Source organism: Arachis hypogaea, chromosome 2, assembly GCF_003086295.3.
Source record: "Arachis hypogaea cultivar Tifrunner chromosome 2, arahy.Tifrunner.gnm2.J5K5, whole genome shotgun sequence".
Classification (NCBI taxonomy): Eukaryota; Viridiplantae; Streptophyta; class Magnoliopsida; order Fabales; family Fabaceae; genus Arachis; species Arachis hypogaea.
In genome coordinates, this window is record NC_092037.1 from 14,071,742 (window position 1) to 14,143,830 (window position 72,089).

General features: G+C 31.3%; 2 long non-coding RNA genes across 2 annotated transcripts; both read right to left on the reverse strand.

Moving 5' to 3' along the window:
- Positions 1–43,081: 43,081 nt before the first annotated feature.
- LOC140177822 (uncharacterized) lies at positions 43,082–46,880 on the reverse strand. The gene is made up of 2 exons (XR_011869306.1): positions 46,673–46,880; positions 43,082–43,751 (listed from the first exon to the last, which is right to left on the reverse strand). It is a non-coding gene; the product is annotated as an uncharacterized lncRNA (long non-coding RNA).
- A 13,943-nt stretch (positions 46,881–60,823) lies between these two features.
- LOC140177823 (uncharacterized) lies at positions 60,824–68,232 on the reverse strand. The gene is made up of 5 exons (XR_011869307.1): positions 68,106–68,232; positions 67,945–68,001; positions 65,162–65,235; positions 63,266–63,355; positions 60,824–61,525 (listed from the first exon to the last, which is right to left on the reverse strand). It is a non-coding gene; the product is annotated as an uncharacterized lncRNA (long non-coding RNA).
- Between the last annotated feature and the right edge of the window lie 3,857 nt (positions 68,233–72,089).

Sequence of the window (72,089 nt, forward strand, 5' to 3'; positions counted from 1 at the left end):
TAAGAAGATATGACTGAAAATTATTTTGAAAAAGATTTGATTTGTGAAATAAGGAGAGAGAAAAACAACAAGATGACACCAAACTTAAAATTTTTAGAAAATCAAACACAAATTTTCAAAAATTTTAAAGGAAAACACAAAGAAGACACCAAACTTAGAACTTTTAAAAATCAAGAAAGGACTAAGAACATGAAAATCCGAAAAATTAAAAGAAAACAAAAACATGCAATTGACACCAAACTTAAAATATGAAACTAAACTCAAATAAAGGACTCTAAACCAACAAAAATAAAACAGTCCTAATCTAAGCAACAAGATAGACCGTTAGTTGTCCAAACTCGAACAATCCCCGGCAACGGCGCAAAAAACATGGTGCACGAAATTGCAATCACACTTTTGCAATTCCGCATAACTAACCAGCAAGTGCACTGGGTCGTCCAAGTAATACCTTACGTGAGTAAGGGTCGATCCCACAGAGATTGTTGGCTTGAAGCAAGCTATGGTTATCTTGTAACTCTTAGTCAGGATATCAATAATTCTCAGGTTTAATTGTGAAAAGTAAAAGAACATGAAATAAATACTTGTTTTGCAGTAATGGAGAAGAGGTTGAGGTTTTAGAGATGCTCTATCTTCTGAATCTCTGCTTTCCTACTGTCTTCTTCTTCATGCACGCAAGGCTCCTTCCATGGCAAGCTGTATGTAGGGTTTCACCGTTGTCAATGGTTACCTCTCATCCTCTCAGTGAAAATGTTCAACGCGCTCTGTCACAGCACGGCTAATCATCTGTCGGTTCTCAATCAGGTTGGAATAGAATCCAGTGATTCTTTTGCATCTGTCACTAACGCCCAGCCCTCAGGAGTTTGAAGCTCGTCACAGTCATTCAATCCTTGAATCCTACTCAGAATACCACAGACAAGGTTTAGACCTTCCGGATTCTCTTGAATGCCGCCATCAATTCTAGCTTATGCCACAAAGATTCTGATTAAGGAATCCAAGAGATATTCACTCAATCTAAAATAGAACGGAGGTGATTGTCAGGCACACGTTCATAGGTGAGAATGATGATGAGTGTCACGGATCATCACATTCATCAAGTTGAGGAACAAGTGATATCTTAGAATTGAAACAAGCGTGTTTGAATGAAAAACAGTAGTAATTGCATTAATCCATCAAGACACAGCAGAGCTCCTCACCCCCAACCATGGGGTTTAGAGACTCATACCGTAGAAGATACAATAAGAAACGTGTAATGTGTCATGAGGTAAAGATACAATGTCAAAAAGATCCTATTTATAGTGAACTAGTAACCTAGGAAATACAGAAATGAGTAAATGACGTAAAAATCCACTTCCGGGGTCCACTGAGTGTGTGCTTGGGCTGAGCATTGAAGCTTTCATGTGTAGAAACTTTTTCTGGAGTTAAACACCAGCTTTTGTGCCAGTTTGGGCGTTTAACTCCAATTTTTGTGCCAGTTCCGGCGTTAAACGCCGGGAATTCTGAAGCTAATTTGCAACGCCGGTTTGGGCCATCAAGTCTCGGGCAAAGTATAGACTATTATACATTGCTGGAAAGCCCGGAATGTCTACTTTTCAACGCAATTGAGAGCGCACCAATTTGGCTTCTATAGCTCCAGAAAATTTACTTCGAGTGCAGGGAGGTCAGAATCCAACAGCATCTACAGTCCTTTTTCAGCCTCTGAATCAGATTTTTGCTCAGGTCCCTCAATTTCAGCCAGAAATTACCTGAAATCACAGAAAAACACACAAACTCATAGTAAAGCCCAAAAAAGTGAATTTTAAATAAAAACTAATAAAAACATACTAAAAACTAACTAAAATGTACTAAAAACATACTAAAAACAGTGCCAAAAAGCGTATATATTATCCGCTCATCATTGGTCACGAAACGCCAACCCTTACCAGTGCCTTCACTTCACTTGCTGTCGTCGCCCCTGTTCACCTCCGCCGCGCCTCTTCGCTAGTCACCAATCGCCTTTGCCCTGCCATTCTGAGATTTTAGAAAGTCATTTTTCACAACACCAAATCATCTCCCAGAACGCCAGAGTTTGTTCGGATTCATGGCTAAAATCATTCCATTACCCACCGGTTCCACCAACAAATCCTTCCGCTCCATACCTGTTCTTGATAAACTCGATAAGAACTCTTAGAAAACATGGCAGCAGTTGGCTCTTCATGCAATTGGCGCAAATTCTCTCGAAGATCATATGATTCCAGAAAAAATTCCTCCAAAATTTTCAGCAAAAGCTTAGAGACAAGTAAATACTAAATCTGCAGCATACAAAGACTGAAAAGCCAAAGATCATTACTTGATGACTTGGTTACTCTCGTCCATGGAAACGTCAATCAAGAACAAGATGCTTAATTGTGCTTTTTCTTATCAAGTATGGCAGCGCATTCAAGATTATTTCTCTCATACTTCCAAGATTCAGGTAAAACAATTAAAACTCAAACTTAAAACCATCAACAAAGCAGGATTATCCGCTACAAATACCTCAAACAGATTCAGACAATAGTAGATGCTTTAGCTGCTATTGGTCATGAACTTACTGTGGATGAGCACATTGATGTCATTTCTGATGAGCTAACCGAAGACTACTTTCTGTTTTTTTCTTCTGTTTTGTCAAAATCTGATGACACAAAGATTAACCATTAAAAAAGGTAAATCTTCGAAAAAAATTGAATGAACTATCAATCTGGTCTCTATCCATTTTTCAAAATGACAACGCGATTCCTCACAATAAAAACTATCCATTTCGGTCTTTGTTCTCTACTTCTGTGACACAACGCGATTCCTGTAGTCGTTTCTCTATCAACTCTGAACGAAAAATGTTGACGTATCAGGTTCAGAAATAGAGAAAGACCTAATTGTCTCTAAATTCAAATTGGTTAAGGGTTTGTCCCTATTCTTTAAATAATATCTTTTTAAATTTTTTATTCATTATATTAATATTCTTTTTTCAACAAATTATTGAATATATAGTATAATAAGTACAAACTAATTAATAAATTATTCAAATTTAAAAAGATTATTTATTATGAATAATTTTCAAATATAATTTTTAAATATATATAAATAATAAATATTAAAATTTGGTTAATATATTAATAATAATAATAACCCTACGCTATACTATTAGTATTATGATCTAGATAATTTTTATAATAAAATAAAAACTAATGAACACATAATTTGATATAAAGTAAAATTTTGTTAAGTAATAACAAATTTACTTTTTTTATCTCTTCAAACTAAATTAATAACTCTATTTAATATCTTTGCACTAAAATACACTATACTAATACTAAATGAAATAAAACATAATATATATATATATATATATATTATGTTTTATTTCATTTAGTATTAGTAGCATATTCATAGTGTAATTTAGTGTAAAGATATCAAATAGAATTATTAATTTAGTTTAAAGAGAAAAAAATTAAATTTGTTATTACTCAAAAATTTTTTATGTTTATTAGTTTTTATTTTATTGTAAAAATTATCTAGATCATAATATTAATATTATATCATAGGATTATTATTATTAATGTATTAACCGTATTTTAATATTTATTATTTATATATTTAAAAATTATTTATTTAATTTCATAATAAATAATATTTTTAAATTTAAATAATTTATTAATTAGTTTGTATTTATTATACTATATATTTAATAAAATATATATTGAAAAAAATATTAATATAATAATAATAAATAATTTAAAAAATATATTATTTAAAAAATAATAAGAATAAATAAATTTTTAACCAATTTAAATTTAAAAATAATTAAATTTTTATTCATTTCTAAAATTGATATGTTAACATTTTTTGTTTAGAATTAACAAAAAAATACCCACAAAAATTATATTATATCATAGAAGTAAAAAACAAAAAGTAAAGTAAATCATTTTTATTATAAAAAAATTATATTATCATTTTAAAAAATAGACAAAAAATAAATTGATAGTTCACTCGAAAAATTTCCAATTTGACAATGCGACGGCCAAAATGACTCCAGCTTAAAACTTCTTGGGAGACTCAAATTTGGTAGGCGAAAGTTTTATGGAATGTGTGATACTCTGATTGGGAAACTTACGGCCAATATTGACTTGGTTTTGCTTTCTAAATCAAAAGTTTTTTTTAGCATAATTCTACTTGGGACAGGATTATTTAAATCTTCAAGCATGTGCTTTTGGCTTACATACGAGATTTAGTGAGGACTTTGCATTTTTGGACACACTACTATATTTTAAACATTTAGTAATATTTATTCTTGTTAAAGTGTTATTAGTAATTATTATAAAATTATATATAAAGTAATATTTATAATGAAATATTAATAAATAAATATAATTTTAAAAAAACATTAAAAAGTATTATCTATTCTTATTAATATAAAAATAAATAAAGATTTTCTAACGACTAGAATAGAAGAATGATCAGAAAACCTACTAGCGCAGAGAATTAATGTATCAAAGTTATCGCTGTGATCTCATTACAAATCTTGTTCTCCTTCGCACTCTCGCTCTCAATCTCACTCATGCTTTTGATTTCGATCTTGATCGTGCTTTCAATCTCACTTGCACTCCGCTCCTTGAAAATCACTCTCGTTTCAATAAATTTTATTTTTCTCCCTCGATCATTTCTAGGGTTTGTTATTCTCTGTTTTGAGATGACTCTGATGGAAAAAGAGAAGAACCTCTTTTCATGTAGTTTGAGTTTAGGTATATTATTTGTGATGTTGGCTTATTTAGATATTGCGATAATTGAGGAATGTTGTTAAGAGATGAGGAACTGTTAATGTGATGGAGATTTTATTTAAGTAATGTGATTTAAAGAAATGATTTTACATGACTTTAGGTAAGACTTAAGAAGGATTTCAAGGGTTTAATAAAGAAAACTGATTCGGGTCATGAGTTAACTATTTGTACATTATTCTGTATATTTTTACGGCATTCACTATCCCTACTGAGAACCTGCGAGGACGATGTTCTCACCCCCTACAGATCTTCTGTTTCAGCGACAGGCCTGGGAATCCTTGGCTCGGAGCCGCGACTAAGTATCGAAGCTTTATGTGGATATATATATATATATATATATATATATATATATATATATATATATATTTTCGTAGTTGGTTTAGTCTTAGATTTTCCCCTCTCCATTTATTGTGTTTGATTTTTAGAGGGGTAGGACTTGTATTTGAGAATCTTGGAATAATTCTATGTATATATTGCTATGTGAGTATATATATTTGTGATTCAGAATTTTAAAGTAAAGACCTTTCATTTTCTTAATTAGAGTTTTGGTTCGTATTCGTGAAGATTCAATATAAAATAAACGTAGTATATAAATAAAGGAATAGAGGTAAATAGCACTCGGACTTTTAGTGCGATCATGAGGTGTTAAAAGTTAGGGTGTTACATTATGGTATCAGAGCAATTCGTTCCTGTTAGAGCCTTGAGAACAGACTGACTATGCTTCACTGCATGCTTTGAATGTCTGCCATGAAGTAGTACTTGTCCTAGTGACAAGAGTTTGAATTTTAAATGCATGACTGTCTATTGATTAATGCTATTAGTTGACTGTTGCATCTCTCATGGTATTAGGTTTGGACAACTTAATACTAATGATTTATATATATGGGAACACTAATGGATTATCATAGACGAAATAGAAGTAATAGATGATGCGAATCACGGGATTTGGGGATGTTAGAGTTTACGAAGATAGCTTGGTTTCAAAGCATAATCCTTATTCGTGCTAATGTGGATCTCTTCCTTGATTTCTCGCAATGAAATTCTTTGTTTCGAATTTCTTTTTTGGGATATGATTGATTTATATTCCAACCATATCTTACCATTAATGCATATCCTTGTTAGAGCCAAATCTTACGTATCTTTCCAAATCTTCGCAGCACACTACACCTTTTTTGTTATCCTCATAAGATATGATTTCTTTCACATTTGAAAAATAGAACGTGCTAAACCTTCTTTTTTTTCTTTAATGTTTTTAAAAGTGGAGTTGATATGAATCTTTTTCATCCTATATCAATTTTTGAAGACAAAAATTTTTGTACGGTAGATGGGATATAACACCTCAAATTTTTAAAAGTTAAATAATTAATTATTTGTAAGCTAAAATATTATATTGAGATATAATTTTTAAAAAAACTATTTTTAACAAAAATAATTAAATAAAATTTTATGATTATTAATGAAGTTTAATTTAATTATTATTTATTCTATTAAATTTAAATTATTTATCAAAAAAATAATTTGATAAGACAAAAATTAAATTAATTTTTATTATTATTATTATTATTATTATTATTATTATTATTTCCCAAGGCCAAAGCCTTTAAAGAAACAAAAGAAAAGAAAATGGAAGTTATGCATGTATACATATATATTTAAAACCAAGCCACGTTGCCTTTATATATAAAACACAAATGACTCACGTTTCTTTACTTCCATTATCAATATTGATGAGTTTCGAAAACTCTAAATTAATATTTGTGATGATTAAATATTATTAATGTGATTAATTACAAAAACTATTAATCCATATATGTTGATTAAATTAATTTTTGTAATGCAGGTTCTATTTGGACCGAAATGATAGAAAATTGGCAAATCCAAGTATGTTACTAGTAGCTCAGTTTTAAAACAAAATGTCCAAATTGATTTTGGCTGAAGTAAGTTGTTAACTTGGGCCAAATTTACCCATTATTGTTACAAGCCCAAATCAATCATGTTTTGCTATTTGCCCAAATGCATGATCCGAAAATAATTCATCAGGAAAGCAAATGTTACTACTTGCCTTAAGCCTTCCGACGGATCTAAGCTTATTACCATGTGATGGATTTCAAATTCATTCAATTATCATTTATTGCATGGGAACTATGAGAGAGAAGTTGTCAAATTTATTTGATGGTGATTATCAATACTACACACTACTCTACCTAAGGGAAGTAAGCAACTCATTTTAATTAATTGATTCAAACACACTTGATTGCTTTTCTTCATACTTTCTCTTCTCTCTCATCACTTTCCTTTTCTTCTTCGGTCCTTACACAGCAAACCATGGAGACTTTGAGCTATCAAAAAGAAGGAAAGGCAATCTACAAGACCATCTCAATGATGGCAAGAAAGAAAACATAAAGTATGCTGTGGCTGAGATTCTTATCACTTGTGGAAAGATTTTGTGATGGGATCTTAGCTCCTCCATACCAAAAATGGTTGAAGAATATTTCAGCCAACAAGGAGAAGATCCTTGGAGGGATGGCTTGTCTCTGATTCTACTCAACCACCACAGAAGGTAGCTAGGGTGGCTACGTGATGGAAGAGACAGAGATTGGAGCAGATGAAGCCATCATCATCATGAAGCATCAAGGGCCAGAATTTCATCTTGGAGAGCAATCCAAGGATGGAGCGCTCGGATTGATGAAGAGTGATGACCAAGGAAGAACTAGAGGTATTTGCATGTTGGGTTTTGCATGGGTTACCTCTTCTCTCTATTTGGCCGAACTAGTTATGTGTAAAGGAAAAGAAGTTAAGCTTGGTTTTTTGTTTCAATTATGAAGGCTTCCCCTCTCTATAAAAGGGGTGAACAGTCACGGTTTGATTCAAGGAGAAAGTGTGAGAGTGCAAGGCACAGAAGTCTCATAGCTACCTAAGCTTACATATTTTCTTCTCCTTCAATGTATTCTGTTTTGTAATTTTTCTGTTTAATTTTGTCATGTCTTAAGTCTCATGAAAAAAGGCAAACAGTGAGGTTTGTATGAAAAAGGCATAGAGCGGAAAAAGGCAGAGAGTACAAAATTAAAAGAAAAAGCCATAGATGTCCTTAGAGTTCCTTTGTACATTTGTGTTGTGTTTCATGATTCTGTGGGAATCCCCTTGTAAGTTGGGTTAGCACTTTACAGTCTGTAATCAGGAAGATTATAGTGAAATTCCATCATTGTTGTGATGGAGACGGGATGTAGGTTGCACTGCACTTAGCAGCTGAACCAGGATATATCTGGGTGTAATTTTCTCTCTCTTCTACTCCATTTCTGTTTTTACTGCATAGGAGCAAAAACCGAAAAATATCTCGTGCCAAGTGACGAGACAAAAATAAAAGTCTCGTGGCTATGGACGAGACAAAAATCAAAAAAGTCTCCTCAAAGACCAGCAAGTGTAACTAAGCAAAAAAGGGGGCTAAGATTCAACCCCCCTTCTCTTAGCCACTGAAAACCATCAAACACTTATACTTCATTCATTTCTTCTTTAACCACCAAAAGGAGTGACCAAAAGAGAAGAGAGAAACCGTGAAAACCCCTAAGTTTCCGGCTTCGATTTCTTGTGATCTATAACTCCAATAAAAAATTTAATCTGATAAAAATATTTGTATCCTTTTCCTCTACACATTAGCATCACCTCTGTTTGGTAGAAGTTGACGGTGACGTAACTCCTCTTTCCTTTGAGTTTGACCAATTGGAGTTCTAAGAAGCACAGACAATTTCTGACGTTTTCTTCTTCAGCAGCTCGATCGAAAAGCTTTTACGAAATTTTTGTTGTTTTGATTTCATATGGAGGTAGAGGATTTTATTTTAAATTAACAGTTTTTAATTTAAGAATGTCCAAAAATATAGTAAATAATTGCAAATATGTTAGTAATTATAATATTATTGAGATTAGGTTTCTTTGCTATAAATGATTGGCTGTGATTTTGGTAATTAATTTGATTGATTCTGAATTGAGTACTAGTTTGGATTGAGATAAGTTAAAAAATGATGAAAGTGAGGGAGTCGTGAAGGTGGTAAAGTCTATTTTTAATAGGAGGTTCTATCCAAATTCTTGTAAAAAATATACGAAAAAGTTATTTTATTTTGAAAACCTAATTTACAAGCTTATTTTGAGAAATAACTCTATACTAGAAAAAGATTTGGTTTACATTTTTACTCATATTGAGAAAAGGGTTTTGTATTCAAAGTTTAAGTTATAAATTTATGCTAGGAATGACTTAGATTTAAAACTGTTGGAAAGAGTTTGAGAAAATATTGGTTTGATTTAATAGTAAAAGAACTAAAAGGGATCTGAATTTTATTAAAATGAAAAGTGGCTTAGTTTCAAAGAAAATGTTTTAACTACTTAAAAATTATTTGACATTTGGAAAGGTTGGAAAATGGTTTAGTTGGAATCCTTGAAGGGTGGTAAAGCCCGAATTTCAAAGGAAATGCTATAGAAGTTTTTACAAAACTTCGAGACTTTGCTTAAAGCATTATTTAAAAGAAAACTGGATTTAGGGTTTAAAATAGTTGATTTCAAATTATCAAGAAAAGTACTATGTTTTAAATTTAATCTATTGAGAAAAAGATTTTTGTTTTAAGTTATAATTTGAGTTTGATTTATTAAGAAAAAGAATTTTTATTAAACGTTACGAAGTTTGATTATTTAGAAACTAATCGATTAAAGATTATAATAGATGAGTGAATAGGTGGTGATGCAGAGGTGTAATTGATTATTTGGTGATGCAGAGGTATGTGTAATTAAACGGTGATGCAGAGGTACGATTAATAATGTAGGTGATGCGGAGGTGTGGGTATGTAATTGGTGATGTGGAGCCATAATAAAAATAAAGAAAATGAGAACTAATGAAGGAAATAGATATTTAAGAGGAAAAGAATGAGAAAGAATGAATAAGATAGATACTTGAAAAGTGTATGTTAAATAGGTCTTGCCAAAGTGCTAATGTGGAAGTGCCCGTTTGACTGATAGCCTAAGATCGCTAATGCGGGAATGTCTGTCTAACTGATAGCAAATTGTATGTTGAATGAGCTTTTGTGCCAAACTGCTAATGCGAAAGTATCCGCCTAATGGATAGCCTGAGATTGCTAATGCGGGAATGTTCGCCTAACTGGTAGCACTATTTCTTACTGTGATGCACATTAAAATCTTATTATGATGAGGCCTAGCTGACACAGTAAAGGAACCATATTCAGGATTTACTCCGAGTAACATCGGGTTGTGGGTAGACAACCGACGCATGAGCTCATGGCCTGCATAGGAAAGGCATGCATCATATTGTTTGGGAATTTGCATTTGATTATGGTTGTTTATCTTGTTTATTTGTGATTGTGCTGTTGTCGGTGACTTGCTTGTATGATTGATTGGACATTTTACTTGTGCTGTGGAATTAATAATGTGGTGGGAGATGATGTTTGTGGTTTGAGTTTAGGTATATTATTTACAATGTTGGCATATTTAGATATTACGATAATTGAGGAATGTTATTTATAAAACCCGAGAAATTAGTAAATGATTAGCCAATAAATTAATTATTAATCTAAGAAATTAAAAAATAAAATTTTATAGTTTAATGAGGTAGAGCTAATTAAAAAAAATTGACATTAATTTTAAAAGATTTAATCCAAAATTAGGTCGAACGGACCCAACCGAACAAACTGGACCCGTATTGGGCCCAAGGCCAAACCCACGTACCCAACTCCTATATAAATGCAAGCTTTCAGCTTCTTCCCCATCCCATTTTCAATTTCACGCTGCTGGAAAGAGAAGCTTTGCTTCAAACCCTAAATCCCTTTTTACTTCAAAAATTCAATCCTTCGTAACTTTTAATTCGAAGTTCCGATTGACGAGCTGTCAGTGGCCACGTATTTATCTCAAAATTTTCTACAAACCCAGTGAGCAATTTGATAAGGACTTTGCATTTTCTCACCCAGATCTTCTCCATTCAGTTTCGGTTTTTGGAGTTTTGGGTATTAAAGAATTATATAATTTTGATGGTTTATATGAACTCTAGCAACGGGTAATCACTGAATTTTTCTCGTTTAACTCGTGGGTGAGGTAAGAATTTGTTGAACCCTAATGAATTATTAAACTAGTGAACCCTATGTTAATTATTGTGATATTACTTGGATTAGATTGTGTTTATTGTTAATTTGGAGCTCAATTGGTTGTTTGGGACGAAGTTCCAGCATTGGAGCTTGAAGCTTGTGGAATGAGAGAAATTTGAAGTGTCGTTGGCTTAAAGGAGGAACCGGCCAAGGTATGTTTTAGGTTTCTCGTATTTAATATATAATGCTCTGTGAAAACATAGGCTAGGTGACCATAGGATATGTTGGAATGTATGAGTGTATTTAATGTTTAGTAACCTTAACAAGAATTGTGATATGGATTTGGTGTTTGTTGAATAAGTGTTAAGTGATATATTGTGAGTTTAATGTTGGTTGGATAAGTGTTTAGTGATGAGTTGATACATGATATCGTTGAATTGAGAAATGGTAGGATGAGGAGATTGTAGTTTATTTTGGATATAGAAATAGCATGTTGAATGATGTGTTGATGATAGTTGGCAAGTTGATGGTAATGGAATTGTATAGGAGATGGAGTATAGATAATCATGTTGATATAAGTGAAGTTAAAGCATTAAAATTGTTGAAAATTGAGGTTTAATGGGTGATGGTTGGATGGGGAGTGATATTGCTATGATATTGTATGGGTTTGGCGCTAATTTTGAATGTTGTAAGTTGGTTTTTGAAAGGAACTTGCAAAGAATTGAGGTTTAAGGTTTTGTGTACAAAATTAGTTTTTGGCCAAATTTTGTCGAGCTATAATTTGGCTTTCGGACTCCCAAATTATTTCAAACTTGTTTCAAATGAAAATTGGGTCCGTAAAATTTACGCCGTTTGAAGAACGGAAGGAAATGATTTAAAATGAAAAAGTTATGGCGCCGAAAGTTTGGGATTTAAAATAGCAATTCTGCAGCTTCTCAGACTTAGTTAAATTTTTGGAGAAACGCATGTCCACGCGTATGCGTGACATGAAACTTTTGCGTACGCATATACCCCCTTCGTGGACAAACGCTACTGCCTGGTTTGCATGCGTACGCGTAATCAGGGGATGCGTGCGTCTTGGCCTAAACGCGTACCGACGCGTACGCGTGGCCCTGTTTTCAGCAAAAACAGATTTTGTATTTTAAAGCTCAAACTCGAACCTCTGGATTTCTATTTACATTTCTTTAGTCTAAATATTGTTAGTAGGCCTAGTCATAGGATGAAGTTAGGAAATTGTGGTAACTTGAAGGTGAAGAAAGATTTGTTTAAAAGGTAATAAGTGATTAGATGAGATGGTATTTGGTCGATAAAGATGATGAAAATGATATAAGAGGTAATTTAGAAAGTAAAGTGACATTAATAATGATGAGATGAGACATGAATCTTAATGATGTTAAATAATTGAGAATGATGAGATGAGACGTGAATCATTATGAGATTGGAAATGATAAATTGTAAGAAATGATTGAATAACTTGAGTTTGGGGCGTTGCCCTCTCCATGTCAGCCGAGATTTTTTCCGTAGTTATTATTGAGCTTGGGGCATTGTTTCCCTCATGTCATCCTGGAATTCGTCCCATGGATAACATTCAGCTTGGGGTATTGTCCTTCCCATGTCAACTTGGGGTATTATTTTTCCGATGTCACCTTGGGGTATTGTTTTTCCCATGTCAGCTTGGGGTGTTGTCTCTTCTCTCCATGTCAGCTTGGGATTCATCCCATGGATATTATTGAGCTTGGGGGCATTCTCTTCCTTATGTCAGCTTGGGGATTCTTCCCATGTGTATTTTTGAGCTTGAGAATATGTCGGAATGGCTACGTAACCGACAATTGATATCAACGGCCATAGGACAGGCATGCATCATATGTATTTGTATGTATGGCTTGTTTGTGCATTAATTGAGATTGCCTAATTGATTATAATATGCTAATTGTCATAATTGATATCTGTATTATCTGTATTCTACCTGTGCTTTCTTTGTCTGTTTGTTTGTCCTTGTATTTACCGGAGATGGAGGAGCGGAGGAAAGGCAGAGAGATTAAGGATTTTATTTATGTTCCAGTTAGATTTAAGGAATTGATTTAGTCTAGAAAGCTTTAGAGAACCACCCTGATTTATGATTTCTGTTTAGTTCTTTAAGTTTTATAATCTGAGTGTCGGCGTTCTAGAATTGCCTCTGGCATTTCCAGGACCTTATATATTATGTGTGTGGCACATTTACCATGCTGAGAACCTCCGGTTCTCACCCCATACTGTGTTGTTGTTTTCAGATGCAGGTCGAGAGGTACCTCGCTAGGCATCTGGATTCCTGAAGCGAAGCAGTTTTTAGGTTCTTTTGTTTTGTAGCTTATGTATATATGTACTTAGCTTTCTCTCCGAGAAACTTGTTTATTTTGTTCCTCTTAGATCTTAAAGGAGAGCTAGGGTTTTACCTACGTATTTGGGGTTTTTGGGATATGTATATATGTATGTAAATATTCTCTGGCCAGCTTTGGCTTTGCAGGTTGAGTTAGGAGTTAGTTATTTTGTATCCTTGACTTTCTATTCAAATTTTTTGTCTATTTATACTTATTATCTTTAGATTTCTTAGCACGCAAGTTATCTTGTTTCCTGAGCATTGCGCTTTTATTTTGCGATTTTGTTTTACCCGTTTTTCAAGGCTCCTAGTTAAATATATCTTTTACTATTTTATATATATATATATATATATATATATATATATATATATATATATATATATATATATATATTTAGAGGTTGTAATACCTTACTATCTCAGTCTTATGACTTAAGCATAAGATTAAGTGTGGTAGGGTATTACATTGTTAAGAGATGAGGAATTGTTAATGTGATAGAGATTTTGTTTAAGTAATGTATGTGATTTAAAGAAAGGATTTTACACGACTTTAGGTAAGAGTTAAGAAGGATTTCAAGGGTTTAATAAAGAAAACTGATTCGGGTCATGAGTTAACTATTTGTATATTATTCTGTATATTTTTACGGCATTTGCTATCCCTACTGAGAACTTGCAAGGACGCTGTTCTCACCCCTACATATCTTCTCTTTTAGCGACAGGCCTGGGAATCCTTGGTGCGGAGCCGCAACTGAGCATCGAAACTTTATGTATATATATCCGTATTTTCTGTATTTGGTTTAGTCTTAGATTTTTCCTTCGCCATTTATTATCTTTGGTAGGACTTGTATTTGAGATCTTGGAATAAGTCTATATGTATATATTACTATGTGAGTATATATATTTGTGATTAAGAGTTTTAAAGTAAAGACCATTCATTTTCTTAATTAGAGTTTCGGTTCGTATTCGCGAAGGTTCAATATTAAATAAACGTAGTATATAAATAAAAGAATAGAGATAAGTAGCGCTCGGACTTTTAGTGCGATCATGAGGTGCTAAAAGTTAAGGTGTTACATATACTGTCAGAACAAAGTGAACTGTAATTTTAAAAAATTTATATACTCGTAATGTTAATTATTACAAATATAAATACTAGTTTTTATTAAATGTTAATAAATCTTTAGAAGAATATTAGTAAAATTCTTTAGTAATATAAAATATATTTAATATTTTTTAAAATATTACTAATATATAAATAATATTTTAATATGATTCGATAACAATTTTTAAATATTTATAAACATCAAATATGTAATAGTGACAACTCATTTCAGTTGTCCTAGGTTTCTATTTTCAGCTTTTCTTGTTTCATTTTGTAAGGTTAGAAGGGTTTTGCTAATATTTATACTAGAAGTATATATGTTAAGGTTATTATTTAGTGATAATCTTTTTAATAAATGTATAATAAACTGATCAAATAGTTAGATTTTTTGTATTTTTAATAATGATTTATTTATAATCTTAATATATGTTTCAAATAAAAAGTTTAAAAACACATATTAGCTAAACTAAAGTTAAAATTATTTCAACACTAAATAAAATTAAATTTAAAGGAGTTTAGTTTTTTTTTTTTTTTTAAGGAAGACATTTGGTTCCAAAGTGTAACAATTTGCTGGGTTTTTCTTTCTTTTGATAATTATTGCTATTTGCTGGTGTTTTGAATTCGAACAATGTAAGAATGAAAATTTATTAAAAAAAAAAAACATTATCATTTTGCAAGGAAGATAAAGAAAAAATAACCATCATAATATGTGATTAATTGAGGTACAAAGACTCCAAATTTGTAGATATTATTACACAATTACATTTATTTTTAAATATTTTTTTTCTTTATTATTACTTCAATTAATTCTAATAATTAAATTATTAATCGAGGATGATAATATATATTTAGGTGAATTATAACATAGAATCTCTGTATCTTGGCTTATCTGTTAAATAATATTCTTAATACTATTACATTGAAAAATAATCGAGGATGATAATATATATTTAGGTGAATTATAACATAGAATCTCTGTATCTTGGCTTATCTGTTAAATAATATTCTTAATACTATTACATTGAAAAATAATCTAATATCAACTCATGTATATCTGCTGCTCCCCTTACTTTGGCATTCATTCATGCATCTAATCATAGTAAGAATCCATAAATTGAAAATGCCAATTGGCATTAATCTATATGTAGTCAAAATAGGAGTACCTAGCTAGTGCTAGTTAGCAAGTGGTACATTAAATAATTACAATTTGGTATTTTGGTAATGATCTATGTTTAAAATTATGCTCACGTGTGCACTCGCTTAAATAATAACTTTTTATATGCTAATATAATATTGGCTATGGTTCAGGGAAACATTTTACATCATCAATGGATAGTTTTGGCTAATTGACAGGGAAGCAAATGAATAAGATAATGATAACATTACTAAGGGATCCTAATAACAAGATTTGACTAATTAATCATCATTAGATCCTCTAGCGTATTAAGATGTGTGCCTAATAATAATAGCAATAACAATTCAGGTGATAATTGTATTCTTTGGACATGTTCAATTCATTGTATCTGTTCGTTTAATTTATGATAAGGATTTAGTGTTATTATTGCTACCACTTGCAAATGGAAAAAATCTTCTAAAGTGATAGAGAGGATTGATAAAATAAGAAATGAAAAAATTAATTATCATTTTTGTAATTTTTATCACAAATTCTGTTATCCTGATTAGGTGATTAGATTTTTATTTTCTTTTATTTTATCTTTTTTTTGAAAGAGTATAAAAATATATGAATTGGATCAGGATAAGTTTAATTAGATCTAGACAGAGTATAAATATTTTGTTAAATCTATTTTAAAGAAATAAATTTGACATAAAATAAATAAGATTAAACATGATCGAATCGATATAAAATTAGTATATATAATTTATAAATTTTGTATAATAAGTTAATAAAATTTTATTTTTAAAGATTAAATTTAACAAAGTATATTGAGAGAAAAAGGTAGACTGAGAATGAAACTAATGAAAGCTATCGTAGAGTAATATTGATACATGAGGAGCTATACATAGTATAAGCTCTTAACATAATACAGAATTGACAACTAAATTCTGTTAGTTGACTATTCCAGGAAACTACTTCAAGATAACAATGTAATAATAATATATATACACAAAATTTGAAATGGACAAAGAAAACATAAGAAATTAGCTGGTTATTACTTTTAGGCATAAACTCATTGATCATGAGATCGTACTTACCATTATTAATGGTTTTAAATTTTGTACATTTACAGTTGACACATGGCCCCTAACCTTTCTCACCCTTAAAGAAATCATGTCTTCTACTCTTGCAAGTATTTAAGAATTTGTTAAGGTCATCCAAAAATGACAATTTTAAACTCCTTATTTATATCCACTTTGTCATAAATCCAAGATTTATTTTAAGCTATTTGCGTCACAATTTTTCCTATTTTATATGATAAATATTATAATGTCTATCACATTGTGTGTAATTTTATTAAAAAAATAAATAAATAATATTTAATAAATTTTAAATATTTTATTATTTACTTTTAAAAGTAAATTAGATATCAGAATAAAAAATACTATAAAATTCATCATCCTATATTTGTCAAAATATTTTTGTTTAATTTTTATTGCCTTTCACATAATTTTAAAAAATTATTGACAGAATCTCAGCTAGAATTAAAAAATTCCAAATTCTCAAATTTCATATCAGTGGGCATCTCAAATTTTTTACACAACATCAAACAATATAAACAAGCATCATACAATTTATAATTATATTTGTTAACTCTAATTATTACTATAAAAAAATAAAGCATTTATAACAATAAAAATTTGTTATAAAATATTTCAATATTTTTTAATAATAAGATTTTTTTGTTATAAATTATGTTGATTTTGTAAAATCTGATCAAATCATAATTAATTAAATAATAAATTAAATAGGAGCGGATATGGTTAGAAAATCTAGTAATCAAAATTTGATAATTTAAATATGATAGTTGGACTCAGAGGATTTTTCTGAGTCGGAAAACATAGTTTTCTGCGTAAAAACGCGCACTGAAATTTTGACCGGCACTACCGGCTAAGATTTATCTAGTACTGCAGTTGAGAAAAAAATTGATTATAAGTAAACAAGGCTAAGGAATTAGGATTTATAATTAAGACAGGTAGAAATATTTAAAATACGATTCAAAACTCTAATCTTAAAGGTTTTGGCCCAAAATTGGGCCAACGGATTAAACTAAGTGAACCGGGTCCAAGTGGGCCCAAGACCCAACATATACAAACATTATTTATAAGCATTTCAGTTCATTTACCCTAAAAATGAGAGGGAAGGGCGGATAGAGAGAAGAGAGAAAGAAAACCTAGCTTCCTAAATTTCAAATCACCATAACTTTTGATCCGGAATTCCGATTGATGAGCCGTTTGTGGCTACGCGTCGCTCTTCTCATCCTCTTCAATTCTATCTAAGTTATCTAGTGAGTATTCAATTTTCCTCTGTTGAGTTTTTATTTTTTCCTTTAAATTCGAATTTGGTTTGTATTTTGAGGAAATCTTGTGATTTTTATTGTTTAGGAGTGCTCTAGTATGAGTCATTGGTGAGTTCCATCAACTAATTTTGTGGGTTAAGGTAAGGAACCCTCTAACCCTTGTGATTTATCAATTTCATGAATCCTAGGTTGATTATAAGTGTGAAAATTGATTATGTTAGAGTATTGGTAATTTTGGTGCGCAATTGGGAGGCTGGTGTTGCTTGAGGAGCTTTGGTGAGGCTTGGAGTTAAGGGTTGGTGGAGACTTTCCAAAAGAAGCTCAATTATTTTGGCTACAAGAGGTACGATTTAAGTTTTATTTAAGTACCGTGTAGTGTGATGAGAATTCCTAGGCTAGATACCCCTAGGATTAAGTTTGGATTGTGTAAATAGTAGGTACTAATATGTATAGTTGATATGTAATGTAAATTAATGATTGGGTTGAGAATTGTGTGGATTTGTATGTTTGGTGTGTTGAGAATTTGATGAATTGAAAAATGAATATTGGTTTGTAGAATATGCATTTAAATTGTGAATTTGGGCCAGAGGTCGTGAATCTTGGGCCGGAGGCTGGAAAGAGGTAAGGAAGGTAAGTTGATGTGTGTATTGTGTGATGATATAAGAGATGGGATGTATTTTAGATATTGAATGTGTGAATAATTGGTTTGATTATTGAATAATAGGGTTTGAGGAATTTAGGTGTGGGATTTGATAAGGGTAGGTTTGGTTTTAGCTGAGTGTAATTATGTGAATGTGGTTGGGTCGTGGTCATTTGGATGAGTGAAAATGAATTTGGCTTGTGAACATTGGAAAAATTGGTGATTTCTATTTTTGGGTAAAAACTTATTTTTGACCAACTTTGATAGTTCGTAACTCGGTCCACGGAGTTTGAAATTCTTCAAAATTGGATTTTTATGAAAGTTTATTCAACGATCTTTCCAACGGTTTAAAAATGGTTGAAAAAAGAATTTTGTAGAAGAAGTTTTGTGTGTCAGAAGTTTGGGGTTTGAAAATGTAATTCTGCAGCTTTTTAACTTAGTAAATTTTTGGTAAAACGTACTCCGACGCGCACGCATGGCCGACACGTATGCATCGCTGTATTGATGCAAGTGCCCAGTAGAAAAACCAAAGAGTTGCGCTGGTATTGTGCTGGTTTTGTGCGAGGGGGCACAAAACGCACCCACGCGTACGCGTCACTGACGCGCACGTGTGGCGCTATCTTTCTGCTTCCATTGCGCGCGCATGGACGATACTCATGCGTCACTTCCTTTTTTCGCTTTTCACACGTGAGTGTGGGCGATGCACACGCGTGACCCTGTTTTCAGCAAAAGTTGATTTTGAGCTTTTAAAGCCGAATTTCAAACTTTTAAGCATCCATTCTTACCCTTTACGTCTTAAAGCCTTATAGTAGGCCTAGAAATGAGAAGAGACTAGGAAGGGTGGTAGCTTGAAGGTGAAGTAAAGGGGGAGTAATGATTAATTATGATTATTGATGATTGTATGAGTTGCTGCGGGTGATGATGGAAGTGCGGTGTATGCCGTGAGCCAAAGGGCTATATTTAATAATGATTATTGGCTGGTTATGGGTTATGTTATGAGCCGAATGGCTATGCTAAATATTGATTTATGACTGGAAATAAAAATATGGCTTTGAATGATTGTTTTATCTTGAGCTCTCTTTCTCGAAAGTGCGACCCCTGAGAGATGAAGGAAAGTGAGGATCCCCTTCTTTGTTCCTCCTGGTAATGTAAAATCGCCCCCAACGAGATGGTGGGAGGTTAGGATCCCCTCTTTGGTTCCTCCTGGACATATGAGAACATATCTCCTGGATAGATGCAAGGGTTGTGATTGCGCCCCACTTGCTCCAGGTTGGTTAGTATATAGGCTCCTCGGGTAGACACAAGGATTGTGGTTTTGCCCCACTTGTCCTGGGTTATGATGAGTGATGTAAAAAATGTGCAATCATGTGATGTGTAAGTGACGATATAGTCATGATGAATGATTGTGAAATGTTATGAGTGAATGTGAAATGATTATCTGAGATACGAGTTTCCCTAGATGAAAGCAGTGACTAGCCACCACGTGTTCCAGGTTGAGACTCGATACTCTACTGACCCTATGTCGTAAGTGTGGCCGAATACTGTGAAAATTCCAGATAAGCTCGCCCCCGTGGCTAAACACTAGTGTGGGTGTTGTATGATTATGATTATGATTATGTTTATGATTGAGAATTACTCAAGTTGGGGATGCACGATAGAGGGATTGTCCAATGGTTAGCTACCAGGATTTATCGGGTTAGCCTTATAACCGACAGATGAGACTCATCAGCCATAGGGCAGGCATACATCATTTTTATATGTTTGAATTATTTGGGTTTGTCTATTTGTTTTGGATTGCTATATCATATATGCTATGTTACCTGACTATATGCTATCTATTCTACTTGTACCTTAATTGTGTATTACTTGTCTGTATTAATTGCGTTTGTATAACTGAGAGACCCCTCATGTTGGTGTCGGTTGACGCTGAGGGCTGTTCTTATTGAAATGGAATAATGATATGAATAATTTAAAATGATGATTATTGAATGAGATAATTTGAGCTCTCAGGTAGACGCAATGAAGTGATTTCACTTGCTCTAGGTGAGGATATGAGGTAATGACATAGAGTTGCTGAAACAGAATAGCTGGGGATGGTTTTGTTTATAATTCTGATTGTGAATTGTCGGAGAGTTAGAAAGTTGGGAAGCATGAGGAATATGAATTAGATTTAGGTTTCCCTTATGATAGTTGCCTGTTTATGGATTAGCGAGAACATAGGATGAATATTTTGTGAAAGGAAGTTTAGGATGGTTAGTGAGTTTTTATTACAATGCATTGTATTTATTTGGCACTTTTACCGTACTAGAAACCTATTGGTCGGGGGTTCTCATTCCGTATATATATATATATATATATATATATATATATATATATATATATATATATATCTTGTTTTTCAGATACAGGTCCAAGTGCTCAGAAGTGAGCCTTGGTTCATTTGAGAGATGGCGAAAATCTTTATATTCTCTACTTTATATTTTTGCTTAGAATCTCTCCACCTTTATATTTAAAAGCTTATATTATGTATTGAACTCCTTTGAACTTGCCTATAGAGGCTCTTATGTTGCTTTTGGGAGATATTAGGAGATAATGTTGTTAACTACTGTTATACTGTACCCTAGCTGGCCTAAACTTCGCGGGTCGCGACTAGTAGCTATTTACTTATGTTATATGTCTATATACTGTCCTTCTCTTATTATCCTTAATGCCTTTATCTGTATATCGCTTTCGACTTCACGCCTTAACTTTTTGTTGTCGATGCGTGAGTGATACGATTCGCGATTTTAGTTTTATTCTTTTCAGCCTTCTCGATTAATACTCTTTTTAATTACCCTTATAATTATGTATTAGGGATCCCCCTTGAGAGTCGTACCACCTTATTATCATAACTTATGACTCGAGCATAAGGATTTGAATATTATGGTGTTACATTATGGTATCAGAGCAATTCGTCCTCGTGAGCCTGAGGGATGGAACTGCTTATGCTTCAATGTATACTCTGAGTCTGTGCCTGTGCTAGTTAGGGTATCTAACCAATACATCTAGCATGAAGTCCATGAGTGTACCTTTGGTAATTTGAAGAACTTAACTTGAGATATTGAGTCTGATTACCTCAATATCGCTTGGCTAGTGTGGACAAGACTCGAAGGGTGTCTCATGGACATGAATAGAGTAACTGAAAAGAGGAATTTCCAAGAACGAACTGGTGAGGAAACGCCATGATAGGAATCTTGGCAGTGGTATATATAAGAATGGTGTGTTAATTTTGGATTGATGAGTGGAACACTTGGAGGTGTATAGTTGCTTGAATGATTTGTTTAATTATGCTTGAGTTGATTGGAATCTGATGATTTAGAGTAGAAGGGGCTTGTAATTGATGTTGGAATAGTTGGATTTGAATGGGAATGAAAGTTTGTGAAAATTGAGCACTTGTGTAGAAATTGGAGGATGACAAATTGTTAGGCAGCGAATATTATAGGTTTTGAATGATTAGGTAATGTGAGTATGGGGATCAAGGATTTTTAAGAGGACGTGATTTAGTCTCACGATGAGCGTAAGCATTATTTCTATCGGGTTGAGAAAACTTAGAAGTGGGCCTAGGTTTTGTGATTCGATAGGGGGAATATGACATGGATTCATGATTGGATTCTTGGTGGTTAATAATCAGAGTGACGCAGCGGAAGCTTGCTAGAAGCGTTAACATAGTATGGTAATAATAAGGAATAGTAGGGTATGATTAGAAATGTTTTTGCTTTGAGTACTTAAAAGGTTAGTGAACTAATGCAGATAATGATTCTAGATAATTGGGATAAATTGTGGCAATGAACTTTGATGGTTCTGAAATGGATGAGGAAATGATTGTTGATGCGTAATTGGATTTAGATGATGAGTGAGTGCAAGTTGTCGTGTTTGAGAGATGAGTACTATGATATTTGGTCATGGTGGCCTTGGATTTAGATTGAGATTTATAATGATTGGTTTTGAAAGACGAATTTGAAAACCATTAAATTGAAATGCTGATGTTGTACTCAGATTGGTTTGAGGGGACCTGTGACAGGTGGAAAACTCTAGTTTTTAGGGGAGGTGCTGTCGAAAATTTTCCAAGAATTTGAAAGAGTGTTGGTTATGGTTTTGAAAACAATTCTTGATTTGAGTAACTTTAACAAAAGAGATGTGTTTCGAATGCTTTTATATATTATTAAAGAAAATCGAATTCTTTTGAGTTTGTTAACTTGTTATTTCAAACTCATTTGATTTCTAAAAACGAAGAGAGTTTTGATTAATTAGTCAAAGACTTTCATAAAGCAATTTATATATAGATTCGAGGGTTTGGGAATAAGAAAGTAAGTCTGGAGGTTATGCTTGGAGTTGAGCTGTGATTATTGGTAATTAGCTTGACAGAGAGAGAGGATGGTGATGGAGTATGATTAAGGTATAGTGATGATTTTTGGTTGATTATAGTAATGTGGGATGATGACTATGATTAATGATGATGGTGATATTATTGATGACATGATTTGAGATTTAATAAGATGTCAGTTGATGAGACAATAAAAGTAAAGAACGAGGATGTTGGTCAGCGTTAAACGAATGATCGAGATCCTTGAAGATAAAGGAATTAGAGCGCGGCAGCGGAAGCGCGCTGAGTAAAAAGACCTTGGGACTACCATGCGTTGGATATAAAGGCAGACTACGCTTACATACACGTGGTGGTGGATGAAATTTTCGAGGGCGAAAATTTCTGTTATGGGGTAGAATGTAAAACCCGGTCAAACCGTAATTAATTAAATAATAAATTAAATAGAAGCGGATATGGTTAGAAAATGTAGCAATCGGAATTTGATAATTTAAATATGCTATTTGGACTCAGAGGATTTTTCTGAGTCGGAAAACATAGTTTTTTGCGTAAAAATGCGCACTGCAATTTTGACCGGCACTACCGGCTAAGATTTGTTTGGTACTGCAGCTGAGAAAAAATTGATTATAAGTAAATAAGGTTAAGGAATTAGGATTTATAATTAAGGCATGTAGAAATATTTAAAATACGATTCAAAACTCTAATCTTAAATATTTTGGCCCAAAATTGGGCCAACGGGTTAAACCACGTGAATCGAGCCGAATTGGGCCCAAGACCCAATATATATAAACATTCGTTATGAGCATTTCGGCTCATTTACCCTAAAAATGAGAGGGAGGGGCGGATAGAGAGAAGAGAGAAAGAAAACCTAGCTTCTCAAACTTCAAATCACCATAACTTTTGATTCAGAACTCCGATTGACGAGCCGTCTGCAGCCACACATCACTCTTTTCATCCTCTTCAATTATATTTAAGTTATGTAGCGAGTATTCCACTGTCCTCTGCCCAATTTTTATTTTTCTCTTTAAATTCGAATTTGGTTTGGGTTTTGAGAAAATCTTGTGAATTCGCTTGTTTAGGAGTGCTATAGTATGAGTCATTGGTGAGTTCTATAAACTAATTTTGTGGGTTAAGATAAGGAACCTTCTAACCCTTGTGATTTATCAATTTCGTGAACCCTAGGTTGATTATAAGTATGAAAATTGATTATGTTAGAGTATTGAGTGATTTTGGTGCGCAATTGGGAGGCTGGTGTTGCTTGAGGAGCTTTGATGAGACTTGGAGCTAAGGATTGGTGGAGACTTCCAAGAAGAAGCTCAATTATTTTGGCTACAAGAGGTACGGTTTAAGTTTCATTTAAGTACCGTGTGGTGTGATGAGAATTCCTAGGCTAGATGACCCTAGGATTAAGTTTGGATTGTGTAAATGGTTGGTACCAATATGTGTAGTTGATATGTAATGTAAATTAATGATTGGGTTGAGAATTGTGTGGATTTGTATGTTTGGTGTGTTGAGAATTTGATGAATTGGAAAATGAATATTGGTTTGTAGAATATGCATTTAAATTGTGAATTTGGGCCGGGGGTCGTGAATCTTGGTCCGGAGACCAGAAAGAGGTAAGGAAGGTAAGTTGATGTGTGTATTGTGTGATGATATAAGAGATGGAATGGATTTTAGATATTGTATGTGTGAATAACAAGTTTGATTATTGAATAATAGGGTTTACGGAATTGAGATGTGGGATTTGATTGTTTTGGGTGAAATTGTGTAGATGAGGTAGGTTTGGTTTTAGTTGAGTGTAATTATATGAATGTGGTTGGGTCGTGGTCATTTGAATGAGTGGAAATGAATTTGGCTTGTGAACATTGGAAAAATTGGTGTTTTCTATTTTTGGGTAAAAACTAATTTTTACCGAATTTGGCGGTCTATAACTCGGTCCACAGAATTTGGAATTCTTCAAAATTAGATTTTTATGAAAGTTTATTAAACGATCTTTCCAACGGTTCAGAAATGGTTAAAAAAGAAATTTTGTAGAAGAAGTTATGTGTGTCGGAAGTTTGGAGTTTGAAAACGTAATTCTGCAGCTTTTTAACTTATTAAAATTTTTGGTAAAGGGAGAGTAATGATGAATTATGATTAATGATGACTGTATGAGTTGCTGAGGGTGATGATGGAAATGCGGTGTATGCCGTGAGCCAAAGGGCTGTATTTAATAATGATTATTGGCTGGTTATGGGTTATGTTATGAGCCGGATAGCTATGCTAAATATTGATTTATGGCTGAAAATGAAAATATGGCTTTGAATGATTGTTTTATCTTGAAACCAACTTAGGCTTTTATCAAGTCCAACTACTCATTATCTTTGTTCTTTTAGTACTTTTTCTATTGTTAACAATTTTTCAAATCGAGATTCATTCTTGAACACTTGGATCATTGATTCTGGTGCCACAGATCACATTGCATTAAATTTGTCTTGATTTATTTTTTACACACAAAGTTCTCCTATTATTGTTCATTTACCAAATAGTTCTCAAATTACTGTTTTTAATAAAAGCATTTTTCAATTTTCACTATCATTGGTTCTTCATGATGTTCTTTATTTACCTCATTTCAACTTTAATATTATCTCAATCTCAAAAATTACTTCAACACTCAAATGTGTACTCACTTTTTCATCTTCTTCTTGCACTCTACAGAGTGACAATTTGGGGACGATTGATTTGGAAAGAATGAGAGAGGAATTATATCTTCTTGAACCCAGTTTCGGTAAAAATCTATGACTACACATTCCATAAATTTCATCCAATCCCCACCCATTACACCTTCAAATATATGACATTTTCATTTAGAAACCTTTCTGGACAAAGACTTAATCATTTACATAAACATTTTTCTTTTATCTCTATGCATCATGATGAGACTTGTGACATTTGTCATCTTCATAAGCAAAAGAAACTTTCATTTTCTCAGAGTTTTAACAAAGCCAATGCAAGTTTTGATTTATTACATTTTGATATTTGGAGTCCGTTTTGACAAAATTCTATTCATAATCATAAATATTTTTTACTATTGTTGATGATTTTAGTCGCTTCACATGGGTTATTTTATTAAAATCAAAAGAAGTGCAAAATTATGTAAAAATTTTATTCTTTAGTTGAAACACAATTCAACTCTAAAGTTAAAGCTATTCGTTTCGATAATGGACCAGAATTCCATTTACATGATTTTTATGCTTCAAAGGGCATTATTCATCAACGTAGTTATGTTGAAACTCCTTAACAAAATGGAAGGGTAGAGCGCAAATATCAACATACTTTGAATATAGCCTGTGTTCTTATGTTTCAATCTAATTTTCCATCATCTTTTTGGTCTTATGCAGTTAAACATGATGTTTATTTACTTAACAGAGTTCCATCATCCGCAATTAATTTTAAAACACTATTTAAGATTTCATTTAATCATCCACCAAATTATCATGGTCTTAAAGTTTTTGGATGCTTATATTTTGTTTCTACCCTAATGGCAAACAGATCAAAATTTGATCCAAGAGCCAAAAAGGCTGTGTTTATTGGTTTTCAACATGGTTTTAAATGATATATTTATGTTTTAGAAGATAAAAGAATTGAAATTTCTAGAAATGTGATTTTTTATGAAATGATCTTTCCCTTAGTCACCAAAAATGTCCAATTCCATACACTCAACCCAAAATTGCCAAACACGCCTTCTCAAAAACAAGATTCAGTTAGTCTTTCAGTTGGACCCTCACCCATACCCATTGACCCACTTCCATCCAATTCTTCCTTTTGTCCAACAACCTTTCTTTCTTCCTTACTGTCATGTCCTAACCAACTTGAACCTATAACCCCCAAATCTATATCAAGTCATACAACCTCTCCTCTTTCCACAATAGACACTAACCCACCATCACCTTTTCATTACACGTCACCTTCCTTGTCACCTGAGCAACCCCGTCCTCGTTATTTTGACCAGCCTCATCGACCTCCAGCATATCTCTTTGATTACTTGTGTAATTTCTCTCTCACCTTCACAAATATCTCTTCCTCAAAGTGTTGTCATCCTCTATCTTCAGTTATGTCTTTTTCTTCTCTTTCATCTTCTCATCATAGGTTTATTTTATCTCTACATTCTGATGTTGAGTTAAAGTCTTTTAAGGACGCCAATCAATACTCTAATTGGCGTAGTGTTATGAAAGATGAGCTGGATGCTCTTGAGTTGAACAAAACTTTGCGTCTTGTTGATTGCCCTGCAGGCGTTAAGCCAGTTGGGTGTAAATGGGTCTATCACATCAAATGTAAGTCTGATGGTTCAGTTGATCAATATAAAGCACGCCTTGTGACTAAAGGGTTCACTCAGATTGAAGGTGTTGATTTCTTGGAAACCTTTTCCCCTGTCATCAAGCCTGCCACCATCAGACTAGTTTTGGTATTGGCCTCTATGAAGCATTAGCCTATACATCAGTTAGATGTCAATAATGCTTTTTTACATGGGGATCTTACTGAGGATGTTTATATGACTCTGCCAGCCAGGTTTAATCTCCTCGACCAAATCAATGCTACAAGCTGCTGAAGTCACTGTATGGTTTACGACAATCTAGTCGTATACGGTATGACAAACTTTCTCATCATTTGTTGTCTCATGGATATCAGCAGACCTTATCTGATTATAGTCTAATTGTTAAATTCACTGGTACTTAAATTTCTATCCTTCTAGTCTATGTTGACGATATTGTTCTCATTGGTAATTTCATTTCTGAACTTGCTGCCATTAAGTCTATTTTGCACTAACACTTTCGAATTAAAGACTTGGGTCCATTAAAATATTTTTTGGGTATTGCGGTTGCTCAATTAGCAAAGAAAATTTGCTTATCTCAGAAAAAATATTGTCTTGATCTTTTAGAGGATTCTGGTTTATTAGGTGCTAAACCTACCTCTATTCCAATGGATAATACCACAATACTATATCAAGACAAAAGCCCCCTGCTATCTGACCCTTTTATATTTCGCCATTTGGTTGGACGTCTTATCTATCTCACCATTACTCGATCATACATCATGCATGCCACTCAACAATTAAGTCAATTTATGGCATCTCCTACTGAATCTCATCTTCAAACTGCCAAGCATGTGTTACGATATCTGAAAACTAGTCCAGGCAAATGACTTTTTTTCCAAGAGAATCAGAAATTCAGCTTCTCAACTTCAATGACTCTGATTGGATCGGAAGTCCTGACACTCGGTAATCTTTAACATGCTATTGTTTCTTATTAGACAATTCTTTTGTCTCTTAAAAGACCAAAAAAACAAACCATCGTTGCCCGCTCATCCACTGAAGTAGAATATTGTGCACTTGCCAACACAACTTGTGAACTTCAATGGATACCAAATGTGTTACAATTTTTACGCATCTCTCTTATGCGTGCTACTAACTCGATTTTTCATGAACAGACCAAATACTTAGAAGTTGATTGTCACTTGGTTCAACAAAAAATTCAAGTTGGAGTGATGAAACTTCTCTCTCGTTCCCTCTTTTGGACAGCTAGCTGACATCTTTACCAGACCTTTGTCTTCTCAATCTTTCCACCTTAATCTCAATAAGTTTGGTGTTCTTGACATCTTTCATCCTCCAGTTTACTGGGCGTATTAAGTCATTCTTCCACCTTAATCCATGATAACAATAAAAAAGTCTCACGACCCACAAATTCAACCTAATATAATACATAAATTCAGTTATAATTTTAACAATTATTATCTTATCTTATCTTTATGTTATCTCCTTATCTTATCTTTACTTTTATCTCTCGTAGACAATACTATATATATATATATATATATATATATATATATATATATATATATATATATATATATATATATATATATATAAACTTTATCTTCATAATTTAATCCATTAATAATCAATAAATTTTTTTATTTTTTTATTTTTTTATTTTATTTTTTTATTCTTTTACAACTTTATTAGATATTGTGTTCTAATTTTGGGTTGCTGAAAAATATTGTATGTTAATCAAGTCAAATGTGTCAGTTTTAATTTCGGAAAACATATTATTTTAAATGTTAATTTGCTTTTAAGTAGTCAATATCGAACCGACCTGTTGGATTAAGGAAAAAAAAGGAACCGACCTAATCAATTCCGTTTTTGATCGCTTTTGTCGGTTTGACAGCTAAACAAATTCAATGCATCAACCGAACGTATTGGATCAAATGTTTTTCCCTCTCCACACTGGGACACTGCAAATACCCATATTACAATTACAAAATTGAATATAAAATCAAATGTATTTATAGCATCAATCTAATATACGTTATTTGAGGTCAAATAAGTGAAATCGTTCTAACTCTAAAATAACCATCTTGGAGGGAAAGTAGGCCAGGTTGCTCGTTGGAAGCTCATGGCTCGACTTGTTTTAAATTCAGTTCGATTTGACTCGTTTTGTCGAATATGTTAAATTTAGAATATTTATAAAGTTTATTAGTTAAACAATAAAATTCTACATCTAAATAAAATATTTAATTAAATTTAACTAAGTTATTATAATCAGTACAAGAAAATAGAGTTATTTTGACACTTTATTTTTTAATACCATAATTAAATATCAAAATTAATATATATTTTTGACAAATATCACAAATGTCAAATTTTCTATATTTTTTTGACAAAAATTTTGACCGTAGAAAATTACTCCTCAATTTTGACACTCATTTGTTTTCAATTTACTCTACTATTTTTTTCTTCTTTGGACTCTGTTAATTTTGACATCACACTGCTCTCAGTTTAGGATTATACTACTCATTCTTTATCTTCAAAATCTCAATTTATTCTTTAGTTTCAAGATCACATCTCATTCTTTGTTAAAATTTTTTGCTGAGAATATTTTATAGTCAATAAATGTCAAAATAAATAGTATTTTTGACAATTAATAAGTATCACAGAAAATATGTTCTCAAAATTTTCTAACAAATTATTTTTGATAGCCAATATTTATCAAAATAAGATTTAAATTTTTTTCACAATCGCTTATATGTTAAAAATACTATTTTTGACAAAACTTTTATTAACATATTTTCATAGTTAAAATAGTGTCAAAATTTGTTTTTTTGACAAATTTTAATTTTTTTACACATTATAACCCTCAAAAATAATCTATATTGTTGTAGTGAACTTCATTCTCTTTTTCCTTCTCTATTTCCTCTTCCTCCTCCTCTTTATTCTTCTTCTTTTTTTTTTTAAATTCGCGCACGCAGGTTTTTTTCTCCTTTTTAATCTTCCTCCTCTTCCTCTTTCTCATTCTTTTTCTTCTTCCATAATGTTATGTCTTCTTCTTCTTTTCCTTTTCCTTTTTCTTTTTTATTATCTTTTTCTTTCGTTATCGTCATCACTAATAACACCAACATTTTGCTAACATCTTTATTGGTTCTGATTTTCTTTGATGTCATCATTAAATAATTTCAGATCATTTCTTCGTTTATTTCAGTTCATTTGTATGTTAATTGAGGTTTATTTGATGCTGCTGATCATTTCTTCGTTATCTGTTTGGTGTATGGACCACATGAGAGAGCTGAGAAAATCTCTATGTGGGAGGAGCTAAGTTATATTGCAGGATTGTGTCAGGTACCGGTTTGTTTTCTAGGGGACTTTAATGAAATTTTGCTCTTGGAGGAAAGGAAAGGAGTTGTTACTTTACCAGTGTCCGCGACAGAATTTAGAACATGGGTAAATGATATGGAGTTGGTCGATTTGGAACTTAATGATTGTAAGTATACATGGTTTAGGGGACAGTCGTGCAGCCGTATTGACAGGAGCTTGGTTTCTGTAGAGTGGCTTGATAAGTACCCGGAGATGCGCTTGAGAAGCGGGTCTAGAGGTTTGTCGGATCACTGCCCATTGATCATGGAAGACATCAGAAGGTTTGATGGTCCAAGACCGTTCCGTAGTCTGGACTCCTAGTTCACGCATGAAGGTTTCTTGAGAATGGTGAAGGAGGAATGGAGGGGACTGGGCAATGTACAATTCCTGGAAAAGATGAAAGCACTGTCAGAACCTCTACGCTTATGGCATAAGCGGCATTTTGGGGATATGACTGAGCGGATAAAGAGGTTTGAGGAAGAAATACGCAAGGCGGATGATATGGTTAGTAGTGGAAGATACGATGCTACAATAGAGGCAAGGAGGAGGGCCTTAGTGAGGTGCTGTGAGAAGTGGTATGTAAGGCAGGATATGCATTGGAAGCAAATGTCAAGATCTAGATATGCTACTGAGATGGATAGAAACACAAGGTACTTCCATAATATTGCCTCAGCGAGGAGAAGAAATAACCAGATTGAGGCTTTGGTGATCAATGGGAGGCTAGTGAGGAATCAAGCAAGAATCAAGATTTTCATCCGGGACTTTTATAAGCAGCTGTACCACCAGGAAGCGTCCCCAAAGGTGACTTTTAGGGATGGATTGGTTAATCATCTGGAGAGAGAGGAAGCAGAAGCCTTGGAGGCGCTCCCATCAGTAGAAGAAGTGAAAGAGGCAGTATGGGACTGTGAATCTTCTAAGGCGCCGGGGAGTGACGGATATAATATGAATTTTATAAAAAGGTGTTGGGATGAGATTGGAAGGGAGTTCACTGCGGCCTTGTTGAATTTCTTTGAGACTGCAAGCTTGCCAACAGATGCTAATGTCACGTGGGTAGCGTTGGCTCCGAAATTTGTTGGGGCTAAGGAGATAAAAGACCTGAGACCTATCAGTATGGTTGGGTGTGTCTACAAAGTTATTTCTAAAATATTGTCAAGGAGAATGAGGGGTGTAATGCCAGGTTTAGTTGGGGAATCCCAGAGTGCCTTTGTAAAGGGGAGGAAGATACATGATGGAGCTCTAATAGCATGCGAAATTGTGCAATGGTTAAAACTGAAGAGAAAGGCGTCAGCGATTATTAAACTGGACTTCCAAAAATCTTATAACAGAGTAAAATGGGGCTTTGTTGACATTGTACTTGAGAAGATGGGCTTCGGAAGAACATGGAGGACGTGGGTGAGGGAGTGTGTTACATCGGCATCAGTATCTATTCTAATTAATGGATCACCGTCGAAACCATTCAAAATGGAGAGGGGGCTACGTCAAGGAGACCCTTTATCGTCATGTTTGTTTGTACTGGTGGTGGACGTGCTGAACAGGATGATTGGGGAGGCGGTTAGGAACAATCGGATATCTCCTCTGTTAGTTGGTAGGGATAAAATAGAGCTATCACACCTACAGTTTGCTGATGACACTATTTTATTCTGTCCGCCAGAAGAGGAAACTATAAGGAACTATAAGAGGCTATTGAGGTGTTTTGAAATGATGTCTGGGTTGAGCATCAACTTCGAGAAGTCTAACTTGATACCAGTTAACTGCAGCCAGGAATGGGTCAGCCACATGTGTTAGATTCTAGGATGTCAGGAGACAGCATTGCCGGTTCGGTACCTTGGGATTAGTTTAGGTGCGAATCCGAAGTTGGTAAAAACTTGGAAGCTGGTGATAGAAAAGGTGGAAGAGAAGCTCAGCTTGTGGAAGGCGAAGGTTCTTAGCAAGGCTGGAAAGCTAGTACTCATCAAGTCAGTTATCAACAGCTTGCCTATTTATTACCTGAGTTTGTACAAGATGCCAAATGCGGTTGCACGGAGAATTATCTCACTACAGAGGAAATTCTTTTGGGGAAAGGATGATGGGCGACCTAGTATGGCACTAGTGAAATGGGAGATGGTTCAGGCACCAAAGAAGTTAGGAGGATTGGGGGTGGGTGATGCGGTGGTTCGGAATATGGCTTTATTGTTTAAATGGTGGTGGCGATTCTCGAAGGAGGATTGTCCCCTATGGAAGAGGATTGTATGCTCTTGCAATAGTTTGAACCCAAATCACCTGCTGTCCACTCAGATATTGCCAAAGAGGGGAGGACCATGGAGAGACATATGTCAAGTGAAAATAAAGGAACAACAGGTCAGGCAGAAGATGATTGATGGGCTTGCTATGGAAGTAGGAGATGGTAGGGCTACCAGATTTTGGGAAGATAAATGGCTCCAAGTGGGAAAGCTGAAAGATAACTTTCCGAGACTCTTCTTGATTTCAAACCAAAAAGGATCAGTTATTGGGGAATGTGGGTTCTGGGATGTGATAGAGTGGGTGTGGCACCTCCAATGGAGAAGAGAGCTCCGACAATGGGAGACAAATATACTGGACCAGCTGCTACTTGTCCTGCAATCTGTTAGATTGATAGCAGATGTGCAAGATAGAGTGGTGTGGAGGTTTCACAAGGAAGGCGTTTATACAACTAACTCATTTGTGCAGGCATTGCAGGAAGAGACTATGGACGAGGAGCTTCTAAACTACAGGTTCACAAAAGACATTTGGAAAGGTCTAGTCCCACCACGAGTGGAACTATTCTCCTGGTTTGTTTTGGTGGGCCGAGTCAATACAAAGGATCGACTTAGTCGACTGGGTGTCCTACAACAGAATGATACTATGTGCATGCTGTGTAAAAAAGATGATGAAAATATACAACATCTGTTTATTACTTATGAGTACTCTTGGCAGGTGTGGTGTGCTTGGATATCGGCATTTGGACAAGAGTGGATTATGCCAGGTACTGTGAAACAGCATTTTCAGAGTTGGAGAGATGTCCGAATGAGAAAAGAGGTGCGCAGGTATTGGATAATTGGCTTCTTCTCAGTGATTTGGAGTATATGGTTACGCAGAAATGATGTCATTTTTCACAATAAGGAAAAAGGGGTTACAGATTGCGTGGATCAATCCTTTTCATATGCCAGAGAATGGTGTTGTAAATAATTCATGTTGTTGATGGCAATGCCGGAGATGACATAGGAGTTGTACAACTGCTTTATTTTGTTTAGTACTTTATGCTCCACTTATGTGTTGAGCTCTTTCTTTCAAAAAAAATAGGGAAAATGTGAAGAAGAAAGAACGCGAAGATGAAGAAGGATATGTTTGCATTATTGAAGCGTGCGTGTGTATACGGTAGTGTAATGAGAGTGATTTTTGTTGATTGGGTCAATTAACTTGGTTACCAAAAAACCTTGGATGTGTAATTGGACTGTTATAAAGATTAAATTGAATCAACTTGAATTTGTCAAATGGTCAGTTTACTCGTCCGCTTAAATAAGTTTGGGGATTCGAATTCTGCCTTGTACATGCAGCAACTCATTGGGTAGCGACAAACCCTTAAATGGAGTTTCAATCCACGACAAGATTAATTATTGGTTTGTCGGGCTGAAAAATACAGACCATGGACAATTAAAAAAAGAATTAAATTATAGACTTTTTTAAAGCTTGTAAAACTTGTTGAACTGCTTTGTTAAAATATTATTTTTATAAAAATAAATTATTTTTAATTTAAGTTTTCAATTATTCACTCATAATAAGTCTAAAATAAATAAAACAAAAATTAATAGTCAAAACCAGTAAATATTGTAACTTTATTCTTTTTTGTGAAATAAAAAATTTATGTTTATATATATATATATAAAAGAGTAATGATTAATATATAAATAAATTATAATTTATAGATTATGAGTTATAATTTTTAAAATGTATCTATTGTCAACTTAAATTCTTTAAATTTATTATTTTGAGTTATAATTCATAAATAAATTTTTTAAATAAATTTATGAATTTGTTAGATTTTTAAATAAGTCAAACTTAAACTTTAAAAAAGTCTATAAAAAATAATAAATCTAGACTTAAACCAAATATTCACAATATAAACTAGATTTGTCTAAGCCATCAAAACTTGATCCGATTCGATTTATTTTTAACCCTACTTATGATCATAAGATTCAAAATGTTGCTAGATATCGCTTATACTATATTTGGATTTGGGCAAAAAATACATTTAAGCTAAAGAGAGCAAAATTTTATACGAATAAGCCAAAACAAAAACTGCTTCATGAATTCACCAATACATGTTTATATGTAGTTTGAACCATCTAAATTCGAACTCCATTTTTACATAATTCGAACCAAGTAGGTTCGAATTATACACAAACACACGCACACACTAATTCGAACTAATTAGGTTCGAATTATACACAACACACACGCACACACTAATTCGAACCAGCTTGGTTCGAATTACACACATAGTAATTTCTATGCTGTTAAAAAATTAATAATTTATTAAAAAAATTTATTAAAAAAATTAATAAATTAAAAAATAAAAATATATATTTTATTTCATACATTAAAAAAAGCTAACAAAATATTTAATTACGAGACTTCTTTTAAATATTTGTAATCTATCAATTCAAATTCCATATAATACTATTTTGTCCATTTTTAATAGCTCATGAATATTTTTTAATAAATTTATTTAAATTATACTACAAAAAATATTTTATCCTATGCAAAACAATTAAAAAAATGGCTTAAAAAATGTTAGGAGTACTATAAAAATTTGTAATGTTCTAATAACTTAGGTAAATACATGCATGTACTCAAATTTTAAATAAAATACTCTACATAGTCGATAATAATTTAGAAATGAAAGAAAATATTTTATTCCATACAAAATAATTAAAAAATATATTTTATTCTAATACAAAAAATTAAAAAAAAATAGCTTAACAGATGTTATGAGTACTATAAAAATTTGTAATATTCTAGTGATTTAGGTAAATACATGATAAAAATATTTTTTCTTTATGATCTAAATTATTATTGACTATGTAGAGTATTTCTTTAATGTTCTAAGTCATTAGGATATTACAAATTTTTACTAATTTGTAATATATGGTGATTCGAATCACCATATAATTTAGAAGTACTATAAAAATTTGTAATATATGGTTGACTTAGGTCATTATAGAAATACTCATAACATTATAGTACTCATAACATCTTTTATAGTACTATAAATCACTAGAATATTACAAATTTTTATAGTACTCATAACATCTTTTAAGCCATTTTTTTAAATTTTTTTTGTATTAGAATAAAATATATTTTTTAATTATTTTGTATGGAATAAAATATTTTTCTTTCATTTCTAAATTATTATTGACTATGTAGAGTATTTTATTTAAAATTTGAGTACATGCATGTATTTACCTAAGTTATTAGAATATTACAAATTTTTATAGTATTCCTAACATTTTTTAAGCCATTTTTTTATTGTTTTGCATAGGATAAAATATTTTTTGTAGTATAATTTAAATAAATTTATTAAAAAATATTCATGAGCTATTAAAAATGGACAAAAGAGTATTGTATGGAATTCGAATTGATAGATCACAAATATTTTAAAGAAGTCTCGTCATTAAATATTTTGTTAGCTTTTTTTAATGTATGAAATAAAATATATATTTTTTAATTTTTAAATTATTAATTTTTTTAATAAAAATTTTTTAATAAATTATTAATTTTTTAGCAGCATAGAAATTACTATGTGTGTAATTCGAACCAAGTTGGTTCGAATTAGTGTGTGCGTGTGTGTTGTGTATAATTCGAACATATTTAGTTCGAATTAGTGTATGCGTGTGTACTTGGTTCGAATTATGTAGAAATGGAGTTCGAATTTAATTGATTCGAACTACATATAAACGTGTATTGTAGATTCATGAAACAATTTTTGTTTTGGCTGATTCGTGTAAAATTTTGCTCCCCTTAATTTATTATTGTGATTTACCCTTCGGATTTCAAATTATTAGTTAAGATTATAATTTTTTTATTTTAATTTACTAAAACATGATTATTTAATTTTGATTATTTTCTTATTTCACGGTCCTTCCCAAACATGCTCTCGTGAATCGTGAGAGAACGAAAATTGAAGGGAATGTTTTGCAAAGAAGAGCAAGAGAAGTTAAAGAATGGCTAATTTCTTTTTTTTTTTTCACGAGCTAAAAATAATCAAGGAAGAGGAATTTGAAGATTTACTACATATTTTTACAATTTTAACTTTTTATTTGAATATTGAGGATATATAAGAAGATAAATAATAATAAATAATAATTTATTATCAGAAAAAAGATAATTAATTAAATTGAAATATGATGAAATCCTTTAATTTGAAAAAATTTAAAAATAAAAGAAAAAATATAGGTAGACCATGAAAATATTAAATAATGTGAATAATGAATATATCGAATGTTTATTTCACTAGGTGTGGAATACTAAAATTTAGGTAGATAATTTAAAAGTATATGTAGTATATTTTAATTTGATTGATGATTATTCAAAAAAAATTATTAATTACCTAGTATAACTCAATTTAAAAATAAAAAATTTAAAAAATGTTGAAAAAGTTGATAAAGACATCCAAATTCCTCGTACTCTGAAAAGTAAAACTCAAATTAACTTTAACCTTTCCAAATATTTTTTCCTTCTCTCCAAATCTTCTCAAAACTAAATTCGTAAATATCCTATCTAAGTGAATATGTGCCACATTGTAAAACTCTACAACCTATATATGCACTATTGCCCTAATTAACATGCATCCAAAACCATCCCCCCGTTAAAATCATTTATTAGTCTTTGCATCACATGTTAAAGTGTATTTTAAATACACCGTCCGCCCAAAATAATATATTTTTATTTTTAAATACTCTTCGTTAAAGTTTGTATAATGAAACTTATTCTAAAGTTTAAATGGATAAGAAAATTTTTATAAATAATTATATTTTTAATATATTTTTATATAAAAATTATTTTTTAAATTTTTGTAAATTTTTATATAAATATTTTTTCTTTTTTGTTTGCAAAAAAATTTAACTATGAATAAATTATTTTTTATTATATTTATTTTTAGAATATTTAAAATTTGAAATTATAACTTAAGATTTAGAATTTAAAAATTTTAAATTTATAATTTAAATTTTATAATAAAAAAGATTAACTAATATAGATTAAAAAATAAATAATACTCTGCATCCAAGTGATTTCACTAACTAAGTTCAACCAAGTTGATATAACCTTCTCTACATCTACGCGCTACGAAACAGACTTTTAAATTTAAACAACTTCCCACTTTTAACATAAACGGCAAATTTTCTTTGATGTTGCGTCTTCTTCTTCTTCTTTTCCTTTTTTTGTTATATTCCTCTTTCGTTATCGTTGTCACCAATAACACCAACATTCTAACATTTTTATTGGTTCTGATTTTTCTCTTATGTCATCATTAAATAATTTTGATTCATTTCTTAGTATATTTCGGTTGATCATGTGTGTGTTAAGTAAGGTTCACTTGAAGCTGCTAATAAGTATTGACTAAATTTTTTATTTCTTAAATAATTTTGGTTCATCTCTTAGTTTAATTGAGGTTCATTTGGATCCAAAAATGAATTCGATGTATTTTTGTTAATGATTGAATCTTTTTTACTGTTGTTCAAATCTAAAATAATTTCGGTTCATTTGCGTGCTAATTGAGGTTCACTTGCTATTGCTAATAAGTATTGACCAAATTTTTTAGCAAAGAAGAATGAAATTATTGATTATTGTCACTTTATTCAATGACATTAGATTCTACTCCGTTCCATTCAATTAGTTCAGTTTTGAACAAGCAGTCAAAAAGATTCAATCATAAATAAAAATAGATCGAATTTATTTCTGAATCCAAATGAATCTCAAATAAACTAATAAATGAATCGAAATTACTTAAGGAATAAAAAATTTGGTCAAAACTTAACAGTAGAATCAACTGAACCTCAATTGACACACAAATAAACTGAAATTAGTTTAGTCTTGAACAAGCAGTCAAAAAGACTCAATTATCAACAAAAACACATACAATTTATTTCTGGATCCAAATGAACCTCAATTAGTGTAATACCCGGTCTAACCGAAATTAATTGAATAATAAGTTAAGTAGGAGCGAATATGGTTGGAAGATTTGGCAATTGGAATTTGATGATTTAAATATGATATTTGGATTCAGTGAATTTTTCTGAGTCGGAAGACATAGTTTTCTGCGTAAAAGCGCGCAGTGGAATTTTATCGGCAGTACCGGATGAGACCTGTCTGGTACTGCAGCTAAGAAAATTGATTATGAGTAAATAAGATTAAGAAATGAGGAATTATAATTAGGGGAGGTAGAAATATTTGAAGTGCGATTTAGAGCACTAATCTTAAAGGTTTTGGTTCAAAATTGGGCCAACGAACAAAAATAAGTGAACCGGGCCTAAGTGGGCCCAAGACCCAACGTATATAAACATTAGTTATAAGCATTTCAGCTCATTTTTCCCTAAAGAATGAGTGTTGGGCACTGAATTGAGAAGAGAGAAGAGAAGAGAAAAAACATAACTCTCTTTGATCTTCAAACCACCATAACTTGAGCTACGGAGCTCCGATTGACGAGTCGTTTGTGGCCACGCGTCGCTCTTCTCATCCTCTACAATTATATCTAAGTTTTGTGGTGAGTAATCTACTATCCTCTGCCCAGTTTTTATTTTCCTCTTCAAATTCGAATTTAGTTTGTGTTTTGAGGAAACCTTGTGATTTTGGTTGTTTAGGAGTGCTCTAGTATGAGCCATGGGTGATATTCATCACAAACTTTAGTGGGTTAAGGTAAGAAACCCTCCAACCCTTGTGAATTGTCCTTTTTATGAGCCCTAGGTTGATGTATGTATGTGATATTGGTTATGTTAATGCATTTGATGGTTTTGGTGCACAATTGAGAGATTGGTGTTGCTTGAGGAGCTTTGGTGAGGCTTGGGGCTAAGGTTGGTGGAGACTTCCAAAGAAGAGGCTCAATTGATTTGGCTACAAGAGGTACGGTTTAAGTTTTATTTAAGTACCGTGTGGTGTGATGAGAATTCTTAGGCTAGATGCCCCTAGGATTAAGTTTGGATTGTGTAAATGGTTGGTGCTAATATGCATAGTTGGTATGTAATGTGAATTAATGATTGGGTTGAGAATTGTGTGGCCTTGTATGCTTGGTGTATTGAGAATTGATGTATTGGGTAATGAGTATTGAATTGTGGTTTATGCATTTAAATTGTGAAATTGGGCCGGAGGCCGTAAATTTTGAGCCAAAGGCCAGAAAGAGGTAAGGAAGGTAAGTTGATGTGTGCATTGTATGATGACACAAGTGATTGGATGAATTTCAGATAATGAATATATGAATGATTGGGTTGGTTATTGAACAATGAGGTTAGAGGAGTTGAAATGTGGAAATTGGTAATTTTGGGTGAAATTGTATAGATGAGGTATGTTTGATTTTGGTTGAGGTATGTTATGTGGTCATATATGTGATCATGATTATTGATGCCTTGATGGTATGATGATGCATGAGAGATATGTATGTTGTGATATATGCTTGAGGAATGATTAAGGTTGATTTGTGGGTGAAACCACGTGATAGTGAGTATGACATTGATTATGTATAATGATGGTTGATTGGAAATAGTATTGTTAGAAATTGGGATGAGGAAGGATGTATGACATGTTGATGTGTTTGTAATTTAGCCATTTGTTTGAAATGGGTAAAAATGGTTATATGGCGGTTTTATGAATTGTGGTAATGTGTTAGTATATGAGTTCAGGAGGCTTAATGTCGATTTTGATATACTTTGATTGATTTCAAAGAAAAGGGATGAAATTGGCATGTTTTGGTTGATTTTGAAAAGAGTTGAAAATGGCTTGTTTTGAAAATGGCACTTTGTGGTTTTGAGTGAAAACATGGTTTTTAGGCATAATTTGACGGGACATAACTTGGACTGCGGATTTCTATTTTGTGTCAAATTTGTTTAGAAGTGAAGTTGGATCCGGGATGTCCATGCCGTTCGAAGAACGGGCGAAAAACGATTTAAAATGAGGAAGTTATGTCCGTCAGAAGATTGGGGGTTGAATCTGTGAATTCTGCAGCTTTTAACTTAGAAAATTTTTAGCAGAATGACCCTCCACGCGTAGGCGCACTTGGCGCGTACGCGTCGTTCTTCAAGAAGGCACCATCCACGCGTGCGCGTGGTGTACGCGTGCGCATCGAAGCGCTGCACCCATTGCCCAGTCATTTTTCTGAGAGTTGTGCCAGAGTTGTGCCAGTCTTGTGCTTGGGGTGCAAGTGTATCCACGCGTAGCCACGCGTACGCGTCGTTGTCTATTTTTCAACCCGCGCGTCCGCATGAATGGCGCGTATGTGCCGATGAGTTTTGTGGCCATCCACGCGTGCGCGTGGAGTACGCGTACGCGTGGCCCTGTTTTCATCACAAAGTTGATTTTTGAGTTTTAAAAACTAAATCTCATACTTCTAAGCCTCCGATCTCACCCCTTATGTATTAAATCATTATGATATGTCTAGCAATGAGAAAGTAGCAAGGATTGTGGTTCGTCCCGCTTGCTCCGGGTTAATGCTTAAGATACGTGGGCAGTAGCAAGGGTTGTGGTTCGTCCCACTTGCTCCAGGTCAAAGATTGTGACGCCTGGGTAGTAGCGGCAGTAGTGGTGAATCCACTCGCTCCAAGTTGAGCTTTTAAACACCCGCCTGGGTAGTAGCCACAGTAGTGGTTGTTCCACTGGCTCTGAGTTGAGCGGGTAGTAGTAAGGGGGTTGTAGCTCAAACCTACTTGCTCCATAAGGGGTGTTTCTATCCAATGGTTAGCTACCAGGACATGTCGGGTTGGCTATATAACCGAAAGATGATATCATCAGCCATAGGGCAGGCATACATCATTTGCATATGTTTGAATTGTTTGGGTTTTGCCTATTTATTTTGGATTTCTACATCATATATGCTATATTACCTGATTATGTGCTACTTGTTCTACTTGTACCTTATTTGTGTATTACTTGTCTGTATTGCTTGTATTTGTACAACTGAGAGATCCCTCATGTTGGTGTCGGTGGATGTTGAGGGCTGTTCTCGATGAGATGAATTGATGATGCGATTGCATGATGATGATGATTTTTGAATGAGATAATTTGAGCCCCCTGGGTAGACGCAGTGATGTGATTTCACTAGCTCCAGGCGATGGTATGATGTATTGATATAGAGTTGCTGAGGCAGAACAACTGGTAATGGTTTTGCTTATGATTCTGAGTCTGATTCGTGGAAGAATCAGCGAGTTGGGAAATATGTGTAACATGAACTAGATTTAGTATCCCCTTACGACAGATGCCTATTTATGGATTAGTGAGGATCTAGGCTGGATACTTGTGAAAAAGGAGTTTAGGATGCTTAGTGAGTTTTTATTGCAGTGCATTGTATTTATTTGGCACTTTTACCGTACTGGGAACCCATGGGCCCGGGTTCTCATTCCGTATATATCTCTTGTTTTTCAGATACAGGTTCAAGTGCTCAAAAGTGAGCTGTGGTATGTCTGAGAGACGGCGAAGATCTTTATTTTCTCTACTTTGTGTTTTGCTTAGAATCTCTCCATCTTTGTTTTGAAAAGATTATATTATGTATTGAACTCTTTTGGAACTTGCCTATAGAGGCTCTTATGTTTCCTTTGGGAGAGATTAGGATATACTGTTGTCAACTACTTTCATTCTGTACCCTAGCCGGCCTAAACTTCGCGGGTCGCGACTAGTGGCTATTACTTATGTTATATATATCTATCTGTTATCTATCTCTTAATCTCCTTTATGCCTTGTCCGTATATCGCGTTCGGCTTAGCAGTTTAACTTTTCGTTGTCGAAACGTGAGTGATACGTCTTCGCGATTTTATTTCTACTCTTTTCAGGCTTCTCGATTAATACTCCTTTCGAAAATTACCTATATTTATATATTAAAAATCCACCTGAGAATCGTATCACCGTAATATCATTGACTTATGACTCGAGTATAAAGATTTGAATATTAGGGTGTTACAATTAGACTAAGAAATAAATCGAAATTACTTAAAAAAATGCGACGAAGAAGAAGGAACACAAAGAAGAAAAATGAGAAAGATGAAAAAGAAAAAAGAAAAACGCGAAGAAAAAGAAGAAAGAATACTAAGACAGAAACGAAGAAGTATTATTAAAACGCGCATGTATATACGTTAGTATAATAAAAATGGTCTTTGTTAAGTTTTAACATGCTTGATTGGACTTAAAAATAAAAATGCTTAGATATGCAGTTGTACTCAAAGAATTCACCCTCTAGTTATATTTTTAACTATTTGTTCATGCACCTAAAAAGAATTCCTTAATACAAAAAATACTGAATTCACGTGCAAGAAACTAGCAACATGAATCATTATTGTACAATCCATAATCTAATAAGACAAACGAACTCTTTCTTGAGTTTCGTTTATATATAGCAAGGCAATCTTAAATTATTTAAGACTTCAATGTGATAGATTCCCCAAACTTATATAAGTTTATAATTATAACATTAAAGAAACAATTGGATGGGATCCAAGACCTATATAAATAATAGGGTTACAGCTACCTAGGGTCAATAGGTTCATAGGATTCAAGCAACAAAAAATACTCATAGTTGCCAAAAATGACTTCCCCTAATTTCTTTGAGATCCAAGACTGGAACACATCATCTTCACCAAATTTTTGCTTCCAAACATTTTCCAACAACAATGTTGATGATTCTCCTTCTTTTGATATCATCGACTTCTCTATGCATTCACAACAAGTCCCAAAAATAGGTAACAACAACAAATACAAGGAGAAAAATGTGAAGAACAAGAAGCATGAAGAAGAAGATGAAGAGGTTCATCATGGTGAAAAAGGAAGGTACATAGGTGTAAGAAAAAGGCCATGGGGGAAATTCGCAGCCGAAATTCGAGACACAACAAGAAATGGAACAAGGGTTTGGCTTGGAACCTTTGATTGTGCTGAAGATGCTGCTTTGGCTTATGATCAAGCTGCATTTGCCATGAGAGGTTACAATACTGTTCTCAATTTTCCAGTCCAAAAGGTCAAAGATTCCTTGCAAGGAATTGAGTATAGTTGTGGCAACAACAACAACAAAGGGTATTCACCAGCACTTGCACTCAAAGAGAGAAACTACATGAGAAGAAAATTGTCATCATCAAAGGAAAATGATACTACTCAAAATGCAAAGTGTAAAGGGAAAAGTGAAGAATCATCATCATCATCATCATCATCATCATCATCAAGTAGTAGTGTGATGGTGTTAGAGGACTTAGGAGTTGAATATCTTGAGCAACTCCTAAGTATTTCGGATAATAATAATAATAATCATCAAGGTGGAAGTCCTAGCTATTACTTCAATTAAATCTTGTTTAATTTCACTTAGATTTAATTTCTTTTCTTCTTCTTTGTTTGTTTGTAGTTCTATTATTTTCTCCTTTATTTGGTTTTGTAATATTGGTGTGTGCTTGCGAGTTTAGATATCTTCATTAAATATATATATATATATATATATATATATATATATATATATATATATATATATATATTTTTTTTTTTTTTTCTTTTAGACCTCAATCCCCAAATGCAACCCAAGAAGAGATGATATTCTTCTATTTGATCAACTAATTATCATGGAATAAAATGCTGCCAATAAAATTCAGTTTTGATTCTTACTGCTAGTAACGTATGTTCAATGGCATATCTCAACACAAAAGGGGAATGAGTAGCTACATTTTCTTCTTATCTTGAAATTTCACAAATTAGTCCAAACTAGGGTTTGTATCTAACATCTTGATTGGTAAAAGATTGTGACATTTTGTAAATTGTTTTACATATCTTGACTCTCATTCTTCCCCACTACATCTCCTGTTGGTAATAATCAATCAAAAGAAAATGGGGACTTTACAATCACAATGACCAGAAAAGTGTTCAAGAATAATAAAATTAAAGTTGACAAAATTTGACAAAATGTATATCTGTAGTGACAATTAAGACAACAAGTAAAGTGGAGTCCATTTTATTCTTTAAAGATTTTTTTAAAATCCATTTTCTTCTAAGAATCCTATTCACAAATGTATCTATCCTTAGGAAATTTATTCTTAGAAACATAGATAATTAGGATAGATCAGATACTCAAGAAATTATTGATTCCTACTAAATCCCTCAAAATAAACCCTATTATTAATTAGAAACAGTTTATTTCATTACTTATTAAAGAATAATGTACCACTTTAGTACTTGCCTCTTAAATGAGAGAAGAAACAAAAGAATTATTGAAAACTCTTAAAATATATGAAAAAAATATTGTAAAGTCTTTAATGTTTGAGTTGAAAATTAAAATAGTAATCAACATTTTTTATTTCTCAAAATGAAGAAATGATGTGGAATTATGAAAGAATGATGAAGGTATCATTAGAAATAAAAATTTAAAGACCAATTTGTAAATGTCATGGACGATTTTAAACAATAAAAAGGTTTAAGGATCGTTTTGATGTTTAATTCAAATATTAGATATTAATAAAAAATATTAGTGAATTCTACCTAATTATCTCTAAAATAAAAAATAAATTACTCTTATGATATGTTTATATACTCATTTTCTCTATATTTATATCTAAAAAGCAACATTCAAACATCATCAAAATTTACGCAATAAAAATCAACAAACGGTGAGGTATCACACACAAAATAAAGTAACATCAACTATCACTAAGTTAAACTTACCGTCTTTATTAATAGAGATAATTATTTATCTATCTCTTTTTATATATTAATTTAAATTGTCTCTTTTTATATATTAATTTAAATTTTTAGGATAAGTAATTTTATGATATTAGAATTAGAGTTTTTTTTATATCTAAAAAATTTAGATTTCGATCTTTGATTGTTATCTCAAAAAAAAAACATAAAACAAATAAAAAAAATTTATACAAAGATTTAAGCGAATTCAAAAAAAAGTTCTTATTTAAAAGAGCATATTAGATATATAACCATTCGTGTGCCTTTTTCTAAACAACTTAAATTTTTTTAAAAAATAATTTCATAACAAATAGAGACAAAAAAAATTTTGAACAAAAATACTAATTGTCCACACATGAACTCTAACAAAATCAAATCAAAATCAACTCGTCATGTTGTAACCATCACCAATGACACAACAGAATTAAGAAACATAAATCAATATTCGAAAGAAGTTTTGTTGATGTAATAAACAAATCAAATTACTCAAATACATTTTTCCATCAAAAGTAAAACATATCTATGTAAGTGGCAAGGACCATCTATGTACTACTCACCATTGCTTCTCTCTTTGAGAATCAAACCTTTAACAATTACATTAAAAGAAAAAAAAATGACTATGCTAATATGGTAAGGAAAGGGTGAAGTAATAAAAACAGAAAGTTAGTTATTGTTTGTTAGGAAATTAGTTATAACAAGTTTTGCACATTCCTCTCTATAAAAGGTTCTCAATATCTCTTGCAAACATTAAAAAAGAAAAATATTCAAGTTCATATATGAATATTCATATCAAACTCTCAATTTCTCTTCTCCAATGATGGGAATAAAGTCTCCATTAATTAAGGGCATAAATACAACTATGATCAATTTGAATAGAGATTATCTGTATAAATTTACCATTATAACATCACAGTCTTTTTTTATTTTATTTCAGTACATGTAGCAAGAAACTAAATGTATATTAGAAATTCAAATTCAAATTCAGATGCAAATCCAACAATGAATAGATAGAAAAAACTGGTGAATAATTGGATAAGTAAATTACTCGTCCAAATATACAAGAAAAAATTGAATTGATGATGAACAATATATAATATCAATTAGGATCAACTAACCTTCTATATACGCAAACAACTGTATATATATATACCACCAACCCAAGTTCAATTCATTGATTCTCGTTTGAATAATCAATTGGACAAACATCTTCACCCAATAAAAAACAATGCAATATTCATAAAGTAATAATCTTCGCTCTAAAATATTTTCTAGGACAAACAAGAAATTAATAAGGAAAGCTATGTTGAACCTACCTCTTAATTCAGTACTGTTTGGTTGTGCAACTTCCCCTGAAATCAATCATTTTCTTCAGCCCCACAACCTTGAAACGTTATAAACCCACAACAATAATTTCATTTAGCAATGAGAGAAATAATAAATAAATAAATAAAACCTTTTATTTTGAGGGAGAAAGACATAGATGAGGGCTTGACAAGAGAAAGCAGCAAGAAAGAAAAAGAGGAGGTAGAGAGAGTTGAGGTTTGGTAGGTATAGGAGAAACAATATAATATATCATTATAATTTTTATTATTTAATTTTATAAAGCCATATAATAATGTTGCTCTAATTTCTCTCCATGATTCCGTGGGCAAAGCTAATTGGATTAGATTTCAGTATTTCACAGAAAATTGGAGAGATTATAACAAACACAATGAAAGCAAAGATAAAAAATCATTGGCTATCATCAGTGGAAGGTTTGATATAATGTCTCTTTTTTTTTTTGCATTTAATAATATATGTGTTTAATTTTTGTTATTTTTTAATTTTTATGTTATTTTGTCTAGTGGTGCCAATCACATATGATCTTTATTTCTTTTCGAAAATTATTTATGTGACTAATATAAAAAATAATTATTTTTTTAATATAGTGTTAAGTAATTGAATACAAGTGTAAAATTATTTTACACTGATAATACATTATATATATATATATATATATATTGGATTTTCAAATTTTATAAATTTTTAAAAAATATCTTACAATATTATTTTTAAATATAATAAAAAAAGTATTTTAGAGAAAAACGATTTGACACTAAACCTTTTAATATTTCTTATTTATGTAGTTAAATAAAATAGAATGTAGTCACCAAAAAAAATAAAATAAAATAGAATGTAATAAGTTGAAATTTTGTTGCTATTAAAAGTAAGACTGCGAAGGGAATAATATATATAGTTGGTGTTTTCTATGACGGCCTACCTTTTTTTTTTTCTTTTTCAAATAAGGGGTACCGTTTTTGTTTTGGCTTATTTAACAATAAACCCTACTCATCGTGTTTATTACTTTATCTTCTCAATCCAATGATACATGCTTATGTGGGAACTTCAATTATATTTAGCAAAAGAATCATTCAATTATGTTGACCGAAAGCCTGATTTTACTACTTGATGAAATTATAAATATAATTATTTCTAAATTTGAAATAAAAAACTAAAAAATAAAATAGATAGAATCTATCTTCAATATAAACCTGGAAATTAAACAGAGGTCATATATATAATAAAGAGAAATGAAAGTCACGTATTGTTTTATTCTTATATCAAATCTCACGGAAATACTTTTAAAATGTTTATAGATATCTCTCGCCCCCCTTGAATTAACTTTTGGATGAATTAGGCTTATTCAAATTAATTCTAATTATTTTCGATCAATTAATATAAAATATAGCATAACTGCTCTAAAAATCGGTTTTTGTTTCACATTCAACTGCAAAAGCCATTATTCCATGGACTTACTTATTATTCCCACCAGTTGTATCTTTCAAAAAACATCGTTTTCATGGGTGTATCTTAAGTTAAAAAAAAATATATCGTATTTATTAGACGTATAATTATTTATATATCTTTATTTGACATTTTAAATATTTGAGATGAATAATTTTATAATATATTATGAGTGTCTATAATAAAAAAAATCTAAAATTTGATACTTATTGTAATGATATCTTTTTTTATTGGTAAAAAAAAATAAGGTGACGGAAATGGCGACCCAAATAATTATATTTTGTATGCTTACTCTTTATAATAATGTAAGCATTTGTTACTTTTGTACGAACACGGTTTATTTCAAGCTATCAAGCGGGCATTTTGTTGAGTTATTGTATTTGCATGTCGGACATATTTTTGACATGATATTTATTGATATTCATCCGATACAATGCGTGTCTGCTGTGTCCAACCGTGTCTTAATAAAAAATAATAATTTTTTTTCAGACACGTTTGAACACACCAAAATACTATCACATGTCAGTGTGTCCAGTCTTATTCTTAACATATATTTTTGAAATAAATTTAGATATAGTATATATTATTATATATTAAAATAAAAAATAATTTTAAATACTTGATATAATTAAAATAAGACATTAAAAATAATTAAAAAAGTTAATTTATATTTTAATATCAATAAAATATTAAAATATCGTTACGATTTATCCAAAAAATACTTTATATTTTATATATGTGTGTCTTCATGTCTTATAAGATTTTAAAATTTGCGTGTCAGCATATCTCATATCGTATTGTATCCGGTGTCTATGTCATACATCATAGATTTCCAGTCAACTAGTTCTTAAGGCACTAAATAAAATCAATGTTTAAATTTGATATAGTATTCATGTTTATCAAATATATTTCACACTTTAATTGCATTATGTCTTTATTTTAATGGCAATAAAACTACGATAAGGTTGTTGCATTTTGGTCCCAATATATAGGCTATAATAAATCGCAATGAATGGTTACGAATTTAATTATTTCAAGTTGTAAATGTGAAATTTAAAGAACAAAAAAAAAAAAAAACTAGGGTTGGTCATTAATCAAGTGTTGGAGAATGGATCAAATCTCATCTTATGTATACATTAATTTATTGACTAACAATAAACTTCTAAATAAAATTCAGATTACCATAGTTTCTCAAATTGGGAAACATTATGAGTAACAAAAAAAAAGCAAAATAAAAAACCCACAACAATAGTAATTAATGTGAATCTGCAAAGGGTATGTATTTGATTGTTTTTATGTTTAAATTATGTAGATAGGTTATTTAGTACTTACATGTGTATATATCGAGATAGCTTCTCCTTGATATGCCTATAACTCTCAGTTTCTTCTCTTGGCAAGTCACATGCTCTTCTTCCTTCAAATTATGATTATAAATCAACATATTTACTAGTAAATCAAGGTATAAGAGGAATTGAAGGAATGAATAGCCTCCATAATATAAGGTTGTTAGTTTGTACCTTTTTGGACTTTCATAAATTCTAATGTATTATTAAATAACTAGTGAGAAGAGTCAAAAAGGTTCGTTGTATTGATCAATCAATTGCTTAATATATATAGCAGCCACATAGAGACACATGTTATTTCTAATTTATTTTGTAATACAATGGGTTCACACATACAAATGTTGAGGCATGAATTATATTTGGTAGCAATTAACATATATAGGTCATTAGAGGCAACGCACGCATCTATGTGTGTCCAGATACAATTTCGCTCATGCTGGGCTAATGGATTAATTAGGTTTAATTTGAATCAATAATTATGAATTTTTTTTATATTGTTTCATCTTCAAATGGTCATGTATGTTAAAAGTTCAAAAAAGTGGTTTGATTAACTTTATAGGGATATAGCAACGGTCTATGAAACCTTGAGCATTGTAAAGTCCTCGTGTCATCCATGCCCAAATAATAATAAATTACATACTAGGGATCTAGTGAATATGGGATTTTTTATTTAAATAAATCAAATAAATATTTTATTTATTGAAATAAATAATTATAAAAATTATTACGAAAATATGTCCCACAGTCTTATTTCGTTTATATTCATAATTATCTTGTTTACAGTATAAACGAAATAAAGCTAAAAACGTATTTTTATAATAATTTTTATAATTATTTATTTTAATAAATAAAATATTTATTTAAATAAAAAATCCAGTGGATATATACTTATATTAATATAGTACTCTCTACAACTTGTAAAAAGTTAAGAGAGAAGTCATAATCGCAAAATAAATTGTATACTATTTTTTGTAACCTGTGAAAAATAGAAAAAGCCAAAACAATGTGTTTTTGGGACTTGTAAAAGAGGACAAAAATAATTACTTTTTTCAGCCTAAAAACAAAAATTTAGACCCATATTCTTGAAATTGATAATGTATAGCTCATTTTCAAAAAATTCAGCATTTTGAAAATCATATACAAAATTATCAGCCTTCTCTTCGTTCATTTTTCCTTTTCATTTTACTTGAATACACAATTATTAAGTGAGCTTTGTTTCATGTAATTTATTTTTTAGGAATATACGTAAGCATAATATACGCAGCAATTGTAAAAAAAATGACAAATAAAACCTAATTTGTTTATTTTTTGGATATAAAAATTCTTTGGACATGAGTATCTCAAATGCCTTATATATATTCGGGAATAAAATGTTAAATTTGAAACAAATTAAAAAATTGAATATTTTAATTTCAATAAATTATACTTCTTATAGTAAGTAAAGAGCAATTCCAAAACCTCTCTTGAGTTTGAGAGAAGATATAAAGAAAAAATAACCATCTCCAATTAGTTATGCTACAAGTGTACATTTTCTGTTATAGATAATTAGTAATGCTCAAGATTCATTCTTGACCTTTCTTAAACTTCTCTTTGATTAGTTTCTAGTTTCTACCTATAAATGTTGTTCTCCCCTAAGGTGTAATACACACACTCTCTTCTATTCAATCTGGTTAAATTGGAGTGACTCGAGCTTTGGCCTAAATCTAATTGAATTGTTGGGTAAAATAATATTTTAGTCTTAGTTTTAGGATAAATTTTAATTTAATTTTTAATATTTTAAACGTCTTATTTTAGTTAAAATTTTTTTTGAACATTTTATTTTAATTCTAAAAAAATTTTAAATGAGTTCAATGTAGCTCCACTATTAAATATGATGCAAGCAATTCGCATATTGAAGAGTCAATAACATTCAATTTTATTATGTAAATAAAATTGATTCATCAACGATCACTAATATAATTTTTTTTTATTTTGAAAGTTGATGATTGATTGTTAAAATTTTGAATTTTGTAAAAGAAAAGAAAATTAAGAAGAAAAAGTGTTATAAGAAGGATTATATTGAACATTATTAACGTTAAAGTTACTCATTTGATTAACTATTAATATCAAATTTAACAATAGAATTATATTAAATATATTTAAAATTTTATGAAATAAAAATAAAATATTTAAAATCTTTAAAATAAAATTAAAATTTAATCTAAATATTAAAAACTAAAATAATACTTTATCTTTGAATTATTTTATTGGGTTGTAATTTTTTTTTTAAATCTTGCTGAGCCATTTCTAATTCGGATCAAAATTCACCCAAATTGTTCGGACTTTTTTTTAGGATCGTACACGCTTAGACAAAAGTATAGTATTTTTAGTATGTTATAAGATTTGTCCCTCAATTAGGAAAAAATTATATTGTACCATACGTAAGAATAAAGGAACGACACATAATATCTACAACCTCGTCAAATGCACTAAACGACAAATGAAAATGCCTGCCCATAAAATAAGCTGAACAGGAATCATTAATATATTATTAGCATTAGAGATAAGTACAAGCTATTAAGTCACTAAAATTAGACAAAATAGTGAAAGAGCCTAGCAGCGGAAACGACAACAATATCCAACACAAGAACAATATGGAAGCACTCACAACACAATATGGCAGCAACTATAACAAGCAAATATAGCAAGTAAAGCAATAACAAGAACACACCGAGATTTTAACGTGGAAAACCCCCTCAACGTGAGAGGTAAAAACCACGGGTCGTCCAGACCAATGAAATAGTTCCATTATAATCAAATGAGGTACAAGAGTGTCTCAAACAAAGCACAAAAATGTGCATATAACCAGCCAAAACATCAAAGCACCAAAGCTCACAAATAAGAAGCAAGAAGATGAAATATACCCAAAAAACAGAGCTGATGTCGAAGCCAATTTCTACCTCTGCAGACCTCCAATTAAAATCTCCACCGTTCAGAATGAAGAACAAGATGTGAAGAATCTACAGTCCAAATTTCACGTCGATCCAACGGTGAAAGAATGAGAAACTGTCGTTCCAAGATTGCTGCTCTGTGTAAAAACGGGAAACCTAATTTCTCTCTTGCGAAGCCAATTTCTCCTACTTCAAACCTCCAATCAACATCTCCACCGATCAGAATGAAGAACAAAATGATAGGAACATGCAGTTTAAATTTCAAGCCGATCCAACGGTGAACAACTGAGAAACTGCCATTTGAAATTTGCTGCTTTGGACAAAAACGGGAATTCTGTTTTTCCCTTTCTTTCTCTCTTTGTGGCTACTCTCTATCACTCTCAATAACCCTCAAAAACTGAATTAGGGTTGTGACACTAGGGTGCAAGAATACACCCCCAAAATGTTGGGCTTGGGCCTCACAAAGGAGAGAAAAAAACCCAACAAATCTCCCCCTTCTCGACTAGGTGGAGGCCCTCGCCATTCCGGCGATCAAACAACATGTTTCAAACTTTTCTCTTGACAATGCTTTTGTCATCATATCAGCACCATTGTCATCAGTGTGAACTTTCTCAAGTTCCAACAACTTGGAATCTAACACATCCCGTATCCAGTGATACCTAACATCGATATGTTTAGATCTTGGATGAAAAGTAGAATTCTTGGCAAGATGAATAGCACTTTGGCTATCATACAACAAGACATAACGGTCTTGCTTAAAACCAAGTGCTGCAAGAAACTTCTTCATCCACAACAACTCTTTACATGCTTCAGTTGCTGCAATAAACTCTGCCTCTGTGGTAGAAAGTGCAACACACTTCTGTAACCTTGACTGCCATGAAATAGCTCCCCCTGCAAACTTGACCAAATAACCTGAAGTAGACTTTCGAGAATCAATATCTCCTGCCATGTCTGCATCAGTAAAGCCAACTAGCAAAGGTTTCTCACCACCAAAACTCAAACTCAAGTTAGTTGTACCTTTGAGATATCTCATAATCCATTTAACAGCATTCCAATGTTCTTTACCTGGATTAGAGAGAAAACGACTCACAGTACCAACCGCATGAGCAATGTCTGGTCTAGTACACACCATAGCATACATCAAGCTTCCAACAGCTGAGGCATAAGGAATTTCATCCATTGCTTGTTTCTCCTCATCAGTGGTTGGACACTGCTTGGTACTCAACTTAAAATGAGGAGCAAAAGAACTAGCAACACATTTGGCATCATTCATGCCAAACCTTTGAAGCACCTTCTTTATGTACTTCTCCTGTGACAAATAAAGCTTCTTGGAATCTCTATAACGAGTAATAGTCATGCCCAAAATCCGTTTGGCAGGACCCAAGTCCTTCATAGCAAAGAACCTGCTCAACTGTTTCTTCAACTCATTAATCCTCAAAGCATTCTTGCCCACAATCAAAATATCATCCACATAAAGCAAAAGAATGATAAAATCATCATCAGAAAATTTTTGCACAAATACACAATGATCTGAAGTTGTCTTATGGTAACCATGCTTCCCCATAACAGATTCAAACTTCTTGTACCACTGTCTTGGAGCTTGCTTCAACCCATAAAGACTCTTCTTAAGCTTGCACACAAAATCTTCCTTTCCTTTAACAACAAAGCCCTCCGGTTGCTCCATGTATATCTCCTTATCTAAATCACCATGAAGAAAAGCTATCTTCACATCCATTTGCTCAATCTCTAAATCAAGAGACGCTGCTAATCCAAGCACAGCACGAATGGATGACATCCTCACAACAGGAGAAAAGATCTCCTCATAATCAACACCTTTTCTCTGGCTAAAACCTCTAACAACCAATCTAGCCTTATACCGAGGCTTAGAATTGTGTTCTTCATTCTTAATTCTGAATACCCATTTGTTCTTCAAAACTCGCATACCCTTCGGTAGCTTCACCAACTCATAGGTATCATTCTCAAGCAAGGACTTCATTTCTTCTTGCATAGCTTCAAGCCATTGAGCTTTGCTTTCATCTTCAACAGCCTCTCCAAAGCATTCAGGTTCTCCCCCATCAGTCAACAAAACAAACTCATGTGGAGAATACCTTGACGAAGGCTTCCTCTCTCTTGTAGACCTTCTGAGTGCATTTGCAGGAATTTCCAAAGCTGGTTCTTCATCTTGATCATCATCACCAACTTCATCAAGTATCGGATCAACTGTTCCATCTTCACCTGCACTTGTATCATGCTCATTATTTTGAGCTTCAACTCTACCATCTTCTACCAAAGGCATAGAGGGAGTAATATCCAAGTCAGAAAAATCATCACTAGGCTGAACCATTGGCTTCTCCGCATGATCAACATCCTTCAATGTTTGGTCTTCAACAAAGACAACATCTCTACTTCGAATCACCTTCTTGTTAACAGGATCATAAAACCTGTAACCAAACTCATCCATGCCATAGCCAATAAAAATACACTGCCTAGTCTTTACATCAAGCTTAGATCTCTCATCTTTAGGAATATGAACAAAAGCTTTACATCCAAAGACTCTTAAATGATCATAAGAAACATCATTACCTGACCATACCTTCTCTGGCACTTCAAATTGCAAGGGAACACATGGTGTCCGGTTCAAGACATGAACAACAGTGCTCAAAGCTTCACCCCAAAAGGATTTTGCCAATCCAGATTGTGACAACAAGCACCTAACTCTTTCAACCAGTGTTCTGTTCATCCTTTCAGCCAAGCCATTCAACTGAGGAGTCTTTGGAGGAGTCTTCTGATGTCTTATACCATGCTCTTTACAATAAGCATCAAATGGACCTGAGTACTCACCACCATTGTCAGTACGAATGCATTTCAACTTCTTCCCAGTTTCTCTTTCAACAGAAGCTTGAAATTGCTTGAACACATTCAAAACTTGATCTTTGGTCTTCAAAGTGTAAACCCATAATTTCCTGGAATGATCATCAATAAAGGTTACAAAATAGATAGACCCTCCAAGTGTTCTTGTCTTCATCGGCCCACATACATCAGAATGCACCAAATCAAGTATCTCCGGCTTCCTTGAAGGTGGATGGCTCTTAAAAGAGACCCTGTTTTGTTTTCCAGCAAAACAATGATTGCACTTTTGCAAAGCAACCTTACAACCAGATAAAAGATTCCTCTTGGATAACATATTCATACCCTTCTCACTCATATGACATAATCTCTTATGCCATAAATCAGTTTCATCAACAAACTCAGCAGCATTAACAACATCTTTCACAATCTTTGCTTGAGTTAAATAAAGAGTAGAGTGTCTTGTACCTCTAGCAACAACCATGGAACCCTTGGTGAGCTTCCAGCTATCACGAGAAAATGAGCTATCCAAGTCTTCATCACACAACCAACAGAAAGTAAGTTCAACCGAATATCCGGAACATGCTTCACAAGCTTCAAAGTCAACTTGGTACCGTTGGAGGTTTCTAAACAAACCTGTCCAACACCAGCACATTTTGCAATACCTTGATGAGCCATTTTCACATCACCAAAATCACCAGGAGTATAAGATGTAAACAAATCCCTCCTAGATGTAACATGAATAGAAGCACCACTATCAATCACCCAACTAGTGCTATTATCAACAAGGTTAACAGATTCAAACTCCTCAACAACAAGAAAATCATCATGAGTTACATTAACCTTGTCTTCCTTGTTACCATCATCTTTATTTGTGCTCTTGTCTTTACTTGCCTTGGCTTTCTCCTTCTTTAGCTGCCAACAAAATCTCTTCACATGTCCCTTTTGACCACAATGATGACACTCAATATTCTTATACTTTCCTCGAGACTTGCTTCTGCTTTGATCTCTACCTTTAGGACCTCGACTTTTGCTTCTCCCCCTAGACTCAGAAACAAGAACATCTGAATGTGTAGTCGATGTACCTTGTGACTTTCTTCTCATCTCTTCATTCAAAACACTACTCTTGGCAAGATCCATAGAGATTACACCATCAGGAGCAGAATTGGACAATGACATTCTGAGAATTTCCCACGAGTCTGGTAAGGAGCCAAGAAGTAACAATCCTTGAACCTCTTCATCAAACTTGATGCCCATGGAAGATAACTGATTCATAATTCCTTGGAAATTATTCAAGTGATCTGTCATTGATGTCCCATCTGTATACTTCAAAGCCAACAACTGCTTGATCAAAAACATCTTGTTATTCCCAGTTTTCCGAGCATACAACTGTTCAAGCTTAATCCAAAGGGTTCGAGCATGTGTCTCTCCAATAATATGGTTCAACACATTATCGTCAACCCACTGCCTAATATATCCACAAACTTGTCTATGCAACAAAGTCCAATCATCATCAGACTTATCATTAGGCTTCTCTGTACCAAAAACTGGTTGATGAAAATTTTTGACATAAAGCAAATCTTCCATCTTTGACTTCCACAAATCATAATTAGGACCATTAAGAGTGATCATCCTACTAGTATTAGTATTAGCTTCCATTGTTCACAGAATCACAAGCCCAGAAAAATACCAACAAGCTCTGATGCCAGTATGAAAGAGCCTAGCAGTGGAAACGACAACAATATCCAACACAAGAACAATATGGAAGCACTCACAACACAATATGGCAGCAACTATAACAAGCAAATATAGCAAGTAAAGCAATAACAAGAACACACCGAGATTTTAACGTGGAAAACCCCCTCAACGTGAGAGGTAAAAACCACGGGTCGTCCAGACCAATGAAATAGCTCCACTATAATCAAATGAGGTACAAGAGAGTCTCAAACAAAGCACAAAAATGTGCATATAACCAGCCAAAACATCAAAGCACCAAAGCTCACAAATAAGAAGCAAGAAGATGAAATATACCCAAAAAATAGAGCTGATGTCGAAGCCAATTTCTACCTCTGCAGACCTCCAATTAAAATCTCCACCGTTCAGAATGAAGAACAAGATGTGAAGAATCTACAGTCCAAATTTCACGTCGATCCAACGGTGAAAGAATGAGAAACTGTCGTTCCAAGATTGCTGCTCTGTGTAAAAACGGGAAACCTAATTTCTCTCTTGCGAAGCCAATTTCTCCTACTGCAAACCTCCAATCAACATCTTCACCGATCAGAATGAAGAACAAAATGATAGGAACATGCAGTTTAAATTTCAAGCCGATCCAACGGTGAACAACTGAGAAACTGCCATTTGAAATTTGCTGCTTTGGACAAAAACGGGAATTCTGTTTTTCCCTTTCTTTCTCTCTTTGTGGCTACTCTCTATCACTCTCAATAACCCTCAAAAACTGAATTAGGGTTGTGACACTAGGGTGCAAGAATACACCCCCAAAATGTTGGGCTTGGGCCTCACAAAAGAGAGAAAAAAACCCAACAAATAGCACATGTGATGGTGATAGATGACCCATTATAGGAGTGTGAGTTTAAAAACAAGCATCTTTTATGGTAGAGTCTTAATTTTATTTTAATTTTATTTTTGAGTATAAAATCAATTTAAATTAAAATCCCAAATTGTTTTATTTGCGAAACTAGAATTTTTCAATCCGATCTTACTCCAAACAATAAATTTATTTTTAACTAATATAATATTTATATTTATAATATAAAATACTTTTATATATTATTCGTAATTAAATATTTAATTTGGTGGCAATAAATATTTTAATAAAAACTTGAATTTAAAGTTTTACTATATCATCATATGAATTCGGCTTTATCAAATTCGGCTCTAAATTTGGTGTACACTGGAAATACGAAAAGAAATAAAATTTATTGATAACAATTCAATGAGTATTTTTATTAAATTTAGTACGAATTTTATTCAATTGCAAAATACTATTATCTAAAAACTGAGAATTTATGGCATAAAATGATGTGAAGTACGATTTTTTTGTAATAGACAATGATAAAAATTTGTAAATTTTGTTTCAATGTAGTTAGTTTTTCGAAGTGAAAATCCATGAATTGTTAATCAAGTTTGGAGATGTGATAGCTAGTTCACGAGAATCAAATCAAAATTTATAATAATTCTAAAAGTCTCTAGTTCAATGCCTGTTATTGTCTCTTTATTTGTACCTATAATTACATCTAAAAGAGTTTTGATGGCTTCTTAATCCTTCGCCGTTAATCTAAACTGTATTAATGAAGGAAAAATTAGTAGTAATCGCTCTTTTAGTGAGTTTGCAATTGTGCTTACAAATACTCTTGTTGGGATAGATGATATCAGTTTTAAGAGAGGGTAAAAAATCGAATTCCGTAAAAGATGTACTATAAGATGACATTGATGCGAAATCTACCAAGATAAATGATAATGATAATGATTTAGAGAGGAGTGTTCCAATTGATTAGAATGGACTATTAAATTCTAGAACATAACAATATTTATCGTATTTTTTTACTTTAAATTTATAGGTCATAACACAGCAGGGTACATATATAATTAAAGTTTAGTTAATATGTATTTTAAGAATACATAATAAATTTATTATAATAGAAAGTTTTAAATTTTTTTATTTAATAAATATAAAATATATATATTAACAATTTAGATTTTTTATATTTTTAATAAAATTTTTAATTTATAATCTTAATATATATTTTTAGAATACCAAATATATAGATAAGCCTTTAAAAAAAATACATACACAAGACTAAAGTTTTTTTTGGACATGACATAAGATGTAAAGTTTTTATAAATATTTGTTTGGACATTCATTTTATAACTATTTAATTAAGTTGTAAACCCCAGTCACCCCCAAACTCATTTTATCAATAAAAACTCTACTTTATGAATACCAAACAAAATATATTATAGTTTCTTTTTTCTTTTGGGGTTAATAGAAACAAAATTAGATAACCTTAAACTTTTCTATAGAATTGCAGTTGATCTTAGCCGGAATGGAAAATTATAATTTAAAATATTGATCATGGGAGTAATCAAAATGTTCGAATCGAAATTATTATTATTTTTTTGGTTAACGAATCGAAATTACTTTGAATATTCATAATTTCGTTGAATCTTGATTGAAAAATTAGAACCGTAAACTATTGATACTTTTAAATATTTATTAAATATTTACAAGTACTTGATTAAATATTATAAATATAAATTACTCAAAATTTTATATTTAAATTATCTATTTTATCTTTAAACGAGACAACTTTTTTAAGTAAAATTTTGAATATTTTTCTAGTACATAATTTCAAATATTCGTTTGAACATTAATATAAATTAAAAATAAAATATTAAAAAAATTATCTAACATTAACAGATAAACAACTTTTTTACAAAAACTAATATTAGAGAATCACATTAATTATCGGTATAAAATACTTATTGAAATATAAAATATAAATTAAAAATAAGTTAAATAATATATATTTATACACAAATACATAATAATTAATTTAGTGACTGATTTTTAGTGTGTATATAATATTTTTATATTTTTAAAATTATTTTATTTATCTCAAATTCCATTCTTTAAAATAAATTTTTAATTTTAAATTATAAAAATTAAACTATAAATCCTTAAAGGAAAAAAGTTTTTAATATTAAAAAAAATAGTTAATATTAACTAACAAGAGATTCATTCATTCCTATATTTAATTTCTATACTTTGTGTTTTACAAATTCATCTCATTGGATATTCTTTTTTGTATTTCGGTATGGTATAGATGCTCTTTTAATCTATTAGCAACAACACTTTAATAAAAGATGCCCAATATATAAATTGGTTCTGTTAGAGAACCAATTAGGAGGTGAAATTAATTCTAGCAAATTAGTTAAAAATAGAGGTGTTTATCGATCGTATTCGATCCGTATATTTGCAGTGTTTATTTGAATTTGATCTAAAAATTGTGGATATAAATTCAATTAGTAAGGTTTTTGGATTGGATCGGATCCGCAGATTAATCGTATCGGATTGCGAATTTTATGTTACTATCCGCACGCATATTCGCGTATCTGCAAAAATAAAGAAATAAATAAGTAAATATTCTTTTTATATTTTATTTCAACTAATAATTATCATATATGTTGTATTATTTTAATTTATTATTTAAGAAAAGTATGTTTAATATTATTTTAAAAATAAACATATTTAAAAGAATAGAAATAATAAATTTTATTGATATTATTTTAATAAAAATAAGTTTTTAAAAATATTTTTGTGTTTTGCGGATATATGTGATATCCAATCCGATCCGCAACTGTGCGGATCGGATCCAATCTTAAAAACTGCGAATATTAGATCCGATCCGATAATTTTAGTACGAATCGGATCAAAATTTTGACCATATTTAATCCGATCCGATCCACGTTCACCCTAGTTAAAAATAGGTTTTTTATAAAAAAAAATTAGTTAGCTTATATTACAAATAATTCCCTCTACTTTTTCTATATAAATATAACATGGTAAGAAACATAAACAATTTGGGTGGGATCTCTAGGTTTCAGTATATAAATAAGTAGTCACAGAGAGCCATAAGTGATTATGATATCATATAATCATACACAATTAAAGGTACAAAAATGAGCACTACTACGCCTCCTTTCTTTGAGATCCCAGATTGGGACATGTCCCATCATGATCATAACAATGTTTCACACACTTTCTGCTCCCAATCATTCTTCACAACCAACAATAATGGATTATTCACAACCCATGTTGTTAATCACCCTTCTTTCATTAATAACAATTCATCTCTTTCCTTTGATGATGATATCATTGACTTCTCCATTGATTATTCACAATCACAATCACCAACAACCACAGAGAACATCAAGAAGAAGAAGCAGCTTGAAGATGATGAAGAAGAACAAGTTGATGGTGACAAGGGAATTAGAAGAAATTACATAGGAGTTCGGAAAAGGCCATGGGGGAAATTCGCAGCGGAAATTCGAGACACAACAAGGAATGGAAGAAGGGTTTGGCTTGGAACATTCGAAAGTGCAGAAGATGCTGCTTTGGCTTATGATCAAGCTGCATTCTCCATGAGAGGCTACAAGGCTGTTCTCAACTTTCCATTCAAAAGGGTCAAAGATTCTTTGCAAGGAATCATGATGGATTCTGATTCTTGTTCTTGTTCTTCACCTGCACTTGCACTCAAAGAGAGGAATTGCATCCAAAGGAAGTTGTCAAAGACTAAAAAGAAAAGGGAATCATCAGAGAAATCTTCATCATCATCATCATCAACAACTAATGTGATGGTGTTTGAGGATTTGGGGGTTGAATATCTAGAACAACTCCTTAGCATTTCAGATCAAAATTAGTTATTTACAACTTACTCCTTACCATTTTCTTTCTTTATTTATCCCTTTTCACAAATGTAATTTAGATTCACTTTGTTTCCTCTTTCTTCATTTTGTTGCTCTTCCTTCGGATTTTCATAAGTCCAATGTTCTAGTAATAAGCACATTTAACAATAATCTCTATAATTCTTTATAAGTCCTTCTCCATTTTCTTCTACTCTTAATCTACTATTTTGAACATGTAAGGGGTATAAATGACAATAAATTTTTTTATAGATAAAATTGATAGGTAAAATTACACCGTACCTATGATGTTAATCTAAAAAATTTTATTATTTTTTTATTCTCAGTTATAATCTGACACAACAATATCAAAAGAAAAAAAAATACACTTCATCATGATACATAACTGAAGTACCATTAGATCATCAAGACAGCATAAATATTAACTTAATTAGGAGATGAGGATTCTATACAGACCTAAGAATGAGGAAAGTACTTAAAAAATGTGTAATAATAATCATGACACATAAAAACTCTTAAAGTCTCATTTCTATGAAACAATTATCATCTGCTGATCAACAACTGATACTATGTGAAAAGAATAATACTATAAAACCAGAAAATTTTTTTGCCAGCATCAGCTACCAATAATGCAGAATACTTTAGTGAAGATTACCATATATATATATTTTTTTTCAACTACTTCTTATAATTATATATGAAAAGGCTAAAATAACAATATTTTCAAGCCAAAATAATTTTTCTAATATTTTATGACTAGATAGTAGATAGTACTCTCACAATTTTAAATTATAATTGCTGTTGTAACGTAAAAAATTAAGAAAAACATAATAGTCAGTCTAACACTAATATATTATCAATATATATAGTATAATTTTATATACAGATAATGATAGATGTACACTAAAATTTAGAATCACATTTATATAAATTATTATCAGATTCTTACAATTTAGATTTTAGAAGAAAAAAATAATAACAAAAGCAAAAATTTTCACAAAACACATATCAATCAGTACCTGATGCATGATGTGCAATCACCACATTCAAGTGTGTTACTAACTTACTATAATGTATCCAAATTAGGTAAACCAAATCTTCATTAAGGCATCAACACATCAAATATTAAAGGGAACAGTTACTTGCTTAGCCATTAATAATTAATGGTTAATTTCATCGATATGAATTATTAACTGGTAAAAAGCAATTCCAAAATGGTTAAATGTTAACCAATAAAAACTTAAGAAAATGTCAAATCATAATTAAATAAATGTCCACTATGATGATTATTCGAATTATTTTTTTTTATCTTTCTGAATTTCTATTAGATAACACAGTATAAATAATCTGTATATGAAAATTATTATCGTTAAATGATGAGTTGAGTCAAATTTATTATAATAACGAAAAAAATTCCCTCACACACAATGAAAACTCTTCCAGCTAGCTAGGGTGGGCTGGACAAATAGATTAAAATAATTTTGGTTCTAGAATGTCTATATAATATTAATTAATAATATGATTTTCCTGGAAAATAAGAAAAGAAAATCCAACCTACCTCTTATATATTCTTGTCTTCATGAAAGTAATGTTTCCCCCATCATCTTCCAGAAATAGAAGTAGAAAGTAGAAATCGAAGCTCCACAACCTTAAAACAACACACATTTGTAAGAAATGCAAGAGAGAGAAGAGAGAAGAGGATGCTTTGGTGGATGAAAAATAGGGTTTGACGGAGAGAATTAAAGAGAAGAAGCAGCTAAGGAGAAGAGGGCAAGTGTGCTTTGGGTTTTCGTTTCCGAATTTTAGGGTTCTGTCTTTAGAATGTAAAATGACTAAAATATCCCCCTTCTTTAACACTCACTCTTTCATTATTTTACCGAATAGAAAAAAAAAAACTGAATATGTATGCAAAGGGTAGAAAGCAGATATTTATAACAAGCTAACAGAACCAGCTTAAAAAGAAACTAAACTACTCCTTTGAATTCTATTGAATTCTATCTTAAGGTGGGTTGCTCCATGCACAAGATGAAATTCAAGTGGACAAATGAGTTAATTATTCGACCAACTCAAGTTAATTAAACTAAACTACTCCTAACCAATTCTGTTATGCACATATATACTAGCAGACTAACAGAATTTCAATATTCTAACTAACCTCCTTTACACTCCTTATATCTTTATCTCTATTAACATATAACTAACTGCTTATCTTTTTTGTTTGGACTACTTTTGATATTGTTAAAAAGGGAATGTTAGTTGAAAACTAGTTACTATTAAAGGTAAACAGTGAAAGGGGCTCTAAAAAATAAATTATTAAGAAAATATTATATTTCTGAAATTGAATAATTTAAGTTAACGGGTAGATTAAATTGGTGTTTTCTTAAAATTAAATTAAGTGATATCACCCGTTCTATTAATTTTTAATTTCTATATTTAATCTTTTTGAAGATATGTTTAGTGTTATATTTATATCAATGTTATATTTTATAAAATATAGGAATATTTACTGTCATTCAACTTAAATATCAATAGAAGTTAATATATAATTCCATAAACTGTGATGAGAAATAATAGGAGGCAACACTTTTAGTGTAAAAAAAGTTTAGCTATTGCTAGTTGAAATATAAGATAAAAATAAAGAAAAACAGTATTAGTTAGATAGAACTTCTCATTGTGAATATATATCTAATATAGTTAAGTTTAAAAAGAAATTATTACAATTTATCCTAATCAAGTGAACATTTCAATATATCAAAAAGTATATAAATTTATTATTTAGTTAATATAATGAAAAGATGTTCTCTTCTCGAATTTCGTTCTATAATATTTAATTATACTTTAATTTAGTTTTATTTCTTTATTTTATTCTAAGAATTTTTTTATATTTTATATATCTCTATCCTTCAGTTTAAAATTATTTATTCTACATTTTTTTCTCTTAATATTTATCTTATTTTTCTTTTAAAAAATGTTCAAGCGCTATCATTTTTAGTCATCAACCTAATTTTTTTAGTCTAATATTTAATAACATATTTTTAGTTCACAATTTTAAATATATATTAATAACTAACTAATGGTAAAAAATAAAAAGTTTTGTTGTCTTCTAACATTTTTTTTTCCATCAAACCCACTCAAAAAAATATTCAGCCTAAGTTGACTGCGTATAACTAACTATATATTGATGTAAAGAAATTCAAAAATATTATTTCATCAAAGTGACATGAGATAGCCTCACCCTGTTGTGTATGATTTCTAATATATGTCAAATCCAAACAGATAAAAGCCTAATTGAATTGGTTCCTCAGTGAGATAATCAAATAGAATATGTAAAACTAATAATAAACCAATTATACCAGAATTTTTCATTTTAATTTACATCATAAATAAGGCGTTAATAAACACTTAATTATGCATGGGAATTGAATTATTAAAAAAAAAATACAAAAGGTGTTACCTTATTATGAGTGTACCTATAGTATGATCAGAAAATGTCCCTCAACAAGTATGAATCTCATAATGACCATCCTTCTGCATTTAATTAGTTAAAGATAAGATAAGAAAATTTCTAGCAGCATATAAAAATTTCAATAACTTCTAAAGAGTCAATTATATATGAGGTATAATTTAACTAAAGCTAGAAAGTTTCATGGATTGAAATTCAAGAAGAAAAAATGTAAGTAAAATTAATTCATAAATATTTGTCATAATAAATTAAAAAACAACGAATCCTGAAATTTTCATCACTTTTTTTTTGCATCAATATCAAAATTGACTTTGTGGGACAGAGTAATACCCATTGAATCAATTTTGATAAGACTCCTCATTTGTAATAGAAATTTGTATTTAACGGCAATCCCCCTCATTAAGAAATGCTTGACTCAAATAGAAACAAAGTAAATAACACTTTAAAATCAACTTCTAAACTTAAAATTAAAAGAACTCAACACTTCAAATCTCAAACTTAAATATATATCACATACATACATATACGAATTTGTTTAGTTAAAAAAAAAAAACTCTTAACACTATACTCGTCAATATAATTTGTACCAGCAAACCAAGATTTTTAGAATACATACAACAATTAGTTATCATTCTGACAGATAGAGATATAACAACTATTTATTAGCTTAAGAATTTGAGAAATGTGATTTTATAATATAATATTAGAATTTTTATGACTTAAAAATCTAAAATTTAATTTTTATTGGCCAAAAAAAAAATTTAGTATAAAATAAAATAAAAAAGATATATGCAAAAAATTCACACAATTTTTTTTAAAAAAAAATCTTACATAAAAGGATCATATCAGTTTAAATTAAAAAAAAAAAAGAATAGTTCATGACACTAACATTAATGCAAGGTCCAAATTCTCATAAATAACCAAAACATCACCTCTTCTACATACTGAAATTATATATATATAAAAAAAACTAATAACATTTAATACTATATATAAAGGTACTACATTCATATTTACTAATTTACAATTCTAAAATACAAATCATCAAATTAATCTCTACAACCTATTAAAGTCTACTTAATGTGGTTTAAATTTCATTACCTATTTTTGGGTAAAATAAAACACTCTCCTATATATTGAAAATATTATCCACTAACATGCATACCCAAACCACCACAACCACAATCCACGGAAAGAAGCTTATATGATGAAAAATTGCTTGGAGCTAAAAATTGTTATCCTCTGAGAATTATGATGGGAATAATTATGAGATCATTTTACTTTACAAACACTTCCTTAACAAAAACAAATAATTATTTCAACTGCTATTTTTAATTCAAATACAACCCTCAGATCACCTAAGGTTTCAAGAGTAATATTTGGGTTTGGGACTTGTAGTGTACACAAGACAAAACCACCTTTAGTGCAAAACAGGACAAACTCACAAACATAACACATACAACATAACTACTCAAAATATTTGGTCTCAAATTATATATTTACAACATATATATTGTAAAAAAAATATAAAAACACAAGGTTACTATTTATTATGGGTTGAAGATTACAATTTGCTTCCAAGCTGAGATTAAAATTACTTTCATAAAACATGAATTTATATCTCTTAGACTATTTCAGTAATAGTCTAAGAGGTATAAAGATCAAGACTAGATATAATATATTTTGGATATATATTAAGCCAATTATTTATAATATTTAAAAACATAAACATAAAAAAAAATTTAGATAGATCTATATAAAACATTATAAAATACTATATGAATATAATCTAAACTTCTCCAAATTTTTTGAACCGATCACAGATTTAAGTCTAATATGAGAACTGGATTATAACACAATTTTAATTCTAAAGTAACCTCTTTTTTATTAATTAAATCCCACAAGATGAGATAATTTTATGCAATAATAAGATTGCAGCAACAATATAATTACACTTCTAAATTGCAATATAGAATCAGGACTGTTTTTATATTCTAGTTTAGAACAACTAATGCATTGATATTCTCCTAGAAAATAATATGTAATAATTAAGTCCTTCAAATCAATCTAGGATAAGGAATCAAGATATATATTTTTTAAAAGCTTTGAAAAGATAAATAACCATTCAGGGGATACACATAAATTAAGAAATACAAAAATATGTTTAAACTTTAATATAAGAATATAAAACAGTTTGTCCGAAAATATAAATTTTATGTATATGAAATTATTATATTGATTTTTTTTCATCGTGTGAGTCATTTTTTATCATATACTAAATTATTTTTTTCCAATATCTAGTTGAAAAAGCCCTCAACTTCAAAGGAAAGAAAGTTCAAAACACACTATTCTACAAAAATTTTAGACAAATAACAATCAAAATCACCATAATTATATATGCCTAATCTGATCTAGAAATAATGTTTTTCACACAGGATTATCTAAGATTAGATGGAATATTTAACTAGAATAATAATTTCCAATTTCAGCACTATATTGCAAAAGTGACAAAAATTATGAGAAGAGAAGAAGAGGAGATGAGAGGAAGAGGAACTACATCTAGAAACTGATTTAACAATAAGTACTAATTTTTATACAGGCAAATAAATATATAAAACCTCAACAAATTCGGCTTAATTATATAAGTCTGTAACTCAATAAAAGAACCTTAGCTTTCTTAAAAATATCTTTAGGACAAGAATCAAGAAAAGAAAATAAAAAAATAAAAGTATATTTATATGGAACAGATTAGAGAGCAGGAGAGTAGTACTTACTTGTAGATGAAGAAAACTGCTTCTATTCCGAATTTCTGATTGTTATTATTATTGTTCCTGCAAACAATAATTAAATTAGCATATCATGATCCTGCTAGCTAAGAAAATTAAAGAATATATAGATGAAAAAGAGATTTGGATATAAGCTAGCTAGTTTGTACCTTTTGGAAATCTCATATATTCTCCGAGTTTCTTAGAAGAAATTAAATAAAGATTGAAGAAATTCATAGTAGAAGCATAATAATAAGTAGAAGAAATTAGAATGATTGAGAGAACTCTCATATCATTCAATTGATTAACATATATAGCAGCCTAATTGAGACAAACGCTGTAATTATAATTTAATTGGTAGTCACATATTCAAATGTACTATATAATATGAATTTCAAATCAAATGATCAAATTGGAACACAATGATCGATAATTATAAGAGGCTGCGCCTCCATGTGTCGTCCAGGTACATTTGCACTTTTAGTTGAAACATTCAACATTATTATTGGTAAATTAACTCCATTTACCATGCATGTATTCAGAATCTATCAAAACCCAAATCAACTCAAATATTCTTATTATTGAATTCAGTTATATCATCTGCTAGCGAGCTAGCTTGCATTCGTTGAATTGATCTCTTGTACAATTTTAATTAATTAATAAATAATAATAATAATTGGATTGCATATTGATATATATTATGTCATAAAATTTATTGTGTCAAAACTTTAAATTGATAGATAAAGATATATGAATAGTTATATTTTTAATATATTTTTTATTCAACATTTTTTTTTCTAAGTTTGTGTAAATTATGTATAGATTTTTTTTTCCTTTTTGTTTCACATTATGTTAATTTTTTTTGTTAACAAAGATATCATACTCTAGATTATGATTATAGAAATTTTAATATTATATAAAAAATGATTTATCCAAAAATTTTAAATAACAAAAATATATAAGTAATTTTTTTTCATCATTTCAACATTCAAGTGGCAACTATTAAATGATAATTCAGGCTTTAATCCAAGCAAATAAGACAAAAAGGACTTGGTTTAAATATGTAAAAGCAGATATGATGCGGCGTAAAATCCAAGAAGCAAAGACTGTGAACATCTGAAAATTTTATATATTGCAACTCGGTCCATCATTTTATATTATTTCTAAATCTTCCGATTATATATATGTGTGTGTAGCAGGTGCATGCATCAAATTAATTTACATTATAATGTGGGGGAAGAGAATATAACGCCTATAACTCCCCTAGATTTATTTTATGTGTGCTTCTGAATCTCATCTTGGATCTAACTTGACCTATAACAAATTTGATTTAGCCTTTGAATAATTGAATCTATATAAAGAAAACGAATTGAAGGGAAATGGGGAAGTTCATTTAAACACGTGACTCATCAATTGTGTATCCTAGATTTTCAGATACGTACTCCTAGGTTTCCTTTCTTAGCTTTCCAACTTTCATGTATTCTTTTATTATTGGTAGAATCCACTATTTAATTATATGATTGAGGGGAAATGTTCTTCACTTTTTAAAATGAATTATTCCAAAGAAAGAATATAGAAAGTTGTGATCAAAGATAAATTAGAAGATTCAAACACTTTTGCCTCTCCCTTAAAAACATTTTAGCTTTCCTACTAAGATTTATAATTTTTTCTAAGACATTTATAACTATAAGTACAAATTAAACATTTATAATTTTTTTAAAACATTTATAACGTTTATGTCCAATCCGACTAAGCTCGCGGATTATACAGGTTGACCGGTTAATTTTTAGTTTGGTTATTGGCTCAATTGTCAGAGTAGATTGTTTATAGTTAGTTTTTTTTATTTTGTGTGACTTGTTTATAGTTAGTTTGACGGATAATATAAATTGGTTTGTTTATTTTTAAAAAATACAAAAAAATTATAACAGGTCATCCATTTAACTTGTAGATTAATCTGTCTAACTTATTATTTTTTTAGGTAAATCATGTTTAATCCGTTTTGTCTAAAATTTTAAATAACATGTCTGGTTTTATAGGTAAAATTCCTATCTATTTAAGCAGATAAATAAATTGTCTGAATAAATTTAACCATTTTAATAATAGTACTTGATGGCACTATTTATCCCCTTCTTTTCCTATTCTATTTTGCTTCTTTTTTCACCTATTGCTTCCTCCTTACCTCCTTTTTCTCCCTTCTTTTTCTTTCCTAATTTTTGTTTTTGTGTTCAATTTTTCTTTTGAGATCTAAATCTTAATAATCCTCTGCTTTGTTTTTTTTTGCGATTTAATGATTTTTTTTCTATAGACTTTTTGAATAAACATGATAATACATATTCTTTATATTTGAGAAAAAAATTATTAGATGAAAGTTTTTTATTCATATAGAGATATTTATAAATTAGAAAAATATTTAAATTTATTCGTAGGAGACGAAAAAGTATTTTACTATATTATATCATGAATGAAGAATATCAAACTCAAGCAAGAGAAGAAGTAAAAGAAGAAGAGAGTAGTTCAAGGACGAAAAGAGTGAGAGAAGAAAGAAGATGGTTTTAAATTGAGTTTTTGGTAATTAAAGTGAGCAAAATCAAGAGTAACAATGGTTTAGCTCTAGCTACTTATAGTAGAAAAGTGACAGCTGTCTCATTGAGGTCCATACAAGTCAAACTAACTAATTGACACGTGCTTGATTACAAATTGATCACTAACTAACTGACAACCACAAACTGACTAACTGTAATGCTAACCAATTGTGTACCAATTCTGTTTTGTACTAATTCTGTTTAGCAGCATTCACTAATACTATCTATCATGACCCCTGCTATTTGATTGTTCTGCTTCTATTACCACATTCTAAAAAGAGTGCTTTGGTTCTTCACCATGACTGCTACTGTTCACTTTTCCTGAATTTTCAGAACTCTCTGGTTTTCCTTTGTGATTTTCTCTACTGAGTTTACTTTCACCATTGTGTTTCTCCAAGTCTTCAACCATCAATTCGGACCTTAACTCCAGAAAGGTAGCACTAGGCAATGGTTTTGTCAACACATCAGCCAGTTGGACAGCTCCAGAAACATGACTCACTTGAATAACCTTTTTAGTGACATAATTTCTTGCAAAATAGAGATCAGTCTCAAAGTGTTTTGACCTTGAATAATGCAGAATTGGATTTACTGCGAACAGCATAATACTTAAATTATCACAATAAACTGACGGGGCTATTAAAAGTGTAGCTCATAATTCAACCATAAGGTTCTTAATCCAAATTAGTTCAGCAACTAAGTTAGCCATAGCCTTGTACTCTGCTTCAGTACTAAACCTGCCAATAACACCTTACTTTTTTGAGCTCCACGATATCAGATTGCTTTTAAGAAAAACACATAAGCCTCTAGTGGACTTTTTATCATCTGGGTCTCCGGCCCAGTCAGAATCACTATAGGCTTTAACAGTTTGAATATTTATTTTGTTTAAGTGTAAACTAAAGCTAAGTGTCCCCTGAACATATCTCAAAACTCTTTTTACTAACTTTCAGTGCTCATCCAAGGATTTTTGCATGAAGTGTGAAACCTTGCCTACACAATATGCTAATTTTGGACGAGTGACTGTAAGGTACTGTAAACTACCCACAACAAATCTGTAGAGCTTAGAATCCCTGTACACCGAGCCCCAAAGGCAGAAAACCAAATTGAAGAAGGTAAAGGTGTGTGTCAAGCCTTGCAATGCTCCATTTTTGCTTTCTTGAGCAGGTCTTTGGCATATTTCTCTTGTGACAATAGTAGACCACCACTAGCATTCTTAGTGACCTGAATCCCAAGGAAATAATAAAGTTTACCCATATATTTCAACGCAAACTTGTTAATTCAACTGCCTAATTACCTGAGAAACTGCTTCATCTGAGTTTCAATGATGATTATATCATCTACATATACCAAGACAAACAACGATGAGCCATTTTTAAACCTGATAAAGACAAAGACATCAGATTTCGTTGAATTGAAGCCAATATGATGGAAAGGTGTGGATACCTTGTAGTACTAGGCTCTTGGTGCCTGAGTTAGACCATAGAGAGCCTTTGTGAGCTTGCACACTAAACTACCATCCCCGATTTCATAACCCTTTGGCTGTTTCATATATACCTCTTCGGCCAAATCACCATG